This window comes from Chenopodium album, chromosome 13, assembly GCF_948465745.1.
Source record: "Chenopodium album chromosome 13, dcCheAlbu1.1, whole genome shotgun sequence".
Classification (NCBI taxonomy): Eukaryota; Viridiplantae; Streptophyta; class Magnoliopsida; order Caryophyllales; family Amaranthaceae; genus Chenopodium; species Chenopodium album.
In genome coordinates, this window is record NC_137846.1 from 52,372,073 (window position 1) to 52,433,876 (window position 61,804).

At 33.9% G+C, this 61,804-nt stretch overlaps 6 protein-coding genes and 1 pseudogene across 9 annotated transcripts in view; 5 read left to right on the forward strand and 2 right to left on the reverse strand.

Annotated features, from left to right (window-relative positions):
* The window catches only part of LOC145574937 (calcium-dependent protein kinase 33-like), a 4,221-nt gene extending 1,861 nt beyond the window's left edge, over positions 1-2,360 (forward strand). For both annotated transcript variants that reach the window (XM_081632832.1, XM_081632833.1), the window contains exons 3-9: positions 1-97; positions 190-342; positions 737-849; positions 993-1,160; positions 1,252-1,379; positions 1,869-1,968; positions 2,056-2,360. The exon at positions 1-97 is cut by the window's left edge and continues 47 nt beyond it. In XM_081632832.1, coding sequence (XP_081488958.1) covers positions 1-97; positions 190-342; positions 737-849; positions 993-1,160; positions 1,252-1,379; positions 1,869-1,968; positions 2,056-2,133 — 837 coding nt within the window. In that variant the 3' untranslated portion in view covers positions 2,134-2,360. The remainder of the gene's footprint in view (positions 98-189; positions 343-736; positions 850-992; positions 1,161-1,251; positions 1,380-1,868; positions 1,969-2,055) is intronic.
* A 960-nt stretch (positions 2,361-3,320) lies between these two features.
* Positions 3,321-4,733, reverse strand: LOC145574938 (protein translation factor SUI1 homolog 2 pseudogene; annotated as a pseudogene). The gene is made up of 2 exons (XR_014098224.1): positions 4,590-4,733; positions 3,321-3,922 (listed from the first exon to the last, which is right to left on the reverse strand). The product of XR_014098224.1 is annotated as a protein translation factor SUI1 homolog 2 pseudogene (transcript).
* A 2,856-nt stretch (positions 4,734-7,589) lies between these two features.
* LOC145576891 (uncharacterized) lies at positions 7,590-16,976 on the forward strand. Its single transcript, XM_081634589.1, has 6 exons — positions 7,590-7,846; positions 8,971-9,098; positions 13,156-13,325; positions 14,642-14,719; positions 15,157-15,301; positions 16,205-16,976. The coding sequence occupies exons 1-6, from the start codon at positions 7,747-7,749 to the stop codon at positions 16,607-16,609; spliced, it is 1,026 nt and encodes a 341-aa protein (XP_081490715.1). The 5' UTR covers positions 7,590-7,746; the 3' UTR covers positions 16,610-16,976.
* A 1,336-nt stretch (positions 16,977-18,312) lies between these two features.
* On the reverse strand, positions 18,313-19,753 carry LOC145576892 (ATP synthase gamma chain 2, chloroplastic-like). Its single transcript, XM_081634590.1, has one exon. The coding sequence runs from the start codon at positions 19,545-19,547 to the stop codon at positions 18,420-18,422; it is 1,128 nt and encodes a 375-aa protein (XP_081490716.1). The 5' UTR covers positions 19,548-19,753; the 3' UTR covers positions 18,313-18,419.
* A 4,984-nt stretch (positions 19,754-24,737) lies between these two features.
* LOC145575728 (uncharacterized) lies at positions 24,738-25,832 on the forward strand. The gene is made up of 2 exons (XM_081633542.1): positions 24,738-25,064; positions 25,764-25,832. The coding sequence occupies exons 1-2, from the start codon at positions 24,738-24,740 to the stop codon at positions 25,830-25,832; spliced, it is 396 nt and encodes a 131-aa protein (XP_081489668.1).
* A 5,754-nt stretch (positions 25,833-31,586) lies between these two features.
* LOC145576893 (protein S40-4-like) lies at positions 31,587-35,316 on the forward strand. Of its 2 annotated transcripts, XM_081634591.1 has the most exons (3): positions 31,587-31,635; positions 33,990-34,046; positions 34,205-35,316. In XM_081634591.1, the coding sequence occupies exon 3, from the start codon at positions 34,417-34,419 to the stop codon at positions 34,981-34,983; it is 567 nt and encodes a 188-aa protein (XP_081490717.1). In that variant the 5' UTR covers positions 31,587-31,635; positions 33,990-34,046; positions 34,205-34,416; the 3' UTR covers positions 34,984-35,316. The 2 variants fall into 2 exon arrangements, with proteins under 2 accessions (XP_081490717.1, XP_081490718.1); XM_081634592.1 differs by lacking the exon at positions 31,587-31,635 and having other exon boundaries at positions 33,681-34,000.
* Positions 35,317-39,798: 4,482 nt separating this feature from the next.
* On the forward strand, positions 39,799-49,725 carry LOC145576894 (uncharacterized). The gene is made up of 9 exons (XM_081634593.1): positions 39,799-40,116; positions 42,557-42,613; positions 42,924-42,976; positions 44,412-44,463; positions 46,245-46,310; positions 46,419-46,475; positions 48,034-48,067; positions 49,039-49,095; positions 49,258-49,725. The coding sequence occupies exons 1-9, from the start codon at positions 40,005-40,007 to the stop codon at positions 49,319-49,321; spliced, it is 552 nt and encodes a 183-aa protein (XP_081490719.1). The 5' UTR covers positions 39,799-40,004; the 3' UTR covers positions 49,322-49,725.
* Positions 49,726-61,804: the final 12,079 nt, after the last annotated feature.

Below are 61,804 nucleotides of genomic sequence, written 5' to 3' on the forward strand. Positions count from 1 at the left end.
GAGGTATTGCGTCGTAGGTATGGTAAGGAGATCGACATTTGGAGTGCTGGAGTTATGTTGTACATTTTACTCAGTGGAGTTCCACCCTTTTGGGCTGGTAAAATTTCTTTCTTGTATTTTTTTAGTTTATTACAAATATTGTATCATTGATGCCTTTGTTAATTACTTCATCATACTTTTGTGTTATAGAAACGGAAAAAGGGATATTTGATGCTATCCTGCAAGGACATATTGATTTTGAATGTAAGCCATGGCCAACAATCTCTAATGGCGCCAAAGACCTAGTAAAGAAGATGTTGACATCAGATCCCAAAAAACGAATCACTGCTGCTCAAGTTCTTGGTATGCAATATTGGCTTACAGTTGCTTTAATATTTAATGATTAATGCTCCATTGTTTCCAACAAACTTTGCTGATGAGTAAATTGGGTTCTATCTTCTGTGCAATATTTTTCCATTTTCGCACAACCTGATACTGAAATCCAAATCTCCTTTGTATTGATGGGGCTCAGAAATCTTTGAATTGGCATTGCTTAGGGCAGTGGCAGGGAAAAATTTCATGTGCTTGCCCCCATAAAACCTTCAGCTGTTGGGTGGGCATCCATTGATGTATTTCTAGAGGTGGCAAGCATCCCTTGAGTTTTGATCGTCTACGGACTGCTGTGCCTTTGTTAACTGTGGTATTATTTAATTTGCATCTATGTCCTGAAACTCAAAGTTTCATGTCAACAATGCAGATCATCCATGGCTCAAGGATGGTGAGGCCTCAGACAAGCCTATTGATAGTGCTGTTCTCTCTAGGATGAAGCAATTTAGAGTCATGAACAAGCTCAAGCAACTAGCACTGAAGGTTTGTAAACCTCGTCTCTATTTTTGTTTTTCCTTTCTTCTGACACAATAAGGTGTCTAAACTTGGAACATCATATGTGCTGTACGAATGTCAGAAATAACGTCAAAGGATTTAAATGTATTGGCTCTTTTTGTTGGGCATAGGTCATCGCTGAGAATCTTCCTGCAGAAGAAATCCAAGGGCTGAAACAGATGTTTGCAAACATGGACACTGATGGCAGTGGGACAATCACCTACGAAGAATTGAAAGAGGGATTGGCCCGTCTTGGATCAAAGCTTACTGAAACTGAAGTGAAGGCACTCATGGAAGCTGTAAGACATGAATTATATTTAATATAAGAAACAGTGAGACTTTTACTATGGCATGCACTTGTTCTCTGGCTGACTTCCATTTTCTTTTTAGGCTGATCAAGATGGAAGTGGATCAATTGATTACATCGAATTTATCACAGCCACAATGCATCGGTATAGGCTTGAGAGAGATGACCAACTTTACAAAGCATTCCAGTTTTTTGACAAAGATAATAGTGGGTGAGTAGCTCCTTTTTAACCTTTATCTACCCAAGTAACCAGACCCCTTTCCTGTTCTGCTTTAAGCTAATCTGTGGAGAATTTAAACTATAATGTCTATGTTCATCAGCTCCACCTGTCTCAGAGAAAACTAGAGGAATTTTAGTCCTAGAAAAAGTCTTAGAGGAAAAAATAATAAATATAAAAATTCCAGATTCTTGTAAGAAATGTCAGATTTACAAAGGTACTTTGTGGGTTTTATACCTCTGCATGTGAAGATCATGGACATTATGTAGACTTGCGCTACCACATCAACTTCCACATGTATACAAAAGTACTCTGCGTGTTTACCTCCTAGATGATTCATTTTCCAGCCAATAGTCACCATCTAAAATTAGACAAGAATATGTTCCGGTCCTTAACATCTGTAATTTTAATTATTCACTTTGTGGGTGAAGATTGTTTATCATCTCAGTTTCTTATACTTGTCATTTTGATCAAATGTCTCAGGTTCATCACCACAGATGAGCTAGAAGCAGCAATGAGGGAGTATGGGATTGCTGATGAGAACTGCATCAAAGATATATTGACGGAAGTCGACACTGACAATGTAAGATTTGCTCCGTCCCTTGAGTTACCTGGACTTCCTAATCAATAAAATGCCTTTAATCATGCATTGTGTTAATTCTGTTTGCAGGATGGAAGAATAAACTTTGATGAGTTTGTTGCAATGATGAGAAGTGGTACTCAGAATCCAGCTGCTAAACTCTTTTGATGTACTACTTGCTCTGTGTGATCGTTCCACCTATCTACTGCAAGGTGATGTTCGAGGGATACTGTTGGTTAGAAAGACAGGCTGGTTCCCCTAGATCAAACGACTAAGTCGGATGAGGCCCATCATTTGTAACATGGTTGAGTTTTTTGTAAAAAGTTTGTGCATACACAATATCCCTTGGACTTGGGAGTTATGTTATTTTAAATTTGAGTTGGAAGATTTTTGGACATGTTTGAAGATTTCTGTAATGCGCTCGGAGAAACTAATGGCTCTCGTCTGTGTTAATTTCTGGCTGTTGGGCGACAAAACAACCTTAAAGAGAGTTATATATGTATTTTCTACAAAGCCTCTCAGAGGATCCATTTGTAAGCTATCTATTCAAGAAACCTTTTTTACCCAGAGTTCATAGTCCTGTTGCCACTCCAACAATAGTAGCATCTTTTATACTCTGTAGTTTTTAGCTATTTGGACAAGAAGGCATGGATGCCGGAAGTATTTTGTACTTGATAAACCCAGTTGTGAAAATGTCAATGATGTTGCTACGCAATATGCTTGCCTCACATCCTGCCTACCCCGGTGCTCCCTCTGGTCACACGCTCTTGATAGTTAACAGCAAAACAGGCCACTAGCTCACGCTTGCTCAAACTACTGTCCTACCCTCCGTTATGGGTTGGGTCAACCTGCATTAGAAGGAGAGCAACGTTCAACTCTCTTTAGTGATGGACAATCTGAATTTGAAAGATATTGGACTCCATCTCATAGTGTAGCCTTCAGTATAGTTATCACTACTCTATCAGTATAACTGTCTCACAGGTGCACTCATTTGCGAATTGTGAATAGTTTCAAGAACCTTTCTTCACATGCTCTCTCCATTGATGCTCATGTATACGAATCAGGGAAGAAATTCATCCTCTTAGTACTACAGAAATACTCTTGCATATCAAGGAAAGAAATTTAAGCTGACACAAGTAAATCAATACCCTTCTCTACTACAATATTGATTCATGATTCATTAATTTTCTCAGGGATAAGTATAAACACAACCCAGATATTCAAGTCTTTTTTGCAATAGAATCAAAGTAGCTATCCTAATCAATCAAGTAGGAAACTAGGATTCAAAGAACCCGCAGTTTAAACGCAAGAAACATGAGCAAATTATACGAAGTATGATCACAAAGAACACGCAGTTTAAACCCAAGAAAACATCCAATTTTATTTATCAGTACCAACTTCGAAAGCTGATTACGTTCCACGCTACTGTCATCCATGGATGCATTAAACTAGAACAAATTATAAAGGAAATCAAGTTCAAACCACAAACATCAAACTACAATCAAAAACTTCGAAAATCAGAAATTGAACTAGTTCATCAGCTGAAGAGAACTCAAGGCTTAAAAACCATGGATCTTGATCCGATCCTTCTTAACAAGGCCGGCCTGAACGAGGAAATTCGCAACCTTCTTACGCTGATCACCTTGCAGTTGGATAACCTTTCCTAGCTCCTTATCCTGCACAACATTCCCATTACAGCAAAATTCCTTCTTGAGGTCCTTGAGGATCTTTTCGTAGCTGAAATCTTTCTTCAGCCCTTGAACAGTCGTCAAGCTTTTCTTTCCATTCCTTTGCTGAATTCGAATGTGCACATACTCCTTCGCTCCAGGAGCCTCCGACTCGGCGTCTGCAAATGGGTCAAGAGCTGCGGGGATCTGAATGTCTAGATCAACCATGTACCTTGCTTGTTGAAAACTCGAAAACGGTCCTAAGAGGGTTTGTTCTGTGAGCACAAAAACTGCAATCAATCCCAATACACAACTATATCAGTAACAAGAAACAAAACATGTAAATATATGGTATCAAACTCAATTGATAAAATCAAGTATCAAATTTCGAAGGCAAACTAGATCGTTCTATCAGCAATTTAATCAACAATCACATATTATCAGCAATTTGATCATCAATTGCACTTCGTAAAACGCAAGCAAAATCATAATCAGCAATAAAATCATCAAAATCAGCGATCAAATTCCAATTAAAAATTGTTTAAGAAAACCCTAACATACCCAAATAAGCGCAATCAATCAAACAAACATACCAAAAAAACATGAATAGAACAATCTCACACGAAGTATTTTATAAACATGATCTAATTTATAATCAGCGATCAAAACCTAACAAATTTCTTGATAAATTCACAAAATTTGGATCAAACAAAATCATAATCAACGATCAAAACATCCTAAAATTACGCAAGGTCAATCAAACAAACAAAACATGACTGATAACTTCAAATTAATTCGAAAAAATACATCAAAACATGATCATAATTCCAACAATCAACTTCTAAAAGAACATCAAATTCCAAAAAATAATAAAAATCACAACCAAGAAATTATAAATTACGAGCATAAACAAAGCAAAAATCAAAAGAAACCAAAAATTTATGAGAGAGAAAATACCTGAAGAGATTGATTTGCTTCTGCAAAAAAATTAAACCAAAGATTTTCTAATAAATTAAATCAAAGTGTAATGGAGGTCTATATATAGAGGGTTTTAATTTTATTTTTTATGTCGGTTATTAGCCACAAAAATAATTAAAAATAAAAAAGAATAATAATTATATCAACTATAGTTGCGTTATAAGTAATCATGGTTAAAGGGGGTGAATATTCTTTAGAGTCGGTCAGCTAAATCGACGGTATGACGTGTACAAAATCAACGGCTGAGATTGAATTTTGAGAGTTGACGTATTTAAGTGAATATTTATTACGGAATAAAAGGGAATAATTACGTCATAATTAGGGGGCAGCAAAATCTAAAGAAGGAAGTTTCTGGGAGAATGAGTAGGGCCCAAAGCAGAGACAGGAAAGGGTTCAGATAAGGCGTAGACTCAACGCAATCCAAAGAATAATTTTATTTTACTCCGTATTTATTTATTTTTTTTTGGCTTTTTTTTTTTTTTTTTTTTTTGGTTAATTGATTGATTTTTGTTTAATCTAATTTTAGTGAAGAAAGTCATGAAAGTTGGGGCTTTGTGGGTCCAATAAATAAGCATGAGAACAATCAATCGTGAAGAGTTTTTAGATGTTGTGTTTGCCACTTGAGAAAGTAGACTTGACACAATCACACACAAGTAACACAACTAAATGTCTTCAATTGGTCCCAATAAAAATTGAGTTAATTAATCTTGAAATAAATATTCGAAACGAGATTAATATCAAATATTAAAAGTGACTAGATCCAAAATGAATCGTCTAATTCGAAAATAACGCCAAAAATAAAAAGAACAAATAAAGCAATTTGATAAGTCTATTTCCAAAATATTCTTGATTTTTTGAATGTATGGGAAAACAATTGCAATGTATCAATTTTTTAAAGGTGAAAGGAAATAATAATAGAAAATCCTCCTCACGAGGGGAATCCCTGATGTGTTAATTTGGAGTATGAAAGCTAGATTGAGCTAGTACAAATGTACAATCATTAATTAACATAGAATCTACCGCTAGATGGCCTACATATGTTATTCAATTTGTTGGTCGATTTGCTTCTTTGAAGACTTGTTAGTTTGATGCTCCAATTGTCAAATTTTGTCAATAGAATATGAGAGTCTTCAATAATGTTTTGAACTTGCCATTGGGTGGACCACTTGCATGTAATTGCATTGCCAATGAGTAAGTTGTCACCTTCGATTTCGACATTAAGGACACCCTGTTGAAGCGCTAGCATTATGCCTTTATCAAGAGAAGTTGCTTCTGCAACAAACACCTTTGTATTCCCAAGGTTGTAAGTTGGTGCTGAAAATAGGGCACCTTTGCAGTCCTTGATTATGGTGAATTGTTTTAAACCTATCCGTCAAATTTTAGTTTTAAGAAATTTGGATGAGAGGGTATATATCGAAATAGGAGATTTTGAATAGTAGAAGGTATATATCCATAAGGCTTCTTTGTTCCCACTCAATAAACGCAAAAAGTGCTCCATACATGGTATATCATAACTGGATCAAAACTATTACTTTTGAAAATGATAACATTACACTATTTTCAAATGCTCCAAAGTAAGAATATGAATTTCTATTGGGTTGACGATTTTTTGAGATAATGGGTATTGATTAGGCCTTGTGTGGGGAGGGATCAATTGAACCAAGCGGCGGTGAGAGGGTGAAGCCAAAAGAAAGAAGATTTGTCACACTTTAACAACAAATGGTCGATGAATTATGCTTGATGGTTACACATTGCAATGGTCAATGACTTAGATGCTTGAAATATTTTTTTAAGGGGGTTGGACCACAAATGGGTTTATCTTCAATGTTGGTTGAAGGGAGGGGGATCCCTATTACTTGTGCCACTATTTCATCAAGAATAAGAGATGTTAATTTTAGTCTATTCCAGAGACCATTTGGAAGAATGAATTATATGGTTAAAATTGCAAATACGGCTATTTGTATACTCCATATTTGTATTCCACAAAAAAAATGGCCTTTTTTTAGAATAGTGACAATTACCTAATCTTGACTCGAGCCTTTTAAATTTTTTATGCTAGTTATATATTTTATGAGATAACTCTTATGGACACTTTGACGTAAATTATAGTCCTACTACATATGATTAATATCTAAATTTATATCGTAAATGAAGGTTTAAAGTATGGAGTACAAAATGTGGGTTGTGTCCAAGTTCACTTATAGTAGAGTGTATCCATTATTATCAGCCCATCTTATTAGTTTGAATGTATCAAAGTTCTTTAGTCGTGTACTCCGTATAGAATCAAGATTCTCTATTTATGCTTTATTTTTTCAAAAAATTTCAATCTAAATGTATTAAGTACCATTATTAATCATACTTGTCACTTTCTTTCTAAAGGGACATAATGACAAATTCAGAGAATAAGAAATTCCACAAAACCCCTAATTTGTTTCCAACATGAAAAAAAAAAAAAAAAAATTAAAAATGAATAAATAAATAAAAATTTTACAAGGCAATATGATACAACTTAAGTATTGTTTGTGAATAAAGTTTAGGGAGGTACGGAGTATATAGCTTTTGTGGCTTGATACAAACCGGATACAATACTAGAGAGCTACGAGTACAAAAATTGACTAATGGATTATGCCTAAATATCATGTTTAAATTTTGTTACGAGGTTGAAGTGGAAAAAAGGCAAACATTTAATATTCCGCTACCTTAAGTGAGTCCCATTCTTACCTTAAACTCGAGAAATTAATTATTATACAATAACCAAGAAAAACATGCCATCTTTAGTCTTTACATTTAGGCATATCATGCCACCAAAAAATTTAAGTGATGTCTAGGCCTGGCCGAACCAGCTCACGGCCATGTCGGCCAGGACTGCCTCATCTATTTGAGTATGTGACCTCAATAATTTTTGCTAGCCATCCATCAAAATTAAGCCCAATACAATGCACACCTACTTTCACAGCTTTTGTGGCTGGCAGAATTGGTAAAACAGATCAAAAAATCTGAGTAATGAGAAAAACGAAAGCACAAACGTCCAACATCGGCGATGAAAACCCCCGTATATAAATTGGAAAATTTAACCAACGTCGACTAAATTTTCTCTCTCCTCTGATTCATCTTCAACATCTCGAGCTTCACTTTAATGGAGGAACACAAAGCTCCGGCAACCGCCATTGCAGCTTCTCTCCAAAACCTTGCTCTTGATTCTTCCGCCACCCCCGCCGCCTCTTTCTTACTCCCAGGTCCACTCTCTGTCTCCTTCTCTCTTATTCTTGAATTGTTGATGTTTGATTGCAATAGACAATATTGGGTGTGCAAAATTGTAACTTTGGACTTTTATTGTGTAATAAGGCTTATAAATTGTTTGATGACTAAATTGCTTAAGAGGGTACTAGTATAGACAAGATTTGATCTCAGGTCTCGGGCCGTATGCCCTCAATTGACATTGGTATAGTCTAATTGCCGCAATACTGCAATAGACAATACTGAAAGTTGTAACTTTGAACTTCTTGTTGTCTAATAAGGCTTAGAAATTGTTTGATGAATAAATTTGTTAAAAGGGTACTAGTGTGGACAGAATTTGATCCCAGGTCTCGGGCTGTATGTCCCTAGTTGACATTGATACGGTTTAATTGCCGTAACTGACAATACTGGGTGTGCAAAGTTGTAACTTTGGACTTCTTGTTGTGTAATAAGGTTTATATATTGTTTGATGAATATATTGCTTTAAAGGGTACTAGTATACAGGCTGTATGCCCCTAATTGACATTGGAAGTATAAGGCTTAATATGTGACTGAATTCTGGGTATCTTGCACTGTTGTTTAGTTAGATAATTGAAGGCCATGATGAGTGGTTTTGAGCATAGTAGAGCAAATTGATGTTGAATGTCCTTGGTGCATCAATTTTTTTGCTGATTGTTTGTTCTCTCATTGGTCTTTTTGCACTGAAGTGCGATTAAGGGCATGCGTGTAGACATGATTACACATTTACACCCCAGCGCATAGCTTTACCAACTAATCTGGTTGGTATTGTGCAAGGTTTAATAAGTTACCAAGTTTTCAGTATCTTTCGCTGTTAATTTAGTTAGATAGTTAAAATCCTTGACTAGTGTTTAGGTTCAATAGAACACATTGATGTTGTTTTTCCTTTTTGCATCGACTATAATAAGATATGGTTTGATTGTAAAATGTGATATGTGGATGCTAAAGCAAAACCCTAGTGTTCTTCAACTCTATTTCTTTTTTGATTTTTTTTTCCTTAAAATTTAAGGGATATGATTGTGTACATCTGACCCTCACTAAGTTGCTAAAGTATATGGCAATGTGTATGATATGGGCTTATTAGTTTAGTGTGATTTTATTGCAGTCCTTCCACTTAAAAGCACAAAGCCTCCGAGTTTGGTCAGCTTATGCATTGCTGTCATTGGGAAGCATTTGGAGGATCTCATTCCCGAGTTGGGCGAGATTGCTATCGGTTTTCCGGCACATATTAAGGTTCTGTTCTATTTATTTTTCATTCATTTTGGTTAAGAAGATGATATCGACTATCGAGTACTATGTGTTGTACCTCATGTGTAGACTCATAAAGGGAAATTAGAAATTTAGAATTAGCTGTTTATGTCCATTTGAGCCTTGAGGGTTTGATTATTTTGTACCATTTGTTGTTTTAATCAGAAAAGTCATGTTTTGATCTCAAATCCAATGGGTTACAGGTTACAGGCTCAGTTTTTTATCCAACTAAAGCTGTAGGTCATGAATTCATGATCAGGCATTTGCATGCAAAATATATCTATTAATTTAATTTGCGCTCCCATAGACCATAGTCTCATTAGTTTACTTGTACTTTTTGTTTAAAGATTTCTGCATATGCTGTTAGTAAAGATTAACTGCAAAATAAAATAGGTTTAGATACCATATTGTTGCCTTGTGAACAGAAGCTATAGGAAGGTTGCAAACTATACATAAAGAAAAATTACCAGTTTCTTGTAGTATCCTCCATATCTCCTATTAATAAGTAGGTTTCTTGTGCACTTAGCTTCAGGCTTCATTCCCTGGATCAGTAGGTTGAAATCTTTGTAGAACTCTAAAGCAAAGATTCCCATGATTGTAGTCCATTGTATTGCCTCAAGTAGAGCCATTGCCTCTGCTTGGATAAAATTTCAGCTACTTAACTTTGTTAGACTTTCATCCAAACTGTAAGTGTAATCAGTCTCCCCGCTTGTGCTATACCACCCTCTAGGCTCCCAATCCCTGCTTACGATGTCACATTTTCTTTTCATTTTTTTGTAAGCTCTGTTAATCTAGATAATGAGCTGCACCTGGAAATTGCCCTCCCTTCCAAATTCATGATGGTGTAGAAGGCTGAATTCAAAGAGAGCTGAACTATTGCTTTGCATGCGTCCATAACTTCTAAATAAGATCCCTCATCTCCCATGTTATGGATGCTTCCGCTGTGGTCTGAAGTATATTGTTACTCTCTTCCATTAGTGGCCAGGGTTTATCCTTCTCCCTCTGATAAAGTAGCAAATAAATATTATGGACCAAAATATTGCAGTTATCAGCATCAATTTTCATTCACCATAACCGTCTTTCTTTTAACAAGCTTCAATGTTTGTAGTCTCACCAATTGGTTTAAGTGTTGAGTTATCTCTCCTTTGCTTCTTCTAATAGTAATAATATCAGCAGAGAATTCTTATATGGAAACCTTAAACACTGTGGTTGGGTAAATAGAAGAGAAGTTGTGCAGCTTCATACCTAATAATTGTGCCTCCTTAAAGGCACATTTATTTCTTGGCCTCAGCCCACCAAATCTCGTGAGTAATTGTACTTTTTTACTCTACTGATGCATCTTTCATACCTTAAGCAGAGATCAATTTTTTTTCGTTCTTCCTTGCCGTTAGAGCATAGAGATTCAATCATTCAAGGCTGTAAAGATACTCTCTAGGAGCCCTATTTTGCCTGATTGTGAAAATACTGGTTTCACGTAAAGAAATCTTCTTCAAGATCCAGTGGACCGTAAAGTTAAAATTTGCTGTACAATTGCCCCTTACTGAGATTGGAACCTCCAACTAAGAGTCCATTGTGTTTATACTCTATGGATATGCTCCAGCTCCTTTTCTAAGGGCTGGTTTCTAAGTGTGGCTTTATATACCAAAGAATTTTCAAAATTAATCAATTCACTCAATTTGTTTCATAACCAGGTGGTTGTGTTTGACAACTTTTTACATAATATTTTTGTTGCCTCAAGGAGAAACCGAGAATCATGTGTCCCATCTGAGGAAAAACAAAAAGATCTAATTTCAGGCCACCCATTGGCAGTTTTATCCCCTTAGAAGAAGAATTCAGCTTCCTTATCGCTGAGAGCTATTGATAGTAATCTTTGAGCATGAGGAATAAGTGATACCGGGGATGGGGATGCTGTTAGACAGTTGATTGGCAAAAATATTTGTTAAAGTAAATTTACATCTAAAACTATATTTTTCTTAATGTAAGATGTAAGATGTATTTGGTTTAACCATTTGTAAAATACTCATTTGATCACTCTCCTGTAAGTCTTTAGCTTTGCGAACTACACAATTTTGATAGTTTCAGATCATTCAAAAAAGAACTCAAGTTATTTTAGAAAAATAAATAGAAGGATAGATATACTATAAATAGAGAGTTACACATCGATGAGCATTCAAGAGGCTCACTTTTGTTCCAAGCTAAGAGTTACAACTCCCTGGTTATAGAAAACACTAGGCTTAGGCCTATGCTGAGCATTTCCACTTGGAATAGCATTCGAACTCCCTATGCCCCTTTTTATTGTACTATCTGCTGTCACCAGATTTCCCTCATATTCTCTTCCAAGATGATTCCTGTTACACCTCTTACAAAAGAATCGTCTTTCCCTATTGTTTAGTTTAGACTATCAACATCCTGTTTACCCTTCTCAGAAAAGTTTCCACTTCTAGGCTTCTTAGAGTTGCTTTGGTTACTAGAATTTCCAAAGTCTTTCCTCCAGGATTGCTACTTTCAAATGTGTCTTTAACATGTAGACCATATAAATGCGCAGCTCTTTTATGCAACTTGCCTAAGGTCTTGAAAACCTTCCTCGCCAAATCTTTCTGCACTTGCTTAGTCAACCCTCAAATATCTGAATTTTCAATTCTTCAATAGGGACAACTTTCGGGCAGGGTCATGAATCTATTGTTGTAATCTAAAATCAAGGAACAAGTTGATGAACTCTAGAGCCTTCTGCTTTTTCAGGAAAGGAGGGTAAAGTTTATCTATCTACACGGTCAAGGTTTCCCACCCAAAGTTTGGTTGGGTTCTAGTCCTCTCAGCCTTATCTTTCAAATACATAGCAGCCTGATTAACCTTCATCCCCTCTTCAGCGCTACAAACAACTTATTAAAATCGCGCACCCAATTCTCCAAGAAGGTTAGGTCAGCACCCCCTTTATAAACACAGGTGGCCTTACTTGGGCAGTTAGCCAGTTTCTTAAACATTTCAGTGGTGGATTAGGCTGTTCCACACGATTCTGGTTCAAATTTTGAGCTAGCATTCTTATAGCATTGACTAAAGCAGCATCGTTACGTGCCATATTGTCCCTACACCTGAAAGCAGTAAGCATTCACTCAGGCTTAAATTGAAATGGGAAAATTGCATTTATAGCACATAATTTGGTCCAAGAGGGTATTTAGCGATGCTATAAGGATGCTAGCCCAGATTTTGAACCAGAAAGTGTGGAACTACCTGATCCACGCGATGAAATATTTAAGAAACTGGCCAAGTGAGACCAAAAGTGACTGCTGACCCCACCTTTTTGGAGAATTGGGTACGTGAGTTTGATAAGTTGTTTGCAGCCTAAAAAGGGCATGAAGGTTGATCAGACTGCTATGTATTTGAAAGATGAGGCCGATGTATGGTGAAAAGATACTGTTGAGAGGATTAGAGCCCAACCAAACTTTGGGTGGGAGACCTCTAATACCGCGTCGAGAAATAATTATTACCTTCTTTTCCAGAAAAGCATAAGGCTTAAGAGTTCATCAGGAGACGGGTCGTATGTCGATTTTAGATAACTACAACAATTATATGACTCTATCCAGGTTTGCCCCAAAAGTCATACTGAAGAATTGAAAGCTCAGAGTTAAGCAACTGCAGAAAGATTTGGCGGAAAAGGTTTTAAAGACCTTAGACAAGGTGTATGAAATAGTTGCGCATTTATATAGTTTGAATGTTAAAGACGCATTTGAAAGTAGCAATGTTGAAGAAAAGAGGAAAGACTTTGGGATGGTAACCAAAGTAACTCTAAGAAGCCTAGAAGTAGAAACTTTTTTGAGAAGGGTAACCAGGATGTTGATAGTTCGTCTAAACCAAACTTTTTTCTGTGTATGTGTGTGTGCACGCGTGATGGTGGGTGAAGAGACATACTTGACTGACATTTTCTGTTGTTAGTGACTTAGTGTTATCAAATCATTGATGTCTACAAAATTGTGGTTATTTTGAATTCTTTCTCAGGCTTGTGCACTTACAATTTTTTTTATTGTATCATTGTTATAAACTACAGCTGTCAATTGCTGCAGTTGCTAGGAGAAAAAAGCTTCTAAATGATGAAGTAATCATCTCTCTTGCTGATGGCACCTGGGAAATCCTTGACGTTTCTTGTTCAGATGTCTCAGATTTTGGTCTTGCAAAGGTGGCAGAGATGTGTCCAAATTTGCGAGCAGTGAATATAAGGTTTGAGTTTTGATTGGGATGGCTGATACTCTGAGTAAAATCAATAACTTAATACTAAAACAGACACTGGATGTGACACGTGTCACATCCTGGTGTTGTTTTTTACCTCCAAAACTCCCCTTCCTTTTCTTACCTTTTTTTTTTTTTTTTTTTTTTTGTTAATATTTGATTCTATAATAATATCATGCTAAATCTTTTATATTATCTTTATGACAAATATATATTCCTTCTTATTTGGTGATCATAATGATTCTATATATATACACTTACCTAAATAATTATTTCAACTTCTTTTAAAAAAAAAAATAATTTCAAGTCCTTTTTAACTATCTTTTAAATGGAGTATTATTAGATTTTACCAAAAAAGTTATAATAAATTGATTCATATAATAGATGTTAAAGAAATTACTTTAAAATATCACTTAATTTTCTTTTTTCAAATACCTCTACCTAATATTTTATTTCAATTTCAATTCAATATAACTATATACTCAAGTTAATTACAATTCTATTTACGAAATTTCACTACTATACGTACATATTATCACAAATTGATTTATAGAGTATAGTATAGTTATAAAATAAATGTTGTGTTTAACAAATGATTTTTTAGATATAAAGGTGACATATTATTTGTAATTTTGTGTATGCTTGCACTTTTGCTAATAATTTTTTTTGGATATTTTAGTTTGTTGTACGATTGATTTTTGATATTTATTAAAAATGCAATTATAAATAAGTATTCACTAATATGGCCACTAGACCTGATCAAGTCCCGCCTGAAAAATTATCGAGTTTGAGCAGACTAAAAAATTTTATTTTTAGATAATTTGTTGCTTTGCCAATTAATATAGCTTATGACATTATAATTTCTATATATTTGATTTGTATGCTTTATCAAATTTTATTTGTTGGATATAATTAATTTTCTTAAAAAAATTAGACTTACCGTGCATGGCACGGGCCTTAAGCTAGTGAATAACAAATCGTAGGCCATCATAAATTTAGGAATTCTGCGTAATTTTCTTGGGCCTTTCGTTTGATGATTGTTTTGTCAAATAATTGTTTGAACTGACAAAAAAGTTAAAACATTTGTTTTGCTTGTTTTAATGCTCTAAGAATTTCAAACACCACCCCCCCCCCCCCAACCGGGGGGGGGGGGGGGGGGTTCAACTTTACAAAGTTTTGTAGTTTTATTAAAGTTAGATGCATTCTATAACATGTTCATTTTAGGTTACGTGGATAGAACTTGACTGCTCCTTTCTATTATTGTTGTACCTGTTGTATGAAATAGCTAAGCTAATTCCTTCCTACAGCCAATGCAGCAGAATCACTCCTAATGGTGTCTCTCAACTGGTGGAGCATTGTCAATCTTTGGAAATATTAAGATATGGGTATGCACTTGTTTCTTTGACTAATATCTGGCCTTTAAAATTTGTAGCTGTAATGATAGTGGAAGTACTGAACCTTGTGTAAATGATAGTTATATTTGATGCTGCCTTTTATTTTAATTTCAGGCTTCACTTTTAAATTATAAAACATCTCATTAATTTGTCATATCGTCCACAAATCTACTTTTGACAGAGCCAAACGAATTTAATTTATTTTACTTTTTTTTATCTGTGTATGTGTGTATGTGTGTGTGTGGGGGGGGGGGGGGGGGGGCGCAAATAGATTGTGGCAAAGTCAAACTTATTTTTTAGTTTATAGATTGCTTAGGCTTTATTGTTCTTTATTATATTAATTGACTTCCCAAATGACGGGGTTGTCCAGGATGTGGGTTTTTTAATTGCAACTTGGAAGAGGCTATGAACCAAACTTAATCTTGCAGAGGGTGTCCTCGGAGTGATTACACTGCAAGAAGAAGCTTACACTTATTTAAACCAGATCTGAACAATTTGGAAGGAGATTCGTGGGAGGAACTTGATACCACAGAGTTTACTCATGGTGGACAATCCCTGAGATGGCTTGTGTGGGTATGATTATTATCTTGCTTTTAATTTCATCATTGCAACATAACTCATATTTCTTCTTATGGCAACAGTTATTGATCAATCACTTATATATACCTCTCTGTGTGCTATTCACATCCTGTCTCCTCCCCATGTGCTCTTCTCATAAGCACTTGGGGATTTAAATGTGACAAGGTGTTAAATAAAGCAAGTCCACTTTTAATAACAATTATTGATCAATCACTTACAGTTGTCCTCACAGACTTCCTAGTGTACCTATAATGAGGTAGTTGTTTTATCGTTCTTGTGTTAGTGACTGATTATAATTGTTATTAACTCAGCCTTCCTCATGTGTAATCATGCAAAATTTAAGGACCACACCATATTACCACGGATAGAAAACAAGTTTGTATAGTATTTGCATTAATCCTTGATGTCATATCACCAAGTATTCTTCCTCCGTGAGCAAAGCGTTCTTTTTACATCAAGTTGTCTACTTTTGTTTAACCAGTACATAATTGATTTATGGTGGGTAAATGCTTTACATGATTACATCAAATTTTCTCACTATTAAAGTCCTGCTTTGCCAACATACCATTGCTGCCTTTCTTTCAATTTTCTGCTGAGGGTGTTAATTAGGTCAATATGACAAAGCTTAATATTGACTTGCTATGTATAGAAGGTGACCTGTTATTTTGGCGTGTCTTAAATTAGAAATGTGACCTGTTACACCTCACTGTTCACATGCCTAAATCTCAATTACAGTCTTTAATACTGATGTGTACACCATTAGTGCTGTTAATCTTTTGTAAAATACCAGGAATTGGAAAATGCTTGATTATGGATTTTGCAGATATGAGGTCTACATCCTTGTCTACTTCTCTAAGACCTATTATTCACCGCTAATGTTTCTTGTGCTATTTTCAGCCAACCATTGATCCTGATTCTTTGGAGAATTTCTCCTCCGAATGCCCTCGTGTTATAGTCAACCCAAATCCTTCACCTTTTGACTTCAAGGAAGTTGCTGTCCCCAGGGAAGCTCTGCCAAACACAGTTTTGGATGAACATGCTGTTGAGGATATCGACCCCACTATATGGGCATCATGTAGACCAACAACAAGAATTCTACCGATCATTTCTAATACCAGCGAGTTGTCCATGGCTGAGAAGTTTAGGCTAGCATTTGTTGAGAGAGATACAAGGTTGGCTCCTAAACGAGCCAAGAATGCAAGGCAACACCAGCGTCGTGCAGAGAGAGAGTGGATGATGACCTCAGAAGCCAAAGCTATATCTCATGCTTCACGGGCAAACAAATCACGTGGTAGAAGCTAGCATTGCAATTAAGTTTGATGGCCTCTTTTCTTTCTTTTAGCCACTTAGTTTACTGTTATAATCTTTCTGATATTAATTGTAAAAATGCGGGGGAGAAAAGAACACTTGGTATCTTACTATCTTGGTCAATTGGATTACCTTTAGTGGTATACATGAGGAAGTTATAGGCAGGGGACGCAATGTACTACGTATGTATGACAATGAAAACATAATACGTAGCTCTTAAGTTTGTATATTGTATAAATGTACAGTTATACATTAGTGCGTATGTTTGGATACTTTGAAAAGTACTCTGTGATAATCCATGTCTCTATTGTCTGTTCAAATCGGGGCAAATAAAATGAGATTGGGCGAGTAATTTCCTGTATATGGGGTAAGGTTGCAAAAATACGCATATATTCTTCCTATCAAGAAGGCCACTCTTGATTATGAAAGAATTGGTACAAGCCACTTTTTAAAAGGAGAAGAATGGTCATTAAATGTTTAATGGGGTGCATCTCGTAACATCAAGCCCCCACACAATAGGGCCAAAGTTCAATGAATGAATTTTTGAGTCAGTTAAACAAACCTAGGTCAATATACAATACAATTAAATATTAATCAGACTACTTTCTTTGTCCCTCTAAGATTGCTCCGTTAAAATATGATTACTTTTTAAAGGGAAGCTAACAAGAGAAAATTATTGGGATCACTACATGAGAGTTATGGTCTTGCATGGCCATTTGTGTATCAGTGTATGGAACTATGGGGCAAACTGGAAGGAACAGATTAGAAAAGAAATTAGGGTAAATATTAGAGGGACAAAGAGTTTATGAAATTGCTACTCTTTGAGGATGTGAAAAATTGTTTTGCAAGAAGTAATATCTGTTGAAACTTAATTTGAAATGCAGAACAGTTGTGATAATATCATAAGCTAAACTGAGTTTGCTAAACTCTTTTCTGCAAAGAAAAATATTTTGTGCTTTGTAAAACATAAATTTACTTATACAGTTATTATTGAGCTATCAGAGTACAAGAAATTAGGAAAGACTGATCAATTAACAAGGATAAAGAAATATACTCATGATTCATGAACTCTGTCAAATTTAGATCTTGTAAACGCGTACGTTATCTGGATGGATCACAAGTACGATGTTGAATATGAGTAAGATTTTATTGAGTTGTTCGCAGTTAAGTTATTTTCCCTCATTCATAAATAAACTATTTCCCGATAAGCTCCTATGATCCAATTGTTCAAGATGTCAAGTTAGCACAAAAAATACTCAAGTGATGAACATACATACTTTAAGCTGTCGTTCTGATCTTTCAATTTTTCATGAGGTGTGACTGTTAACTGTATTTGTAAAATCAAACAGGCTCAAGTTAGGCCTATCCAAACATGCATTAATGAGCAAGGGTCGAATTCTCCAACAAAATTCTGGTGTGCAATCTGTGCATCATAATTCTAGTTCATACATGTACAAACGTTGTTCCTTGAACAAATGAATTGAACAGCTTTTTTTACATCTTCCAAATTCTCCTCTTTATTCAATATTTTCACAAGTGCCAATAGATGAAATTCTCAGTCCAATCTGATCAGTTGACAGTTTATGAGCACATACAGTTCAGAGGGTGGAAGACTAATAAGTACCCCTCGTACTTTCAACTTAAAAGTTTCAAAAACTCGTCTTGGCACTCTTCATTATTAAAGTTGGAGTCGACTCTTCAAGAAAAGTAGGTCCATTGTGTCTAAAACTGAATTGCAGTAAACAATCAACAAAAGGAAGAAACTTGGAGCAACAAACTAGCCATGTTTTAAACCGATGCCAATCTAATCAAACGGTACAAGAGCTTCAGCTCCAGCAACAATCTCCAACAGCTCTTCAGTAATCTTCGTCTGCCTTTCTCTATTGTACGCAATAGAAAGTGTCTTCTTCAACTCCGTAGCATTCTCATTGGCATTGTTCATGGCATTCATCCTCGCTGCTAGCTCACTTGCCAGCGACTCCTGCAAGGCTCTCAGTATCTGGCTGTTTAGATAGAGTGGCATCATTGCATCAATAATCTGAACCGGGTCCTGCTCAAACTCCAAAAGAGGCTGCACTTCTTGCTTCCTTTTCTCAACTCTCAGTCTTTCAACTGCTAACTTCCCTTCCTTACTCGTCAGCCTAAAGAACTCATCCTCCAACGCATCAACACTATTCCCATAAGCATCAACAGCCTTCCCCTTTGGCGAAAGAGGAAGCAAGGTCCGAATCACAGGATCAGACCTTACCAATGACACAAACTTAGTATACAACAACTCAACCTTATCAACCTCTTCACTCACAAAAAGAGAGAAAACATCATCAGCAATCGTCTGCGCCTCTCTAGCAGTCGGAAATCCCTCCCCCTCTACGAATCGATCCACAGACACACTAGACATCCGCCTCGAAAAATAAGCATTACCCTTCTTCCCAACACTTATAATTGTACAACCTAACCCAAGTTTCTGCAATTCCTGCATCCTACTCTCAGCCTTCCTAATAACTGCACTATTAAACCCTCCACAAAGCCCTCTTTCGCCGGTAATTACGACAAGGGCAACTCTCTTAATAGTCCTAACACTAGCTAAAGGAACATCTACATCTTCTAATTGAACACTTTGATTAATATTGTACAACATATCAGCTAAACCCTCAGCAAAAGGTCTGCCATTAACAACAGCTTCCTGAGCTCTCCTAACTTTAGCAGCAGCCACAAGTTTCATGGCTTCTGCAATTTTCTGGGTATTCTTCACAGTATCTATTCTATCTCTAAGCTTTCTAATGGTACACCTGATTTGAAATCGGGAACTGGGTTTTGGTGAACTGGGGAATTCATGAAATGGGTTGAATTTTGTTTCAGAAAAGATTGGAGATTTGGGGTTAATTGAAGGGTTTAATGGTACCCGAAATACAGAATTTGAAGAACAAAACATGGTGTATGTAAAATTTAATTAGTCAATTCAATCAATGTTACACTTCATGATAAAATCAAATTAGAGACTAAATGCTCACCAGCAGAGAAGATATAGTTGATCTTGTTCGTGGCTGCTTGCCACAGTACCTTGGAATTCTCCGACAAAATTATGGTGATTTTGGTGGAATAATTAGGTTGGAAAATGGGATACTCTGTACTATGATGTATGAATTGAACTCTTAATGTAAAACTTGTACTTCGTATGCTTTTCTATAAAAAAAATTAAAAAAAAAATTATTTAATTGAAATTAATTTTATTAGGATAATTTGTCAAAAACAACCTTTTAAAGTGCCTATTTTATTAAAAACAACCTTTTAAATTTTTTTTTGCAACTTCAGACCACATTATAAATTTTTTTTACCAAAGACAACCTAATGCTAGTTTTCGGCGTTGACTTTATTTTTCCGATGTTGACCACGAGTGTGTGAGGCACGTGACCTCATATATTGCTAATTATACCCCTTTCCCCTCCAATTAACTCCTATTAAAACCCTTCAAAGTGACAAATTACTTTGAGAGAGGAGGGGATTTAGTACGAGTGAATTGGAGGGAAAGGGGTGTAATTAGCAATATATGAGGTCACATGCCTCATACACTCTTGGTCAACATTGGAGAAATAGAGTCAGCGCCGAAAACTAGCATTAGGTTGTCTTTGATAAAAATAAATTATAATGTGGTCTGAATTTGTAAAAAAATATTTAAAAGGTTGTTTTAAATAAAGTGAACACTTTAAAAGGTTGTTTCTGACAAATTTTCCATTTTATTAAACTAAACCAAACTTATTTGGACAACGGATAGAGAACATGGTAAGGCCATGTTTGGTTGACAAAATAAACACTAATTCTTTACATGTTATGGGTTACTTCGTTAATGTTGTAGAGGCTATTTTATTTTTATATAAACAGCTACATAGTGTGACAAGCCCCATACAAAGCGTGCTACTAATATTAGAGTCACTATGTCTGAATATTACTATTTGAAATAAAGGTTGTAATATAATTAAAATGACCACTATAAGTTATTGTGTTATAAACTCGGTTGCATTAGAACGAGTACGCAATACGGTTGTTTAAAAAATAGAAAGATACGAGTAGTTGTATGGCTAATTAAGTAAGGTATAATATATTCTTAAAAAAAACTACGATGTATTTTGTGAAATTTTCAATAGTATTTAATAAATTTTACTTTAAAAATTCTAATAACACGAAAAAATCATTCAAAAATTCATCCAAATGAATAAATTTAAAACAAAGTTTGTTATAAAAATATTTTTAAAATATATTAAACTTCTATATCAAAGAATACGGGTGCGTATTGTGTGTCCGGTACGAGAACGATGGTGATTAGAAGTACCCATGCATTATAGATTACAATGAAAGCCATAAAAGATTAACATAGTTTAAAATGAAAGTTTAATATACGGGTCAATATGAATAATAAAGCTCACTATTATTATATATCCTAAGAGTAGTTGATCAATGTTGCTGAAGTAGATCCTTCCCTTAGGAAACAGTCTTGTTCAAAAAGAAACATTGGTCACAACATCTACCCATTTTCTTTGAAGTGAGTTGAATCCATACGTCAGTACAATAGGTTATTTCTGCTAAAACCAATGGAAAACTATCCACAATCAAACCAGTGAACAAACAAAATCAAACATATGAAAGTGATAATAATCCGAAAACACCAGTAGCTAGAAGAAATTAAAATCACATCAATGCATTTGTCATTTCACTAAACTCAACAAAAGTTACCCTAAACTCAACAAAAGTTACCTCGATGTACATCGGATGTATAAAAAAGTATTACAGCCAACAACATTGCATCAAATCCTTGGTACTGTAAAAATTATCCATGGCTTCATCACTCCCACAAACATGAAACTTGCCTGTCAAGAGTGAGTAGAAAACTAAAGCATCCCCTTTAAAACCTTAAAAGATAGATCCTATTTCGGATACCAACCTCAGTAGTTTTGACCGAAACAGATGAAGTATGGCTAATAAATAAGCAAAATTTTCCAAGGCTTGTTACTTTAAACCACCTTTTCTTGTCGAGGTTGAACACTTGAACCCACATTCCCATCTCCCCAATTAAGACTGCATGCAATTCTCCATCACACTCAACCAAGTGGATCGAATCAAAGGATGAGTCACTCGATACTTTTACAATGTTTTCGATTTCTTTCAGCGAAAAATTGAATTTGGAAGTGAAGTATCAAGTGAGAAATAAGAAATGGGAGGGGAAAAGGGAGGGAAGGTATTATATGGGGCCCACATGACGTCATAAGGTGGTTGAGAGTCAAGTAGGTGGTAACTGTTGGTGTTTAAAAAAGTTGGTGGTAATTTAAAAAAAAAAAAATGATAGTAGGTGGTAATTGTTAAAATGGAAACAATAATAGGTGGTTTTTGTCAAAATCCCATAAAAAGAACCCGAGTTTGCACACTAGAAGTCAATTTTTCACGTTAAATAGTTATTGCATTATATATTCTCATTTTCTAGGAAATTAGTTTTGACTTAGTATTATTATTATTTCTTAATTGATTTTATTTTATAAATGATAAGTTTTTAAATATATAAAATATGGTTTTCTTTTAATAAAAAAGATAATTTTTTCCTAGTTTCTAGGGATTTAGTTTTGACTTAAACTATTCTCTAAAATGATTTTATTCTGTAAAACAAAGTTTTAAAAATAAAATCTGGTTTTATTATAGTCAAAATCTTCGGAAAAGAATTCCAAAGCGGTTACCTCAAGAAGTAGGAGTTTAGTTGAGATTCTATTTATTAAGGAACGAAATGAATCTGGTCTATATGTTAAGTTAAAGTAATGAACGAGTTTGATATTTTAACTTATCTTCTTAAGGAAATCTGTTTTAAACTCTTATCTTTTAGCGCAAGGACTTGGTTTTCAAGGAATTTGTGGCTGGTATTTGTAAAACGTGCTGATTGTTTTCCTAAGAATAAAAAGGATGTTATTGACCAAGTCGTGGAGCAACTAATTGACCCGTTATTGTTGCTTATAATCAGGATTGGTTTTCTATTCGTGGGCATCAAGATTCAGACCACTCCTGATTATAAGGAACATGGGTAGTTAGTGGGTCTTCTAATCTTCTATAAATAGAACGTTTTAATTCTTTTCAAATTGTCTGACTTTGTCATTCCAAAATAGAGTATGTCTCAAGTGGACGAGTATTAGAAAATAAATATGTTTTTTCTCCACATTTTGAGTCAGTTCCTTCATGGTTCCAAGTTCCTTACATGTCTCAAAGTGTCTAACATATTAGTTTTATATATTTATCTTTTATATGTATTTGAGAAATGTTCAAGGGTTTGAGTGAACTCTTGTAATGGGGAATTTACAAGGGTTTTAGTGAACTCTTGTATTGGGGTGAGAACTTAAGTGAGTTCTTTGTAAAGCTTTGAGTGAAGCTTATGAGAAAGAGATTAGTAAGGCTTTGAGTGAAGTGTTGAGTGGGAAGACAGGTCATTGAGAATAAGAGTTCGTTGAGGAACTCGATAGGCTCAAGTTCCTTATAGGTTGTAATAGAGTCGTTGACATATTTTAGTAGAATGCTTTAAGTCAAAATCCCTTTGGGCCGAGGTTTTTCACTTCCTATTTGGCCTAGGAAGTTTTCCTCGTAAAATATCTCTTGCACTATTTCTCTATTTGCGTTGAGTTTCATTTAATTCCGCAAAAAGTGACTAGCAAGCTCCATACTACAATCACCCCCTCGGAAAATCAATCATTTAACTACTAATAGACATGTTTGGCTTGCTCTAAATTATAAGCACATCTAAGAATAGTGATTTCAACAAGTTAACATAAAAACAACCAGATACAATTACAACACAAAATAATGATTATCTTCATTTTATATTAGCATAGAATTATAGGTTATACTATATGAAAAAGTATCAAATTGATGTAGGTAATTTTCATAGCATAACTAATTCCCTATTGGAGGTATATCAATCACCATAAAAATATTTCAGTTTACCGAGCCTTTAAAGAAGAAAATTTTGAAAAACACTAGATAATATAAATTGGTTAATAGTCTGCATATACGAGTATTACGAAATTTTTCATCTGATCCCGCACCCTATAATTTTCCTAAAATTTTATGCCTTTCTTATGATTGCAATTATTAGGAAACAAAGATTTTTTTTTTTTTTTTTAAATTTTTTTTTTCATGCAGTTATTATTTGCACCTCATTCATTGTTTTTGAACTTATTTTTAATGTAATTTATATCTTCATCATCTCATTTTGTTATCCCTTAAAATTTATTGGAACAATGTGGTACAGAGGGAGTATTACATTATAAGCTACTAGTGTATACAGAGTACTTTGTAATTATTAATAATGACTTTACAAATATACTCTTGAAAATTGTATAAAATTAGGAATTCACGACAAAAACACGCGTAAATCAATGTAATTAATATTTATATTTTCGTGATTCTAACTTTATACGCTTTTCTAGTGTGTTTTTAATGCTTATATGTAGCCTAAGGGCTATGTATAACATTTTTCTTTTAATAAGTTTCAATCAAATTTAACAACTCCAAATTATTTCAATCAAATCTCATAAGTAGTACTTCCTCCATTTCTTTTTAGTTGACACGTTTCTTTAGTCACGTTTGTCAATGCACAAATTAAAATACTAATATCTTTAATTACCGATAAGCAAAAATTATACATTGTGACGAATCTAATAAGATCTCACTTGACTATATTTTTCCTTACATATAAATCGCAAAATACGGTCAAAGAGAGGTGTATGAATAGTACTAAAGTCAAAATGTGTCAACTAATAAAAAAAGGATGTAGTATTTATTTGGTCTAATAAATTTCAATAGAGGTTCAATCAAAAGATAACATGTGAATTATTCTGTAGAAAAAAAAAAAAAAAAAAAAAAAAGACATGTGAATTACTCAAACACAACCCCGCCTCTTTCAAAACTCAAACCCCAAAATAAACCTCCCTTTTTTTTCAAGTTCCCTCCAATTTTTATCACCCAATTCCCAAAACCTCTCCCTTATAAAACCCCCTCTCATTCCTCCATTCCCCTTCAAACCCAACAAACAACTATCTTTCTCTCTCTATCTAATTTATCCTCTTCTTCTTGTTCTTCATTCATCCCTTAAACAATGAAGAGGAGAATCCGAATCAACTCGCTTCGAACTCATCGATTCAACAAATACGTAAAACCCGGTGCTTTGGCCCGTCTTCGGGACTCCAGAATCCAGTCCAATCTGCTCAATCACAAGATCATCAACCCGAAAACTCGGTCTCCGATATCGACATTGGCACCCCACCAGCAGGACTCCCCGAGTCCTCAGATCGAGTTGATTCCGGAGTTTCCGAGTCTAATTCGTGGGCCCCACTGCTATGGAAGGAAGAAATTCGTCGCCTCCAAAAATGCTTTCATTGTCGGTGTTAATCCTGTTCCAGAACCTTCTGATTCTTTCATCAGTGTTCATTGAATTAAACCCATTTGTGGGAGGAGGGTTGGAAATTGCTTGTTGTAGGATGTATAATACTATTAGGGTTTATCTGTGTGTGAATTAAATAGTTGAATTAAATGAATACATAATTTTCTTCTGATTTATTTTCTCAATTAATTGGATTTATTTCATGTTTATATGCTTATTTCAAGTGTTAAATGCGTAATTAACGTCTGGAGCTATTTTGCAATTATCGGTGATTGGAACGATTTTTGTGGCTTGCGTTTAGTTTTATTGCTGAATTTGTCTGCGGATCAATGGATTTGTGAATATGCCGTGATAATTAAGGTCGGATCTACTCCTAATTAACAATAATTTCAATCAATTTTTGATTCATTTAATGTGGTTTTATTCAAGTGTTTTAAGTCATTTGTAGGGTGTGCCATGGCGGCAGCGATTTGGTTAATTAAAATGATGGTGTGATTACGGAGATATTGAATTATTGTTCTTAATTGCTAATTACTTGTATATGGTTTTGGTTAATTTTACTTTGTTACTTACGGAGTATCATTTTTGAAGAATTGAAATGGCAGGGTTACTTCAAATTTTGCACTTAATGAGAATTTAGCTATTTATTGACATCAATAGAGTTAGTGCTACCATTTGATTCTAAATATAAGCTAGTATGGTGTTGTTATGGTGCTATTAATTGGTATTAATACAATGCAGGATTACCCTCGGATTATAACATGCTTATCTAGTTGTGTGGGAGTGATAGGAGAGCAAGGGACACTTTGATCTCACAATGTGCTGCTCGAGTCATTAATCACCACGGTTATGCTAATGTGCATCATTAATTGTTTGATTTTATACCTATATAAGTGATAATAAGCTTGGATTCGTTTATTGCATACTATCTCTTTTATTCGGCATGGTTGGTAGGTAATGTTTGCTACTGTCCTAACTCATGTGATATGAAATTGGCTTAACATTGTTCGAGAAACCCCTGCAGCAGACTAAGAGGCAAGCATGCCTTAATTTATGAAGGGACCTTTAGAATTAGACTATCTTGTGTGTTTCTTGACCAATTTTTAATTTTATTTTTTCCTTTCTTTGTCTTCTCAAGGTATGGGACTTCGGAGGAAAGATGTTAAGGGTGTTCTAGGAATAAAAAAAACCCAGTGATTTTTGACACATCTGTGCACAAAGATGCTTCAAGTCTATTCGACTTTGTGAGCATGAAGGGAGGCTTACTTACCTAGAGCCTACTTTGCGACAGCTTTCCAGATGAAGTAATAGTTACATCTCAAATGATTTCCTCGAGTGAATTTTGCTATTTATAAACCATTTAGTTATTATGTGACTTTTGAGATTAATGATATTGCTTTCGATGTTAAACTCTGTTTCCAAATGTTACTGTTATATTCCGTAGGGTTTATACCTTGTTTATGTGATTTGTATAGATTTGTACTATGGTTATATATGAATACTGCCTTTTGACTATATGCACATGGGATAAAATAATAAGCTAAGTATTGTTGTTGACAGTTAAACTTGTTATTTGCAAGGTTTAACTTGTAATGGGAAAGGATACTTGACATTTTGCACTAGATGTAATAGATGCTATTAGCTAGACATCACACAGTTGCTAGCTTTGTTTCTCTTAACTTGATTCTCCAATAGCAATACACTATGAGTCTAATTGCAAATAACTCGGTGTTGTTTGTCATGTTGCTAATTGGGATAACATCTAAATATCTAATACAAGATTGCCCTCGGTTTTTTTTCTCAAACATAGTTAAGCTGGTATCTACAACTTGCTTCTTGAATCTGTTGATTGTGTTTGGTGCTGTTATTCTGTTAATTGAATGCAGGATCACCTTTAGATTTGGTAGCACGCTAATCTAGTTGAATGGGAGTAGGGGGCAGTTTGATCAGACAATGTGCTGCTTGAGTCCTTAATGTGCATGCTAATGTGCATCATTAAATGTTATGTCTGTCCTTATATCTATAAGTGTTAATGAGCTTGGATTCGGCTATTGTATACTATATCTTTTAGTATGGTTGGTAGGTAATATTTGCTACTGTCTTAACTTCTGTGATATGGAAATGGCTTATTATTGTTTGAGGATCCCCTACAGTACAAGAAGAGGCATGTCATGCCATAAGAACTGAAGGGGCTTTCTTTCCTAGAGCTTGCTTTGCTATAACAGCTTTCTAGACAATGTAATAGCTGAAGCTCAAATGGTATTGCTGAATGAATTTGGATTTTGCTGCTTGAAAACTATTTTATAATTGTTTGACCTTTTTTAGGTACAATTTTTGCAGGCTTAAATTGGAGAAGCCTACTTGTAAATTTGCACTTAAATACATGTTATAATCTGGCATCAAACAGCTGCTAGCTACATCACTGTGATTTGATTCTATATCAGCAAGACATTTTGATACTGACTGCAACTAACTTGGTGTTAATTGTCACAATGTTGGGTTATTGCTGGTTGGATTACAATTAAGATAGGATCTCCCTAAGATATTCTTAACGGGTTTTTGTTTGAGCTGGATGACATAGCTCCATGTATATGTTCTTTGGAGCTAGAATCTATCAATAGAAAAAATAAATAATAGAACTTCCTGATTTATTTTTTGGTTATTCTCTATTGTCATTTTGTCATAATGTTTTAAATTTCATTTTTACATGCTATATTGCTATGTATGATCTAATATCTATAAGCATGAGTGAGTCTGAATTCGTCTATTGCATGCTTTCTCTTAGCCAATGTGGTTGGCAATGTATGTTATTGTTGTAGCTCTTGTGCCATGAAAAGAGCTTTTCTATTGTTCAAAAATTCCCTGCAGTGGAATAGGAGGCTTCAATGATGTACTTTTACTAGTTTATGATTTATGAAAGGGCTTTAGCCTGACTAGGACTTTTTTTTTTTTCCTTTTTCCTTGTGCCTGTCTTTTTCTTTCTTTCTGTTTGCCAGCATTGGGGCTTTGGGGGTTAAATGTCAGATATTTAAGAAACAGAAATTAAGTAATAAAGATCTGTATGCAGAAAGAAGATTTCGTTTCTTTTCAATGATGAGGGTATGAAGAATGCCCTTCTTTCCTAGAGCTTGACTCACTATGGGGTTTTCTGTATGAAATAATAGCTGAACTTCAAATGATTCTGTTGCCATCTATATTCCATCTTTTATTCATGTAACTTGTTAAGTTTGCTGCTATTCTACCTTGTAAAAATGTTACTAGTTGAACCTTAATTGATTCCATTAAACAGATAGCTGCGTAGGCTGCATCACAAGAACCCGCCCAATTACTGGAGTGCATTCAATTTATTTCTTGCAGCTTGTGGTCAGATAAGTGATTTGATGTACATGTCTTTACATTTGACTAACTAATCTTGCTTGAAAACTTCTTTGCTTGGTGTCTAGTAATCTGATGACTTTTTGAGTTTTCGCCCTTGTTGGTTCATATCATGTTTGTAATCATCATTGTTTTCTTAAATTTATTGCAATGAACTTTTACAAGCTTACAATGTGACGTAAAAGTGTAAATGAATTATTGGATGTTTGTCTCTTTTCTTATTTTCTAGGAATTGGTTTGTGACAAAGTCGATTAATTCATGAGCTTCTACAGTTGACATTTTTTTTACAAGAAAGGGTTTATTGTACAAGTCAGATTTAAGTGCTTATGTCACTAATGGCTAACTGCTCGTTTCAGTTTTGTGCTTGTGCTGTTCTGTGGTTTCTCAACATTGACAAAGCACTCATAGAGCCATGGCGCAGGAAAAAAAAAAAAAAAAAAAAACAACTGTTACCCAGGCAGTTCTCTCGTTAGATTCAGATTTCAGAATATGGTTAAATTCCTTCTGTAGCGATATGTAAGGAAATTTCTTGTTAAAAATCTGTAGTAAGATGTTATGCACAACAGAATATCATAAATAAATGTTTCTTCTCTTTTCCAATGGCACTATAGGAGACAAGAGTACCGACTGTAAGTGTTATGGTGAGATTGCTTAAAAACTTGAACTATTATAACAGGCATGTGCTTTGAGTTTGTCATGCCTATTCCCTAATTTAATTTGTGATATGTAGCGAGACTATCCTGTAGCTTTGGTGGAGAGTGCCAGATCTTCCAGTTGAATATTTTGCCTATGCTATTTCTGAATTTCAGCTTAACCATTTTTATCTTTCATCTGGCTCGTAACTCACTTTATAATGGCATTGTTTTCATAGAACAAAATGCTAGTGTTTCTAGAAATTGAGGATAGAGTATAGGTTTGAACCAAGGACGTCAATGACTTTGTTATTATCCATCACTTGTACTTGATAGAACTTTGTTGCAAGATAGCCATGTCTTTTATGACAGATCACCAATACAGCCACCTACTTAAAAAGATGAGAGTTTCTTTGAGATTGGTGTAGGCATTATACATGATTATGTGGTTTATCCGTTTTTGTTACACTGTTACAGTGCCAAACTTTATAACCCTTTTCTGTATACTGGATGATGTCTTTAGGTCTCTTTCTGTGATCAATAGTTGTAGTTTCCTCAGAAGACAGGACTTATCAGAACTATTCCTCTGCTGTTAATTATATACTATGTCAAGAGGGCACTTTTGAAAGTGAACTAGAAGCAAAAGCCAATAGGTAATCTGACATATAAGAACCTATGCAATTCAAATCGTGCTAGCATTTACTCAATTGGCAAGGCCCCTGAGGAGAATATTAGAGAAAGCTAATATTTTTGAGGTGTACTTGTTAATTTGAAACAATTGACACATCTACCAGTTACAGAGACACAATGGAGCCCTTTCAACTTTAAGGCATGACTGAACAAATCTTTCTGCAGGCACAACCTGACATGGAAGCTCAACTTTGGAGATTTGTGAAGGATTGAACTTAGGGAGTACAGGTCAAGAAGGCAACTGAACTTGGGGAAGTACAGGTCAAGAAGGTATTCCATAGAAGATATGTGATGTTCCTTTGTCATGGCTTTTGCAAATAAAGATGGTATGTCCATGACTCTTTACTTTCTACCAGTATAAATCTTTTGGATGTGTTAATTGAGATATGAACTTTCATTTGTTATTTTGTCTCACCTTCTTTTACAACATCTTTGAAACTCAAAAGATATCATACAGTTTATTATTATCTAACTAACTGCATGCTTCATCTTAAATCATAATTGGGATTGGAGGGTGATGTTTCAAAGGACGGAACAATCTCTCTGCATGTATATGCCTATTGTCTTCAAATGTTTGGTCAAGCATTCCTGTATTACGTAAAAGTGGTTATTGGGGCAAGTCTTTGCTAGATCACCTTGAATCATAGCCTTAATCCTAACTATGGTTCTGTAACTGTAAACTTACAGCACTCAGCCTGAATTATAGCTGGCTGTTGCTCCATCTATGTCTATGTGTTAATGTCTGGTTGTTTCTTGTTAAGAAAATGAGTTGGACTATAACTTTATCCATCATATAAAGATATATATAAAAAAAAAGCTTTAGGAAATCTGAAATCATCTGTTCTTTTGCCGGTCATCTTAGATTTTAAAATGGATAATTTGGCAGCAAACATGTAGAATTGGGGGGATTCAAATATAGTATTCTTATGAATTAACTTAATTCCTTCTCCTTGTTCAGGAACACCATCATCATGTGTTGTTATCACGATGTTAGAGAGTTTTAGTCGTATAATGGCACATATAAGCCTAGGAATATGAAAGTATAACTGAGGACTTGTACTGTCAACAACTTTTAATGAATAAGGGGCATAATATAGTCCTATTAATTCCATTACTTATCATCTGCCTATTTTACTATCTTTTCTTTCTTAGATTTTCAATTCTCTATTACTTGTTTATTTTAAATACAAATGCAATGCACTAACTAAAACTCCTTAATCTGAGTTCACAAACTTATATAGACAATTAACAGGGTAGTCCTGCTGAGACTGCTTGAAACTTAAATTAAAGGCTGCATATCACATGTGATGCAAGTTCTTGACAGAAGATGTTAGTAAAATAAAAATTCGGCTCTGTAAGAGTCGCACTAACGAAGATATCTGCAAGTTCTGCTCTTTCTAATAATCAGATTTTGTGACTACTTTCTGACTGTTGGAAGTATCAAGCACGGCATGATTAGAAGTTAAACTGCATTTGGTGAACGTACATCATCGCATAATCTTAGCCTATATGTTATAGCTATATTGATGTACGGTATGCAAGTATTCTAAGGAGCTCTTTCAAGTGTCAAATCCTAGAGGAGAAATTCCCATTCTCTTCTATTTCAATTACAACTTTGTCTCTATATATCAACTTGAGTTTTGTTCTCTTTCTCTTTTATTGCACAGAGAAATAATAGTCATAGTACATGCATTTCTTTTTTTTTTTGAAATAGTACATGCATTTCTTGTAACAAGGCCAAAATTTTCTAACTGAAATAGGCTCAATCAATCTGGTCCGTTCAAATTATATTCTTCTAATGGTGGTGGGCTCTCATATAAATGTTGTAGGTGGTAGAAATTGGACAGTCATATGGAAATTTTGACAGCTTAGAAGGGCTTGGAACTGGAAGCATTACATCAAACATCATTTCAAGGTACAAGTCTTTGTTTAAGGAGTATTAGTATATTAATTAGACTTGTTTCTTGTTGGGTAGACTTTTTGTGTCTAAACATATTGCTGAAGTTGACATGTTGGAAATACGAGTTTGAAATATGAATAATGTGATTCTAAAATCATAAATAATATAATACTCCCTCCGTCCCCGATTGTTAGTCACTTTTGTCATTTTTGAGCACCCAAAATGTTAGTCACATTTGCTTTTTTCAAGTACCATTAATATTATTTTTTTACCAAAATTCTCTAACATTTGCAAAAATATTTGTGCAAATTTAACTTTCCAATGTAAATTTTTACTTTCCCATGTACTTTAATTACCTTTTCTCTCTACTTTTTTGCATACCCAATGTAAATTTACTTTTTCAATGTACCTTCTTTAATTCTCCTTAATTCCCCGTGATTTTTCTTCAAAAGTGACTATCAATCGGGGACGGAGGGAGTAAGATTTTGTCATCTCCATTAGGGAGATGAAAAAACATGGTTTTCATGATCCCATAGACATTAAAAAGGTATCTTGGATATCCTAAGTTAGAACATTATTATAGAATTATTCAATCACAGATTCATAGGCATCTACTTAAGTACCTTATAGTGTTGCCATGGAGTATATGTTTATAGGGTCTGATCGTAGGAGATAAATTATTGGGTTTATATAGGTGATGGTGTAATATTAACATCTTGGAATTTTGGGATTTAGGCTCTGACATTATTGTTGCTGTAGCTAAGTTTCCTTTTATATATTACTCCCTCCATCCCTTATTGATAGTCTCTTGTGGTCAATTTTAAGTCTCAAAATTATAGTCTAATTTGCTTTTTTCAAGTATCATTAATATCAATTTTTTTACCAAAATTCTCTCCAATTTGCAACAATATTTGTGTAAATTTTACTTCCTCCATGTAAATTTTGTTTTTTCATGTACTTTTATTACTTCATCTCTCTACTTTTTTGCATATCCAATGTAAAATTATTTTTTCAATATACTTTTACTACTTTTATTTATATTTATTAATTTCCGTGAAAATTGTCCGAGATTATCAATAAGGGACGGAGGGAGTATTGCACATAATTAATTTAATGATTGCTTGAAAATAAAAATTGCATTTATGTGTTGTACTCTAATTTTTTGTCTTGACTTTGGATCATGGGTCCAGCAAAGGTCCTAGTCAGCAAACAAATCCCAGAAACTTTTAGCTTTGAGCCGCCCTTTTATGGACATAATAATCATGGGATATTCATAAAATAAAATTGAATCTAGTCATTCATACTGTAGGAAGATCTGGTGGATTCCTTAGCATTTTATTTGATTGATTTCCTTTTTTTTTTTTTGAAAAATTAAGGAAATACAAATACTGTAAATATGTTAGATGGAAAGTAAATTTGATTGGTTCAGCCACTATATTTTCTTCCTTTGCTTGACTGGTTGTAAACTTGTAATTATCTTATTACAATACTGATCTCCATGCATTGAACTTTATTTCTTGTGTGAATACATACAACCAAAGGCGGCTTCTTACCCAATTTAGTCATGTAAAGGATAAAATCACAGGTCTTTTAGCAATTTTTTTAATCTCACTTTTCTCCACAAGTAACCAACCAATGGTCTATGTACATTCACATACTAAAACATATTCTCTTCGTTCCATAATACCTTATTTGTCTTGGGCACATTTGTCTACAAACAACTGATTTATGAATTTATTAAATAATTTACTAGCAAAAATTTCAAAGAATTGATATTTTGATAATATATGTCAAGAATAATAAAACAATTTTTTCATAATAATAGTTGTGGTTTATATGTTTCTGAAAAATATGGTCTAAGTAAGCACATGAATAGTATACTCGGAAAGGATAAGGTATTATGAACCAGAGCGAGTATTTAGACTAATTACTGTTAAACAAGCAAGCCATGATGCAGACTCAAAGTTTACAGGATACTTATTTTCTAAAAAAGAAAATAATCTGGTATAGTAGGAAATGACTTATAGGAAACAACTGGGAAAATATGTGGTTGGGACCAAAGATAATTTTCTCATTATTTTATATAATTGCCAGCCTAATAGTAATGACAGTAAAATTATATATTAGGCCTCCAACAACTATAAAAACATAGCACTACTAATTCTGACATGTTTTAATGAAAAAGGTACACTAATCTTAATTATTTTAAGTATATTATAGAGAAAGTCTGTTGTTTAAAATTATCATTAAATAAGAAGAGTTTGTCTTCTTATATTTTATGCTCTTATATATATTTGTATGTATTGTGAATGTCTTGTATGGGATCACTCAGAAAACACTTTTTGACTGCTGCTTTGTAATTTTCTCAGTTAGCCATGAGGTAAATTTTGAACAGCAGTTCACTCAGAAGATCAGATCAGATACAGGTCTTTCTTAGATCTTATAGCAGAAGTTTAATGCCTGAATTTGGTTTTTATAAAAAAAATTGCAAATTTACTGAATTTATAATTTGATGTAAATTATTGATTGACTTGTTGGAATCTCTTTGGTTTGTTAATTATTTTTATATTTTCTGATCCTGCAGATTCTGTCCTTGCTACCATTGTTGGAAAATTTGTTTAATGCTTCTTTTGCACTATTGGCTTCTGGGTTGTAGCTGGCAAATCCCAAAAGTGCTGCAATAATTAATGCCTTTTCTTCTAATTCCTGAAGTTTTAAAGGCAGAAGACATTAACTCTTGTAAGCAAAACAAGGTGTTGAGAAGTTTTTCTTTGGTGTAAGTGTATAACCAAAATAATGGAGAATAGATATTTGAGGCAATACAGAAGTGAAGAGTTCCAAGAAGAAGATGTGTGGGCAGTGGTCAAGGAGGAGAGCGAAACCGGCTTCAAGATTGGTGAATCTAACGGGTGTCCAAGAACTCCACACTCGTTCTCAAGACGCCTTCCTAGTGCAGCAAGAATGATTCCAGGATCTCAGAAACATCAGCACGTTGATAACAGCAAAAAGTTCGAACTGGTGCAGAGTTCAGCCCCTGTCAACGTTCCTGACTGGTCTAAAATCTATGGCAAAAGTCCAATAGAGAAGAATAATGGCAGCTGTTCTTCATTTCTTGATCGTAATCGTGATTGCAATGATTATTATATCGTACGTGATGCTGCAGGGAGTGATGAGGACGACGAGGATTATGAGAACGATAATGATGGTGATGGCGAATTGCCTCCACATGAATGGTTGGCTAAGAAGCTTGCTAGGAGTCAGATTTCTTCATTTTCTGTTTGTGAAGGTGTTGGGAGAACTCTGAAAGGGAGAGATCTCAGCAGGGTGAGGAATGCTATTTTGTCAAAAACTGGGTTTCTTTGATTTGTGTCAATATATGCACATCTTATGTATGCATGATGCATCAGGTATCTTGGGCTGTGTTTTTGTATAGTTGGGTAGAGTGTGATACATTTCTTTCTAGTTGACATCTATAAATTAAGTTGCAAATTTTGATTCGGTTCAAGAAAAAGTGCCGGTGTAGACAGTGTTGCATAATCTAGCATTCTACAACAGGATTTGTTATTGATATGTTAGTATATAGGCTTTAATTGTGAACATTTCTTAATAGTCGCGCATAATAGTTTGTAATGTCCAAAAAATTTTCACATTTTGTATATGGATTCTGGCTAAGTTTGCCTTGGTTTGCTTGGAATATTTTTTAATTTGTATAGTATAGAAATTCACTATTATAGCTTTGCTTTGGTCTGCTATGTTTTGGGGGCTTGGCCTCTATTTGATATTTTTGATAAAATGAGCGGTATATGTCAACCAATACGTGGAAGATGAGGAATATGTTTTTTTATAATTGAAAAATGAATGGGGTCATTGCAATTTACGAGGGTGAGTAAAATGACAGTAGATAAAAAAATTCTTGACTTGTTGACCTAAATTGAATTGATATTGAAATTTTTTGAGTTGACTCGAACTCACAAAAACAACTTGTAGCCAGACTTAGCTCAAGCTTCATAGCCTTAACATGAAAGTGTTCAACTTAATGTTTCTACCATGCTACGCATAATTAAACTCCAAGTACTATTTTTTTTATTTTTTGTTTTTAACAGCAGAAAGAAGATTTTATTTACTGCAGAAAGAAGATTTTATTTAGTTAGACAAATCATCAAGAACGCATTGATAAAAGGCTTTGGTCTGTAAACATGGCCGGCTAAGGACCTGTGCAAACAGGCCCTTAGCACAGGGCCCCAATATGTTTAGGGCCCCAAAATGTTCTGAAGCCCAGTGTAGATTGTTGATCTGATTCTTTCCGCCATGTACTCCTTGGTCTCCTCCAACTTCCATAATTAATTACTCCGCACTTGTTCATTTTTTTGTTTTTTAATTTACCAAAGTAATTAAATCACTTGACTTTGGTAATTGATACTCATTAATTTTGGTAATTAAAACACTTGACTTTGGTAATTGATACTTATTGAGTTATTTCTGTCTAATTTTTATGAGTTATATCTTATTTCTCCTATTTCCTCCCATGCTCCGAAATCCAAATGTATATGGTTCTTAATTTTTTTGTTCAAAGTAGTACCAAATTATCATTCAATCAATTGATTGCTGCCACCAAATCCAAACAAACGGAGCTTCATTTCGCTAGTTTTAGTTTTTTAAAGTTTTCTTTTTAACAAAAAAAAAAAAAAAAAAATCACCATTTGTTAATGAAGTGGTTGTCTTTGCGGGCTATGTGATTTGAGAAACTCGCGGTCGGTAGAGCCATGGAGGTTTGTTCTCTACTCTCTTGTGTCTATATAAATGGGATTTCAACTTTTCTATTCAACTTGGCTTGCTGATATATTTTTAATTAGTTGGACTAATATTGTTTTCAATTTAAATTATGACGTCTATTTTTATTATTATTTTTTTTAAACTGCACCTTCGTTTGCTATTTTGGGGAAATAGGCATAGCTAGCCTTTTTAATCTAGTTTTCATTTGTCTTTTTGGGGGTATTACTGGTTTTATTACTATGTTCTAAAGGCATCAAAATTCAAACACTAACATAAATTGAATGTAATTTTTAGTTTCAAGGAATGCATTACCAAATACGAAGTATTATTTAAATTGTCTCTGTCAAAAAAAAAAAAAAAAAAATACTACTGTAGTATCTTAAATTGAAAGTAATTTTAGGGGCCTCATTTTTATAATTGGCACAGGGCCTCCGAAATACTTGAGACGGCCTTGTCTGTAAACAACATAGTATAAAAGGCTTGTAAATTTAGAGTTGGGTATCATGCCATGCCGGGCCGTCCCGGTCTGTGCCTCACCATGCTAGGGGTGGCTCGTGTCATGCCGGGCTTGGGTGATGGCTGATGAGTCTGTTTTATACATATATTTAATCCTCGTTTCATGGTCATATTTGTGCTTATTTGAGCTCTACGGAGCTATTTTTATTACCAATATACGTTTTCTAGTGTTTTTGTAGAGTTGATATTATTTTGTAGGAATTTGCAGAATTGTTCCAGAGCTTATTAGACCACTACGAAAATATTGGAGTTTGATCGTATTTTATGTCCGTATTTTAATAGCCCAAGACCTAGTCAAAGGAGTTTGGTTTGGTAATTAAGGGCTCGATTGATGAAGAAGTCCAGGTTATTACAAGCTAGTACATGAATCAATTAAGTTAAGTATTGGGCTCAAAGAAATGGAAGATCGGTAGAGCTGCTGGGCGTGATTTTGCCGGGCCCAAGTGGGATACGCGTCCCTATACCTACAACCTAGTGTAGATAGTACTACCTACACCCCTACCAGGCTACCATATATATATGAACCAGATTTCCTCATTTCATAAACTTCTTTTATCATCTTTATTTTCTCTCTTTAAAACCATAATTCTTATTTTCTCTCTCTAAACATCCAGAGACCACAATTCTTTATCTTCTCTCTCCTCAATCAACCATGTACTTCTTGTGCTACTTCAAAAAAGTTGCAAACCGATTGTAATTCGTCATTGTTATTATCAATGTCACCGAAATTTTCTCACATTTTTCGCTGGAATCATCTCACAAGAAATATTACTGTCGAAAATATTGCCTTCTTCTTTTTTTTTTTTTCTCTAGATCTATAAAATATTGGTAAGAGTTTGTGACGTTACAATTTTTTTTAGAGTAATAATTATGGTTGGATTATGTTAGAGTTTTGAATTCTCTAGTGTTGTATTGAATTGATTTATGGTATGTTTTTAAATTATAAATTATTGGACTCAAAATGTTGAAATTTATGTAAACTGTTTTAATTTTCTGGATTAATTGAGTTATTTCGTAAGATTACTAAGAATTTAATTTTTCTTTTTGATAAATGCTCATTTGATAGATGTTCATTCACATTTAGATATATGTTCATTTATGATACTAATACTTTATCATTAACATGTTAATAGATGATAATTAGAATTTTATAAAAGGTTCATTTCTATATGCATCTTTAATTTTTGCCTGAATGTTTATTTAACATAATTTTATTTTATTTTATTTTTTATTTTTTATTGTTTTATTTTATTTTTATTTTTTTTACAGATTCGGTATATATGAGTTTGTGTGTGTGTATATATATATATATATATATATATATATATATATATATATATAAATAAAAGAATAAATGTTCATTTATAATCATTTTCATATTAATGTATGTATAATTAAATTTGATACATGTTCATTCCTTATAGATTATATATATGTTTATTCTCATATTAAAAGATGTTCATTTGTAATTTAATACCATATTTATTCTTATATTTAAACAAGTTCATTTAGTTTTATCCTTGTTCATTCTCACATTAAAATATATTTGTTTCGATATAAATACTTGTTTGTTACCATATTGAAAAATACTCAATTAAATTTTAATATATATTTGTTCATTCTTACTTGTAATGGAAGATGTTCATTTAACTTTAGTATTTGTTCATTTGTATATTGAAAGATGTTCATTTAGATATTAATAATTGTTCATTCTCATACTATGTTCATTTTTTGGTAATGTGTTCATTTTTGTATACGTAAATGTTTATTTAATCATCCTGTTTAGTTTATAGTGTGTTTGATTGTTACTAATATTTTATTTTAAAATATTTTGATATCTTATAACACAGGACAATGAAATAAAACAAAAGGTTGAAGAAGATCACATATATATTGAGAAAATGATAGGTGTCCAAGAAAACGCGCAACACCACAAGAGTAGAAGGGGTACAATTATTGTATAAAAAGGACGATGATTCTATATAAATTTTATTTATATCAAATGTATTAAATTAAAAATGATGTGTATAGTGTGTTTTAATTGTTACTTTATTAAATGCGTGATACATTGGATTAGGGGTGCAACAAGAAGGATATATTACGTAGTATTAGATGTATTTGATTTAAAACTAATAAGTATGTACAACTAAGAAGTATGTTCCTTTTTATATTTTAAAAATGCAAGCAAAATCTTGTGTAAATTAATAAAATAATAAAATATAATTGTAACAACACATTTTAAAATCACAAATACAAAAAAGAAATTAATTTGAATATTCCACTATGCATTGACACTATTGAGCATTTATGGATACAAAATTGAACATTTACTAATACAGAAATGAACATATTATAGATGACTTGAAATGAAAAAATAACAAAGTGACGTCATCGTGATGGGAGGGATTATTAAAAATTCAGAATTCTTTTTTACTGAAATTCTTAAATCGGTCCAAAGCAGTCCGGTTCGGGTTTTGGACCGATTCTTTTGGTCCAGTCCGGATTCGGTCCCACCTTAATCGGTCTTGTATTCGGTTCTTAAAATTCTAATTTTCGATCTACGATCCGGTTCGGTCTTGGATCGATGAACAGCCCTAACCACGGTTGCCTGAAATAAAAAAAATAAAAAAAAAACCCACCACCTTCCCGCCGGCCAGGGAAGGTGGTGGGTTGTCATAGAGGGGGGTGTGGTGAGTCGTCGGTCAAAAGGGGTTGTGGGTCGCCGGGAGGATGAAGGGATGGTGAAGTATTAAGGGTATGGTTGTCCATTCACATTGGCGGTGGTGATCATTTTTATTGGCGGTGTTTAGCAATCCACTTGTATATTTGTTATCTATCTAATTCGACCCAAAATCAGATCCAAATTTGAAACCAAACCCAAAGCTGACTGACCCGAATCACCAACTGAAAATTCAATGGTTTTGAACACGTAGTAATTTTTTGGGTTCTTTCAGAATTTCATAGAGGTGATGTAGAGAAAGAGCTACCGAAATCAAAACAGTTTTAGTAAGAGTTTCCAATTAAATCATACTCCCATCATACATTTGCAAAAGAATTCCATTGTTGAATCTGAAAGAAAAAACACAGAGAGAAAGATGTCGAAATTTCTTGGAAAGATAGCAGGGTTATTCAGCAAACGGACAATGGTGGGCATGGACAAAGCTGGGAATCGTTACTTCACTCGAAATGAATCCGTTGATGGAGTCAGTAAGTGGGTCTTTCTTCTTTCATTCCCCTTTTTACCATTTTGATTTTCTCTATCTTTTGGCCAATTTTTGATTAATTTAAAGAGTAGGTTGATTGTTTATCTGCTAAAAGTTGTATTTTTTGGGATATTTTCATGACCAAATTGCTTGTTTTGTATATATAATTACTGGGGTGTCTTTTATCTCATAGTTTTATATGAAATGATTAATAATGGGGATAGGATTTGTTGTTGGAAGTTTTATGATTAAAACTTATTAATGAGTTCTGGAGGAATTAATCAAAGAAAATTGGGTTTATGTAGAATTTGAAATTGGGTTTGAAAGCATACAGTGTGCATGCTGTTGGGTTGTTTTGGACATTGTAAAAACACTTTAGGAAAGCTTTTAAAAGAGGATGTGCATGTAGCTTTTTGAGCTCCTAATGTTTGGGATTATTGTGCTTACTAGAGAGCTGCTTAAAAATTTAGAGATGCCCTTCCTAATTGCAGTACAATCAGTTAGAATTTGGATTGATGGTTTCCCTTTGAACTATCTGGAGAAGTGGATAAGGAAAGCATTACACTGAACAATTGTAGGTTTCAGCCTCAGCAGGCGAATTGTTGGAGTATCATTCTGCAGAGATTAGCTGTTGTTAGTCATGGCAAACCAAAAAGCACCAACTTTGATGACTGATGAGTGTTTTGATTCCACATGTGGTCGTTGAGAAAAACCGCTTATTTTTGGGCTGGGGCCTTGTGGCTTTAACTACTTTCCCTATTAGTGTACCTAGTTGCTACACCAAAGATTTAAAGCAAGCAAAGCAAGTAACACTTTGTAGTTGGTTCCTACATCTTCGAGACTTCTACAGTCAGTCAACAGCAAAAAATTAACTTGAGGCTCAAGAAAAGGATCAGGTATTGATTATGGAGATCAATCTAAGGATCTTAGATTTTTTGGGTGAGGGAAGGGAGGTTCTCTATGTTGATTACTTGATTGTGTAAAAGAACGATGAGGTCATTGAGAATTTGAGATATCATATTCTTCTACTTATTGAACTGAACGTGTGTAATATTCTTAAATCAGCTAAAGCCGTCATGAGAAAAGAAACTTAATGAATTGATAAGCTAGTAATTTCCACTTGAAACTGTCTCCAAGTGTACACTGTGATTTGAAATGGTAATTCAAATTGTTAGCCATAGCCTTTGAGAACCTGTGCTTTTATGCAACCAAAATCTAATTCTAACACTGGTTACAATTAGAATAAAAGAAGCCTGTTGAGATTGCACAGTTGCCACAAACAATAGACACTAGAACTGAATGCTATAACTCACACTCGAGACAATTTGATCTTTAGTAGCATATATAGAACCAAAAACAACAATCTAGCACTAGCACAGACTAAAAGTTGTGTCGTAAGATATTGTTGGAAGATTAGATTTGGAAACTAGAAAAAGACTTTTAACTTTACTTGACTGACCTATGGAAAATCAGTTTCGGATGCTGTAACTGATGATTTAGAGATCCTTATGTAAGAGTATAAGACCTATTAAAAAATTGAACAGGCACTTGAGTGAAGCCTTGTCAAATGGTTCAAGTAGCATAGGTGACACCATAGCTGACATAAAAAGTTAAGTAGCCAAGTAATACTCCATAATTTGTTGCTCATATCTGTCTCAATTAATTAACTACTATAACTCATGTCACTGCTTTCTGTAAAATATTGGCAACGTGGCATTATGTGATGAATTGAATTTTCCGGCTTAATATTTCTGATTTAATAATGCAATAATAAAGATGAAAGCCTTAAGATTGATTGAAAATGGTGGAAGGGTTACAAAAGATTAGTTAATAGCTTAAGGCTATTACTCTCAAATAGGGAGTTTAGCTCACAACTCTCCAAAATGGCTTAGGCCATGACTCTCTCTATGTTTCCCTAATAAATTTCTGCCTATCTTCTTCTTTCTCTCCTCTCTTTATTTATACTAAGGCTAACAACTACTAACCTAATAATACTAGACTTCCCATATTGCCCATACTACATTTGATAACTACTAACATACTAAACTGCCCATTATACCCTCCCCTAAGTCAGTTCATTACACATTATTAGAGGAAAAACTATTGAAATATTTGCATTATAATTTCATTATTGCATTGATTTTAAGAAACTGCTTGTTTCTTCTTTGTTGAAAATTTAACTCAAACTTAGGGCTGGATAGTGAGAACAATCTGAGGATCAAAACTTGGGAATTATATAGAGCTACAAAATTGCTTTGGTCTAATTTAATGGTCAATGCTTCAATGTCACAGGGAATTGAATTTATATTGAAGTGTCTAATTTGACTAATTATCATAAGCTTAGACGATGTTGCTTGCATTCAGTTCAAATTTTATATGTAATTGGAGGTTATAATTCTTTCCTTACCTCATTATGTACACTAATATCTTTTGTTAATAAATAGTGAAGGAAAAGAGATGGGTGATATTTAAGGGAGAAGAAGATCCTACGTCAATTCCAGGTAAATTCCACTGAACAACAAGCAATCTTAAAGTTTTATTTGTACTAGTATGATTGTGTGAAGATGAAGTTTTCCAGGTATTGGTCAAATCTCACTATTTCATATCTTGGGACTAATTTTATTGAATATGTAATTTGTTGCTATGCTCTTTTTCCTTTTTGGACGGTTCCTTATGATGATTCATGTTAGCCAACCCCAAATCATTTTGAGACTAAGGCTTTGTTGTTGTTTGTCTACCATGTAATCTCTTTCTTTCTTGGATCATGCATCTATTACCCAAACTGAGTGCCATTGAACATGATTACTGCAGTTGAATGGATATGTTGGCTTAACGGACAACGCAAAAAATCTCCAACTCCAGAGGTATAGTAGAGCATCTGCCTCCACCTATTTCTTATGGGTCTTAATTTCATTATCTGACAAACTTCTTAAAATACTTGAAGCAGGGTAGGAATCTTTTGATGGCACAGCAGTGTATAATTTGAATTTAGCTTGCGTTCTTTATATTATTCTATGTTATTGAAAAATGATTGCTCTTGCTGTCTGTTCTTAAAGCATGCAACCTTTATCTCTTAAATTCTCTTCCACGTTTTTTTATTTTGGTTTCAGACCCCCACGTCATGTATACCAATATATCATCAAATGGTACCTTCATTTGACTCCTTTTTAAAGAAAGTATCCTTCAGGTCTAATGATCCCTAAAACAATTTTATTTGTTATTCATTTTTATTTCGAGGATACATTTTAAAGAAAGTATCCTTCAGGTCTAATGGATATGTCAGATTTTTAATGTATTATAATTTCTATGTATAATGGACCTTACTTTTGACACAGGACATATATAGTTTACTTTGATGGAATTCAGTACTACTAATTTACAATAGTGAGGGTTTTGTGAAAGAAGGCTATACTGCATGAGATATTATTACATAGTTCATGAGTTTCATGACTATCACCTCTCTACGGTCCTGGTCACTACTCTCTTGGATTTATAATTGATTGTAATATTTGTAATTTTGTAATACAACATATTGGAGATTTCTCTAGCCATGCTAACAAAACATTAGGAAGCGTGAACTATCTTTCCTATTTGGAATTAGACCATCCTAAATTTTTATTTATTCATATATGCAGACCATGATTAATGTGATTGTGGTGGGTATTATATATTACATGTCTTTTATTATTGGTGCCAAGCATAGCATGAGAGTGAGTGACACTTGGTTTTACTTGATCCCATGGGTATCTTTGTTTATGTCTTTATGACCCTCCTTGATACACAAGAGACTCTTGATTTTATGCTATTATATTTCTACATTTCATACAACAAGTGTTATGACTGTTGACTCTATCTTGATTAGGCAGGAGAGTTTCAAATAGTGCATGATATCTATATCTGATGGCTTAATGGTTGAAAACTACCATGTGGTTCCGAACTAAGTGCTTTGGTGGTATGGGCATCAAATGTGGTGAATGCGCGACACACACTACCCTTGTCATGTGTGCATGTCCATGGCTGCTCACATGTTTGATGCACATGCTGGCGGGAGCACTGCACTCCAGGAACAGGCATGTGCACTTCTAATTGCCTAGTTGTAGAGGGATACATTAGAATTGGAGCTTCATTTATTACTTGTGGAGAACCTTAACTTTAACCAAGAATGTAAAAATTTTTGTTGATCAACCTTTTTACTATTGATTTTGCATCAATCCTATTTCTCATATGATGCTTATTTTGTTTTGTCCCCTTTGGTGATTTCTTGATGGTTAATTTGATACCATGCTGGATACTCTGCAGGAGATGGCTGAACTTGAGGCCAAGCGTGAATTTGTTAGACAAAACGTGATGCGTATGTTATTTTTTCTTACTCCATTTTGCTTTTGCATATTGTTCCTACTTTCTCTGCTACTCCGCTGAGTACTTGATTCTTTGTACAAAATAAATCAAGCTTTTAATTCCCTTATAAGTATTAAAGTTCCAGCATTATATAGCGGTAGTACCAGAATAAATTTTATACTTTTCTCATGTCTTCCCTCTTTCTAATTTTTGTTCAAGGATTTCTGGTAGAAGCTAAGCTAAGGTGTTGAAAGCTATAAAGTAAGCATGAAACTAATGTAGATCAATTACAATTGGGTTAACCTTGTCTGTTTACAATGTTTAGGCTGTATACATCTTGACCTGGTCTGTTACGATAGTTGCACTATTGCTGCTGTTGTTAGATATTTGTAATTGAAAATGTCATCAGGTGGTATGTTTCTCAGTATTCTCACCATGTAGTACGTTCTTAACTTACTAAATTTTGAGAAAAAGAAAATGTTCCGTCTTTTGTAAAATATGCTTTGCTCGCTTAATTTTCTACTCTTTCTTGGTTTCATCTTCAATAAGCATTCATCATTTTCATTTTTCTGGGCAAATGAACACTGGAATCTCCCTTGGAATATTTGTTTGTTTTTACATATTTTGTAAGACTTCTAATTTTTAATGTGCTAATGAACCTCCATATAATCATTTCTACCCTAGAAAGGTAGAGATTGAACCTAATACTTCTTGTAAGAATAATCTTGGGGTTGTGTTTAGGAATAAGATCCTATGGCTTCTCTGTTATTGCAAGAATTAAGCTGTATATCTGACCTGCCCTACCCTCAGCAAGAGTTTCTAAAAGGCCATGGGTCAACTATTTTGTTGATTACTAAATATTTTGTCTGGCACTTCTTTTTCCATTTGTAGCTCCTCTAAAGAAGGTAGCTCTAGGCAAAGTGTTTTTTTTTTTTTTTTTTTTCCCTTTTATCTTTTTCTTTCACTTCAGGTTTTGCTTCTCGTATTTCTGATTGCATGATCATCATGGAAGAGTTTTGGCCATTAAGTTGCCTAAAGATTTTCTCTTTATCACTTATTGTGTGTCTTTAACCCTTTCAGCTTAAAGATCATTCTTTTACCCTCCTTCCCCTTTGTTTGAAGCTCTCTCTTCTTTCTGACATACACTTGGAATTTTAGTGAGTGTATTCTTGATTCTCTATGAGAATGTTGTTGTCTCTTTTGTTTTCTTAATCTCTGTCCACAAAATTAATACCAGGCTACTGGCCTGAAGCTAATGATGATATCCTTTCCATGGTAGAACAGATTCATCTACTATCCTAATTTTTTACATCATCTCCAATAGAATTTTCTGTGGTTGATAATATCAACTACTTTAACTGCACTTTTTTAAATGATGGCAAACCATCATGGATGCTTTCCTTATCCCCTATAAAATTGCATAATTTTATAAATTTTTAGATGAAATCTAATGTTATTCTTTGTAATATGATGGATTTGCAGTCTGATAGCCATGCAATAATGCAAACTTGTTGCTGATGTACTTAAAAAAAATAGGTTTTGTGATGTTAAACTGTAAAGGTTGCTTATTAGATTATTTATGATGCCTAAATACATGTTAATAGGTTCATCCTAATGATGAGGCTGATTTCCTGCCTTCTTTGAAATCTTCTACTACGTAGTGAATAGCATTCTTGCTTACAATTATTTTTTCTCCTGTTTGTTTAACATCGAGATTGTGTCCTGTAGTATGCAGTATACATGTATTGCTCTGATTTTTCCGCAAAGGATTCATATATCTATTTCTTCATAAAGGTTTAAAGAAAGAAGAAGAAGAAAGAAGAGCTATTCAGGGCAGTACCCTCCATGCCAAGATAGCTGGTAGGTAGCAGAAGCATAAAAACACCATGTTGTCAATTTCATATTTTTGAAAGCATGTTGTCAATTTCATTATGGTGGGATGTAACTGTTATATTTTATTTTATGCAGGCAATGTTGGAGGCCCAGATTTACAGAGTTACCTGCGGCAATTACAGGGTTCAGAAGGTATAATGTGGGTTCTTTAATGTATACAATTTTTCTGTCACCCTGGTGGACCACAATTGAAAATATTTAATTACCTTGGCTGATTATGTAGGAAACAGCCTTATATCTTCTAAAAATTGCTAAGAAGTGGCATATTTCTTCTAACCAAAAATACGAGTCCCTTCTTTTGAAATAAAACACAGCAAACTCTCACCGAGACTAGATTGTCTCATCCCGAGGAACCTTGTTCAGTGCATATAATGACAACATTTGCTATTACAAATTCTACCCCTCTTCTTCTTCTTCTTCTTCTTCTTCTTCTCTCTCTCTCTCTCTCTCTCTCTTCCCCCCCCCCCCCCCCCCTCTATACTCACTTTCTGATTATGGATGTTTTTTTGTTCTACTCACAAGCTTTATTCTTATTTTGGCATACTCTACTTTATCTTACATCCACCCATCTTTTTACACTCACTCGTGTTTTTTCTTACATCACTCACTTTTTCATTTTTTTCCTTAAGCTACGTATCTATATTGACTCGAACAGAAAAGGGAGAAAATAAAACGGAGGTAGTGTTACATTCATAATTGTAAGATATGAATATCCAGGATTACCTTGTCTGCAGTAAATACTTCTACTCTTGGGTCACTTGCCTTTTATCTGCATGGCCATCAATTCATATTGATCATATGACCAACACATTTGTGTCTTATGTTGCCTCTAAGTTCTGCCAGTTTCTGCTTCAAGACTGCTCAGAAGTCAGAATGCAACTTTTTGAAAATTTTCAATCAATCAAAGCCTTAATCCCATAAGTGGGGTCGGCTACATGAACCAAAAATGATTATTCTGTATAGTCATCCACAAAAAACATGAAGCATGAAAATTTTTAAGACTTTTTTTTTCTCTTTGCCTGGTTCATCTGGAAGTGTGTATATATTTGATAAACATGATGATTCCATTTGCATTCGTCTGTAGTTGTCCTTGAAATCCTTCTTGTGTGTTTAGTTTTAGTCAAGCAATCATTAAGCCTTAACTCATCGTATGCAATTTCCTTTTTAACTATTTGCCAATAGTAAGCGCGGGGAATTCCACCTGGTTTTTGTGCTTGGAGTAAGTTTAAGTCTCCTTTGGTGGGTTGGGCAGAACTATTGGGGACTTTTGAGTATGACAGATTTTACACTTTTACCTTTTTGAATGATGAGATTATCTGATTTAAAATTGGCATATACTAGGAGCATAAAAATATAGATAGGTTTGACCTTAACTGCATTGAATGTGGCATACCATTTTAGACATTGCTCTTCTCAGCATAATAAAAAAAAGTTTCAAATAAGGGCCAACAGGTTCTGATCTAGGCTATGATCTACAGTTAAGACAAGTTCAGATAAAGGTCATTAAATTAAGATAAGGAGTTTGTGGTGAAATGAATAGTGTCTACTCCCATTCTTTTTATAGTTTTCATGTATCATTACTAACATATATTACCTTGAAATCCAGCCTTCTTTCTTTGTTAGCTCCATCCATACCTTGAGGTCTGCATCTGATATTTCTTAACAGATCATTTTCTTTGCACATTTACAGGATCTGAAACTCAGGAACCATCTGGCAATTTGAGGTGAGTTATTAAATTATTATGTGATTTTGAAAATAGTTCTTGCATACTTTCTCCATTTTTTTAATTGTTGCAACATTTCGTTTTATTGGAAGTACCTTAGTAAGTGCAACATCACTAATTTTGGCAATGTTTTCTTCCTATTTCTCCTTATCACATGGGACCACCAATTTATCGCTCTTTACCTCTCTACTGTCTAAAAAAGTGTACACCCCCTACATTTTGCACTCATAAAAAACAGAGAGTTTTTAAATTAAGGGGAAAGTGGAAATGTAATTCTCCAAGCTACTCCCTTCTCATTTTGCACTCATTGTTGCGATTGTGAATTTATGATATGACTTGATGTTAATGCTTGAAGTCTAGCTGGAATGAAAATTCTGATCTTCTGCTGCTTTCAGTAAAATAATCGGCTAAACAAAGATTTGTTGCATATATATATTTATTGAAAAAGTTAATGAAGAATGATTCTAACTGCTATAGTCACCCAATTATGGCAAAGCTTGTTCCTTGTGCATTCAGTCTCTTCTTTACATTGTATTTTTTGAAATCTCTTCTTAGTATTTAGTTACTAGTAATACTTATGGTCTTATGTTGTGTTGTTTTCCCATTTTCAGACTCTTATTTGTTTCATCTCACAATCTTTCTTCTTTCTTCTCATTTCTATATGGAATCATGGAAATGAGCTTTGTAAGTAGTGTGTGTGTCTGTGTGTTTGTGTGATTGTTACGTGAACTTTTGTCTTGGTAATGTAACTCGCAGCAGTAAAGTTTATGCTTTTAAAATATATAGTACTATTATTAAAAGTTCAAGTTGTTAGATATGCTTTTATCTTGTCAACGAGTAGCTTACTCTTGGCTGTGGGACTGGGATCTACTGGTGTCTATGAGATCCTACATGTAATTTAAACTCGCTGCTTTGGTGCATCCAAACAGTCAAACACCATGACCTTAATGAGCTCTTTTTATGTTTTGCAGTGAATCTGAGACAGAGAAAGTAAAAACAGACTCACCTCAGGAAACATTGGAACCAAGGTATTCTAAACTCATTTTATTGTTTGTTGATTACTTGTTTAGTGGCTATGTTTGTCTAATGACAGTCTAAACTGGGATTGCCTTCTAACCAGAGTATAAAGGAGAGTTTATATGGGTATATAATCAATTACTTATTCATTATTGTGATATCCAAATTTTCAGGACCACGGAGCCAACAGGGTCAGGTCCTTCTTTCAAGCCTGGAACATGGCAGCCACCATCGTAGTAGCCAATTTGGTGTATTTCTTGAGCATCATGTCAACTGCGCAGCTCGAATCTAATAATTTGATGAAGTTGATGGTCACATGCTTCATTCATGTCATTAAATCAGTCCTCTTTTTTTTTCTTTCTTTTCATCTTTTTCTACCTAGATAGTAGATTTCTCATACTTTTACAAATGCAGTTTGCAGATGGAAATGTATAGCTGTGTAAGGTGGGGTTAAGGGCTGAAGGCTGGAATAAGACAATGAATTATAGGTTTTGTTTGTTTTTTTAAATCTTCTTCATTGTCATGAAATTTTGTCCTGTTCAATGTAAAACTATATAATTATGTCTAAAATGTAAAATGTTTACCTCTTCTTGCATAGAGGACACTGTTTTATGATAAGAGAAATAATTTTGTTTTTCTAACCGTACTTTAATGTTTTATTCAATTGATCTTTAACTTGTTCCAAATTTGGAGAACATAAGAACTGCACTCGCCTATTACCCGTCTACCCGCCCATTTACCCACCTACCCGCCTAGTTATCTGCCTACCCGTCCAGTTACCTACCAACTTATTACTACTTTTATTTTTTTTTATCACAAATTGATTATTACCTTGTATAATATTCTATTAAATTATGTATTTACAGTGATTTAGATATGGCAAAATGACATTTTTATAGAAAATTTATACTACTTCTGATTTTTTTGATTGCAACTTTGGAATATTTTATATCACTCAAATAATACCCCAAAGTTGCAACTAAAAAAAATCAGAAGTAGCATAAAAAATGTTATTAGGTTGGTGGATATCCACGTGGGTGGTGGATCTAGGTTTCTACCCGCTTAGGTGAGTGTGGGTGTTAAAATTATACTCGCCGCGGTTAGTGGGTAGGTGACTGGTATAAATTTTTTTTGGCGGGTGCGGGTATGGGGGAGGGGTACCCGCACCGCCGAATTGTCATCCCTAGTAATCATCGTTGTGCGGAAATGGTTTGGGGAGTGATGGAAATGGTTTGGGGAGTGATGAAAAGTTGAAAAGATTATCCATCAAAAGACACCTAATGATGGATAAATTAATCTTTTCTAAATTCCAATCCAATAAGTTATTAGTTACAAGTATTACTAGTATATTTGAAGTTTAAGCATATCCCTATCTGTATCACAAGACTTTTGGCTGTATTTATTTAATTAGTGTGAAAGACTTCCTACAAAATTGGTATTCTTTGTAAAGTACGAAGTATATTATTTGCATTGATGATTAGAAGTAGAATAATATTTGATACAAAGTTGACCTAGATTTAATGAAGGATTAGAGCTTTTTTTTTTTTTTTGGAAAGTAGATAGATGAGGATAAACAACATGTCTTACACAATTTTATACTCCCTCCGTTTTAATATGATAGTCCCATATGCAATCAATTACATAAAATAAGAAATGAAGAATATTTGGAATCTAACATTAAAGTCAAAAACAATTCATAAATAGTTTTGCCTTATTTAAATTTTTTTGATTTTTTTAGAAAACCGTCAAACATAATTGCATAATTCAAGGGAATAATTTCTTTACTTAGAGTCATGTCATCAACTCACAATTAATGAATTTAACCAATTAGAATTTAATATGTATAAAATAGGAAATAAAAACTAAGTTAAAAGTGGAATACATTCAATATGAGTAGATCTTTTTGAAACGCCCAAAAAGTATATGGGACTAACAAATTGAAACGGGGGGAGTAATGATGTGGAAACTTGATGTTCTGATGTGCAACAGCCTCGCCGACAGGTATATACATCTCTTGTTCTTAGGTCAACAATGGAAAGTCTTAGTAAATAATAATAATGCATGGACATACTTATACTTTGTATTATATATTATATATATAGGGGACATATGAGTGCATTTTGCAACCAAGCAATTCAATTTGTTAAGCATCCTTCCAAATTTTCAGATATAGTAAACTAATATTAAGTGAAAAAGTAATTGCTTGAGAGAATAATGGTTTCTCTCAAACATATGAAACCAATAATCTTAGGATTGGTTCTAATCCTCTTGGCATCAGGTTATTCGATCTCACTTAATTATATTTTGTTTATCTAATGATTCTTTTACAATTTGTGTTTCGATTTTGTAGATTTGACATCAGTGCAGTCTTGCACCAGCAAAGGTTATGATTGCCAAAGTTCCAGTGATTGTTGTGATGGATTATCATGTCATTACGTCGTGATTCCAACTTTCCCTGTTATGCACAAAGCTTGTTGTTCCCTAATTAGCTTTATTTTACGGAGTACTAATTATAATATAATTAACCTTTAATGATTAACCATAGCTAATTACTTAACACCCTCACCACCATACCTCGCCACCACTGCCACCCTTTCCCCTCTCCCTAAATATCCAGTTGGCAGCCGCCATGAACATTGACATTTATTTTTCCACATAGATACTTGTAAAAATCATTACCATTACTACGAGTACAAGTTGTTAATAATGACCAATTGGGCTACAATTAATCTTTGAATGTATGGGAAAGGAATTTCATTAGTAATTAATTACGACGTATTTAAATTATTGTCTTAACTGGCTAGGACACCTGATCTAAACTAATTAACACAATAATGTTCATATGGTAAGATTAAATTAATTTCATCGATTGATAAAAATGTTTGTACCCAGTACATAAGTTTTACAACAACATTACTGAGTAATCTGTGAGTAACCTGTACAAGATATCAAATCATTGTCATACAAAAAAAAATTATAATTGAATGGATGCCCAAATCGTTGCCCCATTTGGGTCTATTATGCCCAAGCCCAATATCAGGTCTATGGCTCAATAAGTCCAAGTCATGTTAAATGAGTCCAAAGTTGTGTTAATGGCCACGCTAGCTAGTCTGGTTAAAAGGCCCAAAGTCCAGCTGCCAAAAGCATTTATTTACAAGGTAAAGTAAAAATGGTCCTCACAAGTGTTGAAAAAAATAAATAAAATTTCAAGTACTCCCCCCTCCGTATTTTTGTAACTCAAACGTCTTGACTTTTTGCATTATTCTGTACTCGTAATTCACTTTGACTAGCAATTGTAATTAATGCATAAGAATAAATATAGTTTTGTGAGTAGTTGTTGAATTTATCTCAATGAATTTATTACTTCGTAATATTTAATTGTTAATTACAATTTTTCTTTATTAATAACAATTCCGTAAAATATTATCAATCAAAATTTTGTATGAATACGTACACAAGATAAACATTTTATTGATTTAAATATGGAGGGGATAACTAACTTAGGTATTGAGCATGTAGTCTAGCTCAGGCACTTCTTGGATTAAGCTTATGCCATTTGTGTACACATAAAACACAAGTCAAGATCAACATCTTCTTGCAATTCAAACGATATTGCAGTGACACCAAACGAACCGTAAATTACCTAGTACAAGTACTTTTATTATTAATTTTTTTTTCAAGTTTTGAGAGAAGAATAAAAAAAGGAATATATAAAACTCCAGGGAAGTGAAAGGTATAAAAAAGAAAGACGTAGGTTTGTAACAATCAAGGAATAATTCTGCATGCACGTTGAGTATGAGCTGCCACCTGTGTGATTCCATGTGCCTCTACTAAAATCTAGGCTGCTCTGCCTCAAGTACCTGATTCTTTTTGTCCACTCAGATTAATTAGCTTCACATGTGCATTAACACATACTTATATACCATAATGTTTTCTTTAATTAATTTTAATTAGTACATTGTAATTAAATTAGTAAGTTTGGGTTAAGATTCACATTATTGGTTTATTCTCAAGTGTTGCCATTATAAACTTATTTTATTAACAGCTTTTTTCCTCAGCTAATAATTTGGTATGTAAGCTTGATGTTTGTTGCAATGTATGAAAATAACAAGGTACCCGAAAGTAATTAGATTTACTATATTCAATTAACAAACGACAAATATCATAACGTTAGGTGATCAGTGCATACCAAATCTGATTTGGAGCTACCAAATAGCCAAATACTGTCTATGCTATTGTTTAATTATTTTATTATGTGAAGGATTCTAAACCTCTAGTATACTCTATTTTCCCTCCGTTTTTTAAATTATATAATTGTCATATTATTATTTACCCGCTATTTCGAGTTAATTAGGTATTACTCCGTATCATTTTTGTTAATTCTAAATATCCTATTTCCCATGTCAGAGCTCACATTCATTTTTTTCTATGAATTTTTTTACAAGTTTTTTCTTAACATTTTAGCTAAATTTAAGGCAATTGTTTTGTGATATGATGGAAACAATAAATTAAAATGAAGTATGAAATTAAATTTAGTAGCCAGTCTAAAAACAATTACAAGAAAAGTTAGGACTTATTTAAAAGGAATACTAGCTATTGACTATTTTTGAATTTAAGAACTTTGCCTTGTTATGAAATTTGGGGATCTCTAAATAATTTATAGTCAAAATTGTTATATTGTGCATAGGAAGAGAACTTTTTGTTCTTGATTTTATATTTAGCGAACCAATGAAAATTTATTATGAGTATCTTATTTGTGAATACACACTTCAAATTGATTTAAATTTTGGGAAGAATAGAGCCTTCCACTATTTTAAAAGTACGTGTTAGTTATGGTGACTAAAATGTAGGGAACAGAGTATAAGAAATCTCAAAACCAAGGATGGGTTTGTGAAAGCCAAAGTCGTCTTATCACCCAACCAATTTAGCTTCTCCTTTCAACTTATTTCCAGTTTTATCCTTACTAATCAAACAAAAAACCTTCTTCATTGAAAAGGTAAAAGAATAAGGATATCTAACATACTGTGAATGAACTAATTTAAGAACAACATGTAACGCTATTGTGATCATATTAGGCGTTTATTATATGATTAGATTCTCCTCCTACAGAATTCATGTGTGCATTGGCAACAACACAAATAGCAATTTTTGTCATGAACCATGATAGGTCTTATATAAATCAAGAGGGACAAAAATGATTAATTTATGGAAACCATTAGAAATAAATATTGTACTTTCAATTTATCTCATTAGATGTTAATATGATGATAGTTTTTTCGTGGTGGAAATAGAAGTGAAGCACTATCTAACCAACCAATGCAAACAACCACAAATCATAAAAGCTAATCAATCAACTTATAACCTGAAAAAAATGGATTAAAAAGCTAAAAAGTATTAAAAAAAAATAAAGAAAAGGCTGAGCAAATGATAGTGGTATGATGGGGCCAATCTGCTAATTAATGGCTTTTTTGACTTGAAATTTAGAGTTGAAAGCTTAATTTGTTATTCGACGTCGGCAAGGTGGATTATATTCGTTTACTTTTGCTAAAAGGAGAAATGGAATGGAATTAACAAGAGGTATGTGACGCCATAAGCAATATCTTCAACCTTCTTTAACTAAATTTAATGCAATTGATGCTACCATACTTATTATTTTATGTCGGGCGCAATTAATGCTACTTCAATTCATAAATTGTTTGGTTTGTTTTATTCATCTGATTTTTGCTAATTTAAACTTAGGCAGTATTTATTTTAGCCAAACATAATTGAATTTAGTTGAAATTATTAAACCTTATTCAATACTTAGTTTGATTGTAAGTTGAATTTTGATAACCCTTATATTCAGAACTTATTAGTCCTAAACTTATTTTATTTGAACTTAATTGAACTTATCTATGCCCTTATTGTATAGTTTAGGGCTGTAGGTGCCTTCTTGGTTCATAAGAAGGAAAGAAATTCAATGTTAGGGAGGTATATGGCTATATGCTAGAAAACTTAGTACTTGTATTTTAAATTCTTAATGCAAAAATAAGGGCCTGTTCACATTTACTTAATTTCAGTTCAGTTCAGCTCTAATCAGTTCAGTTCAGCTCCAAGCAGTTCAGTTCAGTTCAGCTCCTAATTTCCCTTCCTCATAAAATATTCATTTCAGCTCAGCTCAGCTCAGTTCAGTTCAGTTCAATTCAGCTCCAATCAGTTCAGTTCAATTAAGCTCTAATCAGTTCAGTTCAGCTCTAATCAGTTCAGTTCAGTTTAGTAAATGTGAGCAGGCCCTAAATACTACCTCCGATTTTTATTAGTTACAACTTTAGAATATTTTATATCTCACAAAAAATACCCTAAAGTTGCAACTAAAAAAAATCGGAGATAGTATGTACTTTTTAGGTTATATTTTTTTTGATTCTTCTTTAAAATCTTTCGATTATAGAGCCCAACTTTAACCTTAAACTCTCACAAATTATAATTTTAAAAAAAAACTCCTTTATCAAGGTGTACTTTCTATAGATCAACAAAATATTTTTATAAGCACATGATTCTATAACAGAGGGAATTGTTGCTAAATTAGTTATTAGCTACTTCCTCCGTTCTTTTTTACTTGATTCGCTTTGACTTTTACGCTATTCACCACTCCTCCTTTGACCGCCTTTTGTGAATAATATATAACGAAAAATATATTCATATGGTATCTTTTTGAATTCGTCTCAATAAGTACTATCATCATATATAACTTTTATATTTTTTACTTGTGGTGAATTAAAGTTATTGATCGTTAAAGTTTTGTATTGACAAGCGTGATAAAAAAAAACCGATCAAGTAAAAAAGAACAGATAAAGTATTTAATACTCCGTAAAAAGTACATATATTATGTGGCATCTTACTTAGTTTTATTAATAACGCAAACATAATGGTATAGGGCAATAAAACGTACGATTCAAAAAGAAGCATATTGCTTTGAACATTACATTGTCATTTAGATTGGAATAGAATCGTGTACAATTGTGTAGATATAGGATCATATTATTGCGTGTAAATCACATAATTGTGATCGTTTAAGATCCAAAAAATTCGGTAGTAGAAGATTTACCCAATCTAATTTTGATCCCATCAAGTAAGTAACTACCTTTACCTTTTGTACGTTTCATTCTTTTAACTTTGGTTTCTTTGATTATGTGATTATAGGTATTGTACTTTTATGCTTTAACCTGTTCATAATGTTACAAATTGTTTGGTACTGCTTTTTAATCTTAAAAATGGTTAACTACAACTCTAAACAAAAAGTTGTATTCTTGTAATAAATAAATACGAAAATAAAGACTTAAATATTTAGCACAAGCATTGATGGTATCAATTGGCATGTGATTTTATCATATAATCTACTCATACTATAATTTGAAAATTAATGACAATACTTATTTTTTCATTGGATTTGTATGAGTTGCATATGCTTGGAAAAAAATTGGCACACATATTTGACAAAATTGACCTAATCAAGCGATAGTGGTTTAAACATTCTAAGTAAAAGATACTAATAGAGAAAGACAATTCGAACATATAACATATCGTACACTAATGTTAAATCTTTGTCTTGTAGTAGGTTTAGATCTCGTTGGTATGTTTAAGGTAAAATAAGTAAACACACCATCAATTAAATTACTATAGCAACTTTGCTAAGATCATCAAATCAACTTTTAACAAGCTAGAGATTAATTTACATAATTAAGTGATAACTAGTATAGTTGGCATTATACAAAACTAAATGGAATATTGACTAAAAGTCTAAAAGTCAGTAGTAATATACTATTGACATTGACTAAGTTTAGTCATTATTTTTGGCTGTGTAGTCTGCACAATAGGGTTGACATCCTTCGCAAGTAATGGAAGTCAATGATTGAAGATGTCGCAACTATACCATGACATTTCCTGGAAATATTGCAGCAACTAACTTGTACTAGATCCTACTCCTACTCCATCGTACCAAGTTGTACTAATAATCTTATATCAGAAAACAAGATTAATAGCCTAATAGACTAGGTTAATTAATTAACATCTTGATAATTGCATCATTAATTCTTATTCCTTCTATTAATCATGTCTATCCACTACATATTGTGCAACATTGGGTGGCAAAAACGAAATTCCATAATTCATGGCATGGTTCATTAATCGATCTCAACTAGATTTATTATTATTTGGTCTAATCATTGTTGTTTGTAGCTAGACAAGAAGCCTTTTTCAAATTTACTCCACTCATCTATAATAAATACGGAGCATTTCACATGCATTTATTCATCTTTTATTTTATTTATTTTGTAAGATAAAGGAGCATTTTAAATTAACACCTCTAACAAGTTAGTCAGCTTAGCTATACAATACTCAAGCAATAATAGGGGCATAATAACAAACCTAAGTTCATAAATTCCATCGAAAGGAGCTGAGGGGGGTGGATGAGACTACGAGAGGCCATGAATAAGTTTTATATATACTCTAGCAGTTGATTGTTATCTTAAATTATGTACAACCATAAAGCCTTTTCTAATTCTTTCTTATAGATCTATTTAGATTAGTTTTATACCATTAATATACAAAATACAGAGTAATTTTTTAGTGAGAGCATTTGGGGCATTGTAGATCACCTTTTTTTTTTTTTTTTACTTAATTTATGCCGTATTTGTATTATTAAAAAGCCTTAATTTTGAACCAATTTTTATTGTACCATAAAGTAGTTAGTTATGTATTACTTAATAATGATTCTATTTTTGTTGTCTGATGTTTATATAATAAAACAGGCACCATTCAAATTTTAAAGCCATAAATAAAAACAACCCCACAAAAAATAGAGAAAAAAAAGGTTAATGAAGAGAATCACGTTCCATGCACGAGAGCAGCATGTGTGTGTGGCATAGCAGAACATGAGTTGTTTGGTTCATTACCAGCATTTGCCACTTGGTTTATTATGTACATTTTGGCTCAATTCAGGAAGCAATACCTCAATTATTTACTCTACCTTTTAGATTCAACATTTATTATTTTTATCTTTATTATTGTATTTTATACATCTGTCTCGATCATTTCTCAAGTTTGAATCACCCTTTGTAGCAAAAATAATAAAATTGTAGCGTCTCTTTTGAGTATTTTAGAGGAGAGTCTTATGAAATTTGGCAATCCTTAATTTGCTTTACGGAGTAATTTTGAAATAATCCTAATACCAATCATCTTTTTAGTCAATAAAATATAATAATAAAAATTAAAATCATAAATAAATACTCGGTACTCTATATAATTTTGTCACTTAAGATAAGAAAGAATGTAAAAGAGAGTAATATTTTAAATTTTTTAAACTGAGGATTCAGTAAAAATGAAGTAACAAGCATTATGCAAATATATATGATCAATAAATTTTTATTTTAAAAATAATTCTCTTCCTTTTTTTTTTTTTTTTTTTTAATAATGGCAACACACCCTTTTTTAAGGTATTTAAGTAAAGTGGGTCTCACATGATTAAATTAATACACTTAAAATTAAGTTGAGAGATTATTAGAAGTATAATTAACTGGCCCATGAGCTTTAATTTCCATAAGGAAAATAGTACAACTTTTACCGACAAAAACATTCCTATTATGACGTGTTGCAAGTATTGTGAAATTTTCATTTTAGAGAGTGTTATTAAGTATTAAATAATAGAGGAAGTAACACATACCGTGATGCTTTTCTCTGCAATGGCTGGAAAAACCCAACCCCATGAAAACTCCATTGAAGAAAGAGATCAATTAACACGTTCTAACAAAAAACCAAAAAGAAAGATCACCCAATACATTTTCAATAAAGAGCCTCTGACTGAGCAGATCGCCCACCACACTCCTCTGGTACCACAGAATCAAGCTTTGAATAACCCAAGAAATGTTCAGTCGACACTGTCATTTAGAGATATGGTTCGAAACACCGAAGTGCAGGGAGACTCTTTTCATCATCTAGATGAGGGGGAAGAAGATGATGTCTCCGATGATGATGAACCTCCATCTGACATGGTGGAGGATCCCAAATGCCCTGTTATTCTGCTTTCGAAAGAGGAAAAGAAGCGCATTCGTAAACCTTGGAAACATACTTTAATCATAAAGATGTATGATAGCAAAATTGGCTATATGTCTCTCATGAAAAGGCTGAAGAAAAAATGGGAACTAACAGGGGGTTTAGTCCTCACTGACATAGGCCATGATTTCTTTATTGCTCGATTCTCAAATTTAGGGGATTATCACCATGTTCTTACTCAAGGTCCATGGTTGCTGGATGATAATTACCTAACTATTCGTAAATGGGTGCCTAATTTCATCCTTGATGACTCTCCAATTCGATTCCTGACTGCATGGGTTAGAATCCCACATCTGGCAGTTGAATATTTTGATCAAGAATTCCTCCAAAAAATTGGGAATAAAATTGGAAAAGTCATTCGCATAGACAATAACACAGCATTGGCTCAACGGGGGCAATTCACAAGGTTGAGTGTTGAACTTGACTTGAGTAAACCTCTGTTATCCAAGTTTGGAGAATTCAATACGAGGGACTAAGAATGATCTGTTTTGATTGTGGCAAGATTGGGCATCAAGGAAGCAATTGTCCTAAACAAGCTAACAATTTGATTACAGATGATCAAGTCATTAATCGGGCTCAAGAACAACATTCGGTTGTGGTAAAATCTACAGTTGAAGTACAAGACTATGGAGCTTGGATGATTGTGAAGAAGCCACCACCACGGAAAAGGGCACCAAGGCAGGAGAAGCAACCACCAGCGGCAGAGAAGGCACCTCCAGGAAAGGTCCAACAAGGGGGAAAAAGTCAACACGTTGACCAAGGAGGGTCAAGATTTTCAATCTTGAATGGGCAAAATCAGGAAACTGAAGAGTAGAATAAGGGTGAGATTTTTATCTCTCCAACTGAGGACTTAATTGGTGCCGAAAATTATATGGAAACTGTGGATTTGAGTAAACCTTCCCAACCAATTAATATTCTTCCTAAAGATAATTCTTTCAAAATTGGTAAAAATATATCAAATCCCTTAAGTCAAGGCAATGGGAACCAATTTGTGAAGCAAAGGAAAGATTCTAGGAATCAAGATAATCCTGCTCCAAAAAATATCCTTCGTGATATTTCTAATGAGGTGGCAAACCAATCACAATTTCCTACAATCTCTCTAGGTGATACTGGAAAAGATTTGCATACCAAAGCTACTCATCAAGCCATTGACCAAGCCACTGCCAAGACCCCTCTTCCACGCTCCCAACAGCCATCTCAAGCAAGCCAACCTCTAAACACGCTCACCCATGTCTCAGCCACTCCCCAACACAGTGACTTTGCAAATTCCCCCGGAGAAAATTCTGTGCATGACTATGCCCACGGATCCTTACCTGGGCATAGCGAGCCCCCTGACCCACAAATTGGAGATGGAGATACACTCATGGAGGCTATCGAACCCGGATCATCTGGAACTAATGGTGACTTTGCAGTTACCATTGGAAGTTAGAGTTGTCATGAGGCACATTGAAGCAGCTTTCAAAGCCAATTTTCCCAACAGTTTGTTTCCTATGAATAATACAAACATTAGTGGAGCTGATTCCTTTCCAATCACGTGCTTGGTTTGGAATGTTCAAGGTGCTGGTAGTAGAGATTTTATTGCAGCATTACGTGAAGTAATCCGTATCAATAAACCTGTTGTCTTTGCTCTGGTTGAGACCCACATGGGAGGTGATCATGCTGATAGGATTGCCTCGATTCTAGGGTATAATGGCCACACTCGGGTGGATGCTCAAGGGTTTAGTGGGGGTATTTGGGTTTACTGGAAGCCGGAGTTAGTTACCATTGACCCCATTGTAAAATCCAACCAATACATAACTATGACTATTTCTAGAAGAGGTGAGGAACCGTGGTATTTCACTTCAGTTTATGCAAGCCCCGACCCCTCCAAGCGCACTGATCTATGGCAAGAGCTCTCTGATTTTGCTAGACAAAATAATAAACCTTTGTTACTAGCCGGTGACTTTAATGAAACTCGTTTTGGATGGGAAAGAAACTCGAGTTGTAATGAAACAACTAGGAGAACTGAGCGTTTTAATCACTGGGTCGAAGACAATCAATTAATTGAAGTCGAATTCTCAGGATCTCCTCATACTTGGGCTCGAGGAAACTCAATGTCCACAAGAAGGAGCGCAAGATTGGACAGAGCACTTTGTAATTCTGAATGGGGTTTGAAATTTGACAAGGCTCGGGTTAAGCATTTGCCAGCCATTCAATCTGACCATTGCCCTCTGTTAATTTCTCCAAATGGGTTTGCGCCATTGGGAGCCCTGAATCGCCCTTTCCGTTTCTAGGCTGCTTGGTTATCACACGAAAAATTCAATGAATTTCTTTGTGAGAAATGGCGCACTGATATACCACTTATGAACCTGCTCCAATCTTTCTCATCAGATCTGCAGCAGTGGAATAATGAGGTTTTTCACAACATTTTTAGAGAAAAGAGATCTCTAATGGCTCGTATACAGGGTATTCAGACTGCTCTAGCAAGTGGGAGGGACTCGGGTTTGCTGAAACTCGAGGCTAAGTTACGTAAGGAGCTGGATACAGTGCTTAATCAGGAAGAAATTTTATGGTACCAGAAAGCACGAGTTGACTGGTTGCAACATGGAGACCGTAATACTACTTTTTTTCACCTTAGTACAATGGTGAGACGTT

Bases quoted from the DNA above. Each gene is read 5' to 3' on its own strand.
- LOC145576891 (XM_081634589.1), top strand. From the start codon at position 7,747: ATGGAGGAACACAAAGCTCCGGCAACCGCCATTGCAGCTTCTCTCCAA. The intron at 14,720-15,156 runs GTATGCACTTGT...TTAATCTTGCAG, and splicing joins TTGGAAATATTAAGATATGG to AGGGTGTCCTCGGAGTGATT. The intron at 15,302-16,204 runs GTATGATTATTA...TGCTATTTTCAG, and splicing joins CCCTGAGATGGCTTGTGTGG to CCAACCATTGATCCTGATTC.
- LOC145576892 (XM_081634590.1), bottom strand. From the start codon at position 19,547: ATGTTTTGTTCTTCAAATTCTGTATTTCGGGTACCATTAAACCCTTCA.
- LOC145575728 (XM_081633542.1), top strand. From the start codon at position 24,738: ATGAAGAGGAGAATCCGAATCAACTCGCTTCGAACTCATCGATTCAAC. The intron at 25,065-25,763 runs GTTCATTGAATT...AATACAATGCAG, and splicing joins CTTCTGATTCTTTCATCAGT to GATTACCCTCGGATTATAAC.
- LOC145576893 (XM_081634591.1), top strand. From the start codon at position 34,417: ATGGAGAATAGATATTTGAGGCAATACAGAAGTGAAGAGTTCCAAGAA.
- LOC145576894 (XM_081634593.1), top strand. From the start codon at position 40,005: ATGTCGAAATTTCTTGGAAAGATAGCAGGGTTATTCAGCAAACGGACA. The intron at 40,117-42,556 runs GTAAGTGGGTCT...GTTAATAAATAG, and splicing joins TGAATCCGTTGATGGAGTCA to TGAAGGAAAAGAGATGGGTG. The intron at 42,614-42,923 runs GTAAATTCCACT...TGATTACTGCAG, and splicing joins AGATCCTACGTCAATTCCAG to TTGAATGGATATGTTGGCTT.